The sequence below is a fragment of the Varanus komodoensis genome, unplaced genomic scaffold (genome assembly GCF_004798865.1).
Source record: "Varanus komodoensis strain SLA01 unplaced genomic scaffold, ASM479886v1 scaffold12, whole genome shotgun sequence".
In the NCBI taxonomy this organism is placed as follows: domain Eukaryota; kingdom Metazoa; phylum Chordata; class Lepidosauria; order Squamata; family Varanidae; genus Varanus; species Varanus komodoensis.
In genome coordinates this window covers 24,593,779-24,665,867 of record NW_025335349.1, presented here as the reverse complement: position 1 = coordinate 24,665,867, position 72,089 = coordinate 24,593,779, and the positions used below count along the sequence as shown (strand labels likewise).

The following is a 72,089-nucleotide window of genomic DNA, read 5'->3' as shown; positions in this document are numbered from 1 at the left end:
TGGGGAAGGAATATTTGACCCGCATCTTTTGAACTCTCCGAGGCTTTCTGAATCCCCCCACTCTGCTTGCCACAAGGGGGAAGCTCCTGGCTTCTGTCCTGACATCCCGTTGCCTTCTTCTTGCCCTGACCAATGTCCCTTCCGTGACTGGATGTCCCGCTTCCCCAGAGTATGCCGTATCACAGATTCCAGGCAGGGGTGAGCTCTGAGTCATGCTGGTAAATATAGCCGCTGCTGCTCACACGTTCTTTTTTTAAGGAGGCTGTGCCCACAAGCAGCCAAAGCCTGCCCATTGCATTATTATCCCTCTCAGGCACCCCGACGACCCCCCTGGTCCAGAGGACAGCCCAAGCCTGCACAGCCTGCCCTGCAAATTACAGGCACTCTGGACTCACTAGCCGGCTATTTCAGGACCACAAAGCAGACTTTCCTTGTCACGTCTTAAAGGAACCATGACTGATTAAACAAATACACAAATCCTGCACAAATCTTTTAAATCAAGAGGCCCGGCACTATCCTCCACCTCCCTGCCCTGTTGTAGTTTTCCATCTTGGGTATCACAGCTCCAACACCTCTTTTGGCCAGGGTTGTGACACGTGTGCTGGCTCCTGCTCCTATGCCTTTAACCAGGCACTTCAGCTTGATGCACAGGCTTGGGATCATTTCTATTTTCATGATGATTTCCATAGCTCAACACTGCTGTTAAAGACCTTTAAAAGATGTTATCGCTGGTTGCCCAGAGTTGCTTCTGAAAGGTCAATGGAGCCATGTTGGCAAAATGAAAGCACCATCACGAGAGGCAAGGCATTCAACACATTAATGCCTTTTCGTGATCGGAGTAGGTCTCGCAAAAGAGCAGAGACAATTTGCACCCATGCACCCACATGTTTTCATATCAAGGAGAGAGTGCAGCTTGGGGATCCGAGGGATATGTTTGGCTGCACTTGAAATGCACACTTAAAACAGTGTTTATCACAGCCTCCCAGGAGCGTTTGCTTCATGATGGTGATGCCTCTGCAGCTGGATTGTACCACTTCACACTGCAATGGCTGAATGGTCTCCTCTGCACAAGTTTCTTGTGCATCTTCTTCTCAGCAGGGAGGGCCCAGAAACAAGGTTTGGAATGCAAACAGATCTTCATTTCTAAACTCATATTTTTCATGTTTTCCCATCCTTCCGACTAACCTCCCCAGCCTGCCTTTCTTTTTTCTTGCTCTCACTCTCTCATTCTTTCTCCTTCCATCCCCTCTTTTTCCCACAGGACACAGTAGGGACAAACCTTTAACAAGATGAAACAAGGCTGTGCCTATAACTCTGAAGATAGAGCCTTCTTGCACATTTGAACAAGTTGCCCATCAAAGAGAAGGCCAGTCAAGAGTTTTGTCTCTGCCATGCCATATGGAGAGAGTTGCAAACATCCAGGCTTCCAACTGGAAATGCAATAGATAGATCAAACAGGAATACAAGTTGAAGAACCCCATTCTTAATTAGGCACTAGGAGTGATCTGGCAGGCCCCTGCTAATGGCCAGCCCAACCACATCTCTAACACTTGCAGGATAAGAGGTCATCCGTCAGGCACCGATGGACTCTACCAAATCTTTGCACCTCCTTTCTTCTGAGTAGGAAGCTTCGGTTTCCACCAGAGCTTGGCTGGCACCACACAGAGCATGCTTCTGCTCCCAGAGGGACATTCCCCACCAAGCTCTTGGGCTGCTTCTCGGTGAGCCTTTTCTTGCACCATTGTCCTGCTCCTGTCCATGGGATTCTATGGGGGTGGCTTTCCAGATGTTGTTGCCTTCCTCCTGAAGTTGCTCAGAACACTTCTCCTTTTGTCCTCACCGCAGGAAATCCATTATGGAGAAAGGGAGAGACTAGAGCTTCGTGCCTTCTAATGGGTAGAGGGCATCTGCGGAGCCCACCATCTGCGAGCAGGACTTAGGAGAGTGATCTGCAACCTGTAAGTGCCTCTTTTATTACATTTGCCCTTCCAGGGATGGCACTGCAAAGGATCCAAACTCCTCCTTTATTTCCAGAACCAGTATCTAAAATGACTTTGTAATTATGCAAAATGTTAATTGTTTACACTGAGATCTTCTGATGGGATCCGTGAAGAAGCTGACCAGAATGGTAGATCAAGTCAGTTTGGCAGAAGTGGGGAGTATTTCAACAGTCCTTTCGAGTTTACTCCCACTTATTTGGCTTTCTCTTCACAGAGTCTCTGTGAAGCAGGCCTTGCTTTTACAGGCATCCTTGACCGAGGCTGACTTCCTTTTTGTTGCACTGGGATCTTCCGGAAGCGAGCCATATTCCTCTGCAGAAGTCCATCCAATGTCTCAGCAAAGTGAAATGTTGAGGGTGCTTTCTCATTAGCTGCTTGATGAGTTTATTTGATCCACACAATGCCACCATCCATCATGCCATCACCTTTCTTATTTTTTCCAGCAGGTTTGGCGTGTTTTCTCAGACTGAAGAAAGTTTAACTTTTTTTAGAAGAACAGATTGATCGTGAATTGGTCATAGACAGCATTTGCATTACTCTTTCATCTTTTTAAAGGGGTTCCCACCAAAAACATACCCATGTATCAAGCAGGTGAAATTATTGTCATTCAACACATATTCAGTATTATCTTTTCAGTGGGCATTGTTTTATCACACTGCTTGTTTTTAAACACCAACCTTTAATTAGTGCTAAAATGTTTTTCCCAGAAAATTTAAAAGAAACATCACAATGTTAGTAAAATAGTGTTAAAATGAAGGAGTGTTACAGCACCATAGCACAATCATAGTAATTTTAAAACATTAAAAAATGGATCCATGGCACCATTTTAGCCCCTTGGATTTTTTTTTTTTTTTTACTTCTGATCCATAGTTCTACTCATGGTTCTACTCATGCAAATGGTTCATGTGCAGTAATGGAAAAGCATGCGTAAATGAGTAAGCGTTCAGTGTGGATTCAGTCATTATTTTTTATAAATGATTTGTCAGATTTTTTAAAAAAATGGCTGCTCAGCTGAATTTGGACCATCCTCACCCACAGCAGTGGTCTCAGACCACTGGTGTGGACACACTAGGATGGGAAGTGCAAATAGAAAAGTCCCAGCAGAGCTGAAATCAAGCCCGCTTGTAGATTGCCGTGGAAGAGCAAAGAGGAGCAGCATGTGGTCTCCCTGTCCCGAGGCAAGTGGCAACCCCTTGAGAGGGAGACTTCCTCAGCCTTCGTCCCATGAGGGCATCTACTGGAGATAGTCCTGGTATCAAAGGGGTTGACTGTTATGCCAGAAATGGGCTTCCAGCTTTCTTTGCTGCTAGGTGCTGGATATTCCCAGGAAATGCAGTGCGTACAATACCTGGAGCTGTTGTGAACTGCTCAGAGAGCTTCGGCTGTTGGGTGACATAATAAATGAATAAATAAAATCAATTGATTTCAACTGATGCGGAAAACAGAAATGATTTCTGGTGAGATTTGTTAGTATTCTTATATTCTACTTAGTACTGAAATTATTTTGGGCAGGGAAATCATCCATTATTCATACCTGCAAGTGTCAAACTTTTAAAATGTCCAGGGTGGAGCCGGGTTACTCCATTTTTTAGCAAAAGCGACAAAGGAGTCTTGTAACTTCTTAAGGATTTCTTAGGCATAAGCTTTCATGGACTAGAATCCGCCTGGCCTATGCATGGAATTCTGTCCTTCGTTAACAGTTTGTCTTTGGGCTTCCACAGTTCTGTTCCATTCAGTGTAGGAAAGCGGGGCAGCTGCAGCTCTCAGCTCAGCCCAGGCTACTTCCCTGTGCGCCAGCCCCCTGCAATTGGAGAAGCTGCCAACAGGCAGAGCATCTGGGTGACACGTTGGCCTCACAGGGGGTCCCCAGGAAGCAGAAGAGGTCAGCCCTGCAGTACCATTTGGCCCTTGGCAAGCTGGGATGGAGGTCATCTAGCTCCCACACCAATTTAGATACCCACTCTGGCTTATGCTGTAATAGATTCGTTATACCTTAAAGAGTGACAAGGGGGGGAGTGGTTGCCACACTTTAAAATGTATGTAATTTCATTTGAACATCTGGTGTGTTAGAATGTGATTAGTCATTGGTACATTAACCCTCAACTGCTCTCTATAAGGAAGGAGTAAAGCTGAACTTCAGGTTCCTTTAAACTCCTGCCATTCTATTTAAAACAAAAACACTATTTGAAAAACTCGGAACGCTTTTAGCCAACCTGCAAATTATGCTACATTCAGGTGTGTGATTTTTCCTGCCTCATTCTATACACATCACAAGCACAACAGGGCAGCGAAGAGCAAAACTGGCTATCCCTCAATTCCTGCCAATATCTTGTAAGGTCTCTTTAGGATCAAATACGTCATGCCAGGCCAGCCTTCCCCAATGTGGGATTCCCCAGATGTGTTGGGCTATACCTCCCACCTTTGCCAGTCGTGTTGGGATGATAGCAGCTGTAGTTCACACCTGGAAGGCAGCCCAGCTGGGGAAGAGCCACCCTATAGGCCCCTCCCACAAGATCAAAGTGACACTCATGTCTGTTCTGTGTATTGCAACTGCTTTGGGCCTTTAGTGGAGATCTTGATGCTTGCTCTGCACATCTGTTAAAGGTACAGGTGCAAGGTCTATGAAAATAGCAGTTGTATAGCTGTGAAAATACCACAATATTACTGTGGTATCGTTAGACTACTGGTGTACCTGCTGGTATTAATTCAGACTGATCAGAATCTAGCCTCGTTTTAGAACAATTGAATATTCTGTTTAGTATTTCATTTTCCCCCCTTCATGGATCACTGCCTTGTCGTGGTGAAGGGGCTTGCGTAGCTCAATGAAGCTATGAGTTATGCTGTGCAGGGCCAATCAAGACAGACAGGTCATAGCAGAGAGCTCTGACAAAACGTGATCCACTGGAGAAGGAAATGGCAACGCACTCTTTGCCATGAAAACCCCATGGACAGTACCAAAAGGCAAAAAGATAAGATGCCGGAAGATGAGCCCCTCAGGTCGGAAGGTGTCCAATATGCTACTGGGGAAGAGCAGAGGGCTAGTACTAGTAATGCCAGAAAGAATGAAGTGACTGGGTCAGATCCGAAAGGACACTCAGTTGCAGATGTATCTGATGGTGAAAGGAAAGTCTGATGCTGCAAAGATCTATACTCCATAGGAACCTGAAATGTAAGATCCATCAATCAAGGCAAGCTGGATGTGGTCAAACAAGAGATGACAAGACTGAATGTCGACATCTTAGGAATCAGTGAGCTAAAATGGACAGGAATGGGTGAATTTAATTCAGATGACCATCAGGTATACCACTGCGGGCAAGAATCCCTCAGAAGAAATGGAGTAGCCTTCATAGTCAATAAAAGAGTAGGAAAAGCAGTACTGGGATACAATCTCCAAAATGACAGAATGATCTCAGTTCGAATCCAAGGCAAACCATTCAACATCACAATAGTCCAAGTCTATGCCCCAACCACTGGTGCTGAAGAGGCTGAAGCTGACTGGTTCTGTGAAGGCCTACAACACCTTCTAGAATTAACACCAAAAAATGATGTCCTCATCATCATGGGGGATTGGAATGCTCAGGTGGGAAGCCAAAAGTTAACCGGAAAAACAGGCAAGTTTGGCCTTGGAGTACAAAATGAAGCAAGGCACAGGCTGGTAGAATTTTGTCAAGAGAATACAATGGTCATAGCAAACACTCTTTTCCAGCAAACCAAGAGACGACTATACACATGGACATCACCAGACAGTCAACACAGAAATCAGATTGACTATGTGCTCTGCAGCCAAAGATGGAGAAGCTCTATGCAGTCAGTAAAAACTAGACCAGGAGCTGACTGTGGCTCAGATCATGAGCTTCTTGTTGCAAAATTCAGGCTTAAATTGAGGAAAATAGGGAAAAGCACTAGGCCACTCAGGTATGACCTAAATCATATCCCTGATGAATACACAGTAGAGCTGACAAATCGATTTAAGGAATTAGATCTGATAGACAGAGTACCTGAAGAACTATGGACAGAGTTCGCAACATTGTACAAGAGGTAGCAACTAAAACCATCCCAACGAAAAAGAAATGCAAGAAAGCAAAATGGCTGTCTGAGGAAGCTTTACAAATAGCTGAGGAAAGAAGGGAAGCGAAAGGCAAGGGAGAAAGAGAAAGATACACCCAATTGAATGCAGAATTCCAGAGAATAGAAGAGATAAGAATTCCTTCTTAAATGAACAGTGCAAAGAAATAGAAGAAAACAATAGAATAGGGAGGACCAGAGATCTCATCAAGAAAATTGGAGATATGAAAGGAACGTTTCATGCAAAGATGGGCATGGTAAAGGACCAAAATGGCAGGGACCTAACAGAGGCAGAAGAGATTAAGAAGAGGTGACAAAATTACACAGAAGGACTATACAAGAAAGAGCTTAATGTCCCTGATAACCACGATGGGGTGGTAAATGACCTTGAGCCAGACATCCTGGAATGTGAAGTCCAATGGGCCTTAGGAAGTCTGAGCAACAACAAAGCTAGTGGAGGCGACTAGCTGAGCTATTCAAAATCTTAAAAGACGATGCAGTACAAGTGCTACACTCAATATGCCAGCACTTTTGGAAAACTCAACAGTGGCCACAGGATTGGAAAAGGTCAGTTTACATTCCAATTCCAAAGAAGGGCAATGCCAAAGAATGTTCAAACTGCCGCACCATTGCACTCATTTCACATGCTAGCAAAGTTATACTCAAAATCCTATAAGCTAGGCTCCAGCAGTATGTGGACTGAGAACTTCCAGAAGTACAGACAGGATTTCGAAGAGGGAGAGGAACTAGAGATCAAATTGCCAACATACACTGGATCATGGAGAAAGCTAGGGAGTTCCAGAAAAACATCTACTTCTGCTTCATTGATTATGCTAAAGCCTTTGATTGTGTGGATCACAACAAATTGTGGCAAGTTCTTAAAGAACTTTAAGAGAACTTAAAGAGTACCAGACTATCTTATTTGTCTCTTGAGAAACCTATATGTGGGTCAAGAAGCAACAGTGAGAACTGGACACGGAACCACTGATTGGTTCAAAATTGAGAAAGGAGTTTGGCAAGGCTGTATACTGTCACCCTGCCTATTTAACTTATATGCAGAGCACATCATGAGAAAGGCGGGGTTAGATGAAGCACCAGTTGGAATTAAGATTGCTGGGAGAAATATCAGCAATCTCAGATATGCAGATGATACCACTCTAATGGCAGAAAGTGAGGAGGAACTAAAGAGCCTCTTGATGCGGGTGAAGGAGGAGAGTGCAAAAGTTGGCTTGAAACTCAGCATTAAGAAAACTAAGATCATGGCATCTGGTCCTCTCACTTCCTGGCAAATAGATGGGGAAGAAATGGAGGTAGTGACAGATTTTATTTTCCTGGGCTCCAAGATCACTGGAGATGGGGACTGCAGCCAAGAAATTAAAAGACGCTTGCTCCTGGGGAGGAAAGTTATGGCAAATCTAGACAGCATACTAAAAAGCAGAGATATTACCCTGCCAACAAAAGTGCATATAGTCAAGGCTATGGTTTTCCCAGTAGCAATGTATGGCTGTGAAAGCTGGACCATAAGGAAGGCTGAGTGCCGAAGAATTGTGGTGCTGGAGGAGACTCAAGGTGATCAAACTGGTCAGTCCTAGAGGAGATCAACCCTGACTGCTCTTTAGGCCAGATACTGATGATGAAACTCAAATACTTTGGCCACCTAATGAGAAGGAAGGACTCCGTGGAGAAGACCCTAATGCTGGAACAATTGATGGCAAAAGAAGAAGGGGACGGCAGAGGATGAGGTGGCTAGAGGGGGTCACTGAAGCAGTCGGTGTGAGCTTAAGTGGACTCCGGGGGATGGTGGAGGACAGGAAGGCCTGGAGGAATGGGGTTGCAATGGGTCGGAGACGACTTCGCGACTAACAACAACAACAATTTCATTTTTCTCCCTACTTGTCCTTTCTCCTGTTTCATAATCTCCCTTACTCAACATTTTATAAATATAATGCATGCCAATTTAGAAAAAAAAGAATGCAAAGGAAACTAGGCATCTGGACCCTTTGAAGAAAAAGGCCTGTGTATGCATGTCTGCTTGGGACCTGCTTGCAGGAGTAAACCAGGCTGTCTTTGTGCACTTCTTCCAAAGTGCTGGGTAGCAGCTTGTTCTCCAAACATTTTTGCAGCACCTCTTAAATACTGGCAGGCCTGGTGTTTGTCTCATCTGCCAGACTAACTCCTATCTTTCCTTTGTGCTGTGCTCCTACATTTTCAGAGTGCTGGCCAGAGGCTGACCACTGTGGGAAACAAAGCACTGGCTAGATGGTCTTCTCCGATCTGGCAAGGCTTCTCTCATCTTTCGGGCAGTTCCCACTTTCCATGGTAAATGGCATTCTTAGCCACAGGAACCAGAAGGCACCACAGCACCAGGACCTCCTGGTAGGTAGCAGGACAGCAAGGGGGAAAGAATATGCTCTTGAATGCAACCGCAAAAACAACAACGTCTGCTTTTTCAGGGAACTGTGGCATTAGGGGAGATGCAGAGGCTGAGAAATGTTTGGCTGCTGGGAAGCTGGGCTCCATGTAGCCCACCTGGGCTTTGGCTTTGGATCTCCCCTCTGTGCCAAAAGTAGTTCCAAACAGAGACCAGTAGAGCATGTGAGGCATGGGCGATGCTTTTCCTTGTGTCTCAGCCCAAACCTCCCCCTCAAGCTCCCTGCTGAGAAAATGACCTTCTACTGTTGCCTTGCCTCTGAATTTAGTAAATTCAACTCTGGCTGGCACCAGGACTTCATCCACTCTGTTCCCACCCCCGAGCACTCGCTGGAGGATGGGAAGCACTGAAAGCAGGAGGAAGTTAAGGTCAAATCCCAGGCGCGCAGGAGCAGCTGCTACTGTAGAAGCTTCCTGCAATCCAAAAGTAACTCACAAGAGGGACTCTTCCTCACTGGGGCTTCAGGGGGACCCAGGGGCAGGATTAACATGGAGTCCAAGTAAATCAGATAAAGCCTTCTGCCCAGGCTTGTAAAGAACCAAACCAGGTTGTCTTGGGTGAGTATAAGTTGCTTTCAGGTGACCCAGCCATGGAAGAGTTACAAGAGTTAGTCATTTGGTGTTAAGGCTGCAAATGACCACTATAGTATGGTAGGCTAGTAACATGTGCCACTTCAGACACTCGCTTGGTGCTGCCTCTTTGTGTATTCCCATGGAGATGTGTCCTATAACCTCTTTCATCTGCTCAAAGCATACAAGTAGATAACTTGCTTGCCCTCATGAGATTAAGGCAAGGGCTATAATGAAGATAAGTGCCAAGTGCAGAATGATGGGATGGTGGCAAATAATGATGCAGAGGAAAGGAAAGGATAGCAGGAGAAGGAATGAGTTCATAGACAAATACAACTCATCATAGGTAGATGGATTGTTGTGCTGTGCAAACCCAGTCTGCTTTTGTCAGGGTGGCTTATTTTTCATGGTCAAGCCACTCTGACAACCCATGGCTTGTTCGAGTGGTTGTTCGGATCCTGGTGGGTTGTCATGTTTCCTGAATCCAGGAGGGCCATTTCATTGTGGGTTGCTAAGATTGGCTGCAGGGAGCAGTAAAGCTCACCAAGAGCAGTAAAACCCCTGCCCTATTTACTGTCTCATCTATGTTGTCACCAGGGACACCCACCCACTCTTTGGAGTGTCTGTCACATGGTTGCCACCTTTTTAGAATTACCTTTTCAGTCCCTGGAATTTGCAGAGCGGTTCAACACATTTTAATCATTTTGTTCTTGGGAGCACACGTAGGCTGTAGAGGCATAGTTTCGTCTGGTCCATTTCCTTGCATGTTTCCGTTGTCAAAGGGAATGCTGAGGTAGAATAGAGAGCATACCAGGAAACTGGAAAGGTGAGATAGCATATTGTGCATGGTTGATAAAGAGTGGGGAAAATAATGCTAAGGCAGAAGAGGAAGCAGTCTGCACCATGGAAAAGCATTGAAATAGTGGGAAGCAGCCAAAAAGTAGGTGTGCCAAAAGGGGTGGTGGACAATATCTTCCACTTAGCACTGTAATTATCTTGATTTTAAATGCTGGACTGACCTTTCTCAGTGTCCCCCACCTTTTCAAACCTGCCGCTAGTCCAGAAAGGAGTGATTTTAATCCTGCCCCCTTTAAGGATACTGACTGCTATGGTTATTGTGGTTCCCTGACAGTTCTTAAACAAACAGGCGGAGGGGGCGGCTGAATGGGAACAAGTGACTGGTACCCCATTTGGGGGGCACATGTAAATACCACTGGCGCTGCTGCCCCCTTTGTTCTCCACGTTTCGCCACTTCTATGTTGTTGTTATTTTAAATTCATCGGATCCTTCTCCAGCTGTGCAATGCTTCACACAGGGATATTAAAAGATACGCTAGCAAAGCTGTTAACGTGCCACCAACCGTACTCCAAACAGGATACATGGGGGAGCATTACACCCGTGTCCATTTTGAGCCATATAAAGGGTCCTGTCCATTAACCTGATGGGGTTCAATGTATCAGATTATCTGAACTGTGTTTTTGCAGGAGGGGAGTGCTGGCTGCTATGTTTTAAAAAGCAAAATCTGGAGGAGTGGAAGACACTGAAATAGCAGGGGGACTTCTACACAGGTAGTGACTTGCCCAAAACTCTAGCATGACCTGAAGCCCCCAACCCTGTTTTTTGGCCACTTGGCTCTACAACTCAGGCGTCGTTCTCTTTCATGGGCAACATTCCAGCTGCTTCTTTCACCCCACCGCACATCATTCCTTCATTTCATTTCTATACTGCTCAGTATTAAAGCTCTCTGAGCAAATTACAAAAGTTGACAAAACCACAAACCACAGAAACATGATATTAAAATTCAGCATAATATCTAAATGTACAAAACCTAAATTAAATTGGAACAGCTAAATGCAATTTCAGTAAAAATACTGGACTTGTTAAAGACAGCTGACCCACACTCTGCATCAGATGCCATTAAAAGCCTGTGAGGGGAGGGTGATTGGGAGGGCCTTCATTCAGAGAGTCTTTCTAGGTGGGAGACGACTTGATGGCACATAACAAAAATCCCAGTGCAGAGTTCATTCCACAATCATTAAGAAGGCCATCACCTTGTTGCCAGTTTCTGAGTCCCCCCCCCCCCCCGCAAAAGGCTCTGCAAATACTGATCCGTGTTTGGGTGGATTCAGCTCAGGAGAAGCCCTCCACCAGATCTTGTGGTCCTGAGGTATGTAAGCCTTATAGGTGAGAGTAAGCACCTTGAATCAGGCTTGGAAACATACAAGCAGCCAGAATTGGTGTTCTAAGCTCAGACCTTCTGGTTCTGGTTATTGATCTGGCTGCCACATTTTGCACAAGAGGCAGAATCTGAGCAGCCTTTCCGTCAGCCTCATGCAGAATGCATGGCAGTGATCTGACCTGGAGGTTACCAGAGCAGAGATTACTGAAGGCAGCTTAGCCCTGTCCAGGTAGGAGCACAGCTGGGCCAGCAACTGAGGCAGGTGGAAGGTACTGGGTGCCACCGAGGACAACTGAGCCTCCAGTGACAGAGATGGTTCCAGAAGAATCCCCAGACTATGAAGCTGCTCCTTCAAAGGGAACACAACCCCATCCAGAATAGGTTGGAGGCTGGTCAGAAGGGCCGGCCATTAGGTAGGTAGTAAGTAGCAGGTAGTAAGAAGCTGCTGACCATCAAGGGCATGGAAACATGCAATACCTGGCAAGCACCCTCAGGATTACAGAAAACTCATTCTTGGGGGAAAGATCCATACCCACCATGTGGAGGGAGGATAATTGGCACTAACCTTGGTATCATTTTGGCACCCAGTCAGAAGATTTTTGATGGCTGGGCATTTAAAATTGGTCAATCTGGTTTTATTTGTGTGTGCATTTTTGCTGCCTTTTATTGCTTCACAATTGTATTTAATTTTCATTATGTATTTATTGCTCACCATTTATCATTTGAGAAAATACTGCTGATATATATCCTAAATGAACTCATAAAATTGCATGAATTATATATACACAGTTCATGCTTTTCTGCACCCAAGTATGCTCATGCATTACCAGACCACTGCATACATTCATGCCAGCACTACAGGGATACTGCACATAAAGCATTCACAGTCTTGAAGCCAACCATATTTGGAATGCAAAGAGACCAAAATGAGGGATGATGAAACTCTTTCTGTGGACTCCTGCAGAGCAGGAAATTTCAGAAAAAAAGAAAACTTCTAAGATATTTTGTGATACGTTATGTTTTGGCATAAGGAACAGATCCTGAAGATTGGGCTAATCCAAATATCTGCCTAATCCAAAGGATAAGCATGTGAGAAATCAGACCTGTATCTAGGGGTGTGGAAGAAAAATTCAGTTCTTGCTTTAATATGAATTGATCTAATTTCATATTTGAAAATACATGAATCGAAATTTGCACTTCTCCAAATTCTGCAGTACATTACTCCAATCAGAAAACATACACAACAATGTATATATTAGGTGAAAGGTCCCACAAAAATATAGCTATTAAAGAAACTAACATTAAATGCATTAAATTAATACTATTTTCTGTAAGAATGTGTATACAAGGAAAAATTATGTTCAAAAATGGACTGTAAACTGGCAGGGGTATGCTTGTGGGGTGAGGAGGCTGGTTTGCATAACAAATGCAAAGGGTATCTTAAAGATCAGCTCCAATTCTATGTCATGCATGTGGGAGTTGGGAGAAAGAAAGATGGCTGCTTTGGGTAAGCATCCTCCAGGGCTGCTGTCTGGTCTCCAGAAGAAGCGGGGGGAGGGGGAGAGGCGCAGGAGGTGGCCTGGGACTATGGACCATCCTGAGACTCTGAGATGAGAGCAGAGGAGATGCTTCTCTCAAGGCCAGACTCCCCAGGTGGGCAGGCAGTCTCTGGGAATAACTGAGATGTACGGTTGGCAGGAGGGGGCTTGGAGCAGGGGAGTTTCTCAGACACAGGCGAGGGGGCCCAGGCTCTTCACCCCCTGACATGTAATCAGCAGAGGAGGTTCATTCTGGGCGTTTGTCTGCTTTGGTCAATAAAGAACTCTTTGCAAGAAAAGGTCTGTGGCTTTGGATATGCGAAGGAGAAACCCCAGCTCCCGACAGCAGGAAATGCTAGAAAGGTTATGTGTGATTGGCTGTGTTAACATGGCTGAGTTTAGTTTTGATTGAGATCAATGGGACTTAAGTGAGTTTTGACTGATAACTCAAATTGATTTTCCTGTTTTTTTGATTTTTGCAATGGAAGGAACAATCCTATGCAGGTTTAGATGAAAAAAAAAAGTCCTACAGCTTTGAGCATGTGAGATGGAGGATGTTGGAAGTTGTAGAAAATTTTTCTGTTAAGACGTGTATAAGATTGTGCACTTCAGGCACAGTCCTATATTATTTGGATTTTCTTCCTCTGCAAGGTACCCAAAGCAGCTTACATGGTTCTCCTCCTCTCCATTTGATACGTGCAGCAACAGCCCTGAGAGGTTAGTTAAGCTGAGAGTCAGTGACTGGCCCAAAACCACCCAGTGTTTCATGACTGAATAGAGATTAGAACCCAGATCTTCAGAATGCCATTTCAGCATTCCTAACCACTTAATTACATCTATTTATTTCGGCATAAGCCTCACTGAATTCAAAGTGACTTTGTTTCATAGTAAAGGATAAGTATAAGACCTGTTAGACGGAATCCAGCGCAATATTTACATATCCCCCTTATGTTGCAATGTGGCCCAATGACTAGAATTTCAGTAAAAACAACTCTGAGGACACTTTTCTGTATACAAAATGTTCTTGTCTCTTTTATTTTAGCATGATTTCAGATTCAAGTGACAGCTTGTTTCTAGAGATGTGTGAATCAGCTAAACTTGAGCTTGTCAAGCTTGTCTGAATTCCACCCTGAGGCTCATTCTTTCTCATATCAGTATCGATATAAGAACTTTTTTGTTATTTACATGAATACTCATGTACATTTCAGTGTACATTTCCCCAAACACACAAAGTAATTATGCACATAATTATGTTGACAATATTGCATATTTTCCGACTTCATTGAAATGCATCAGTGAGCATATTTCAACTAAATGGTCTTTTACCATGCCTATTTTGCAAATGTATGCATTTTCAAACTAATTTTGCCATGATCTACAAATCTCATCACAAGCTCAGAAATGCACAGACTTTGCATGCAGATAGTGTTTGAATCTGTGTTCAAGACTGCAAGATGCAAATGGGGTCAAGTTGTGATCTAAAAACAAGTGAAACTAATTTCTCATACATCCCGATTCATTTGTGAACTCTGTTGCCACTTCCAGTCCTTCTCACATGGTTCTCTTGTAAAATGGGAATAAAAATGGACCTACCCTCAAAGAACAAGGCTTCTTTCCCTTGACTGAGCTATAGGTTGGAGATGTGTTTGTGTGTTCCACATCTGGATGTAGCCATTTGTGAAGGGTGACCTTTTGCGTGTGCTGAGAGATGCCCCTGCTTCACACCTCTTCCTTTTCCTCCTCCCAGCCCAGTGCTCAGTGATACTTTCTGGGGGTGGGGAGTATGACCACAGGTGGGCCTGGCCCGCTGCCCAGGCCTCGGACGCTTGGTGACACCAGAGCCTCCTGCTTGCTGATCCAACCCTGCAATTAGGACAGATCCTAGCTCAACCACAGCCCAAAATTACCACGGGGGCCTCTCGTCTGGGGAGCCCACAGCAGATACGTCACCCAGGGGCCTCAGCAGCTTCCTCCAGCCGTGGGGAAGCAACACGGTGGTTGCTGAAGCCCAGGACCCCGACTCCTCACAGCCAGCCTCCCCACCTTTGCTCCTGACGGAGCTTCTCTGACAGGCATGCTTCTCCACACAGGGTCGCCTGGGAGGGCTGGAGCAGGGGCGGTGTTTTCTTTCAGCCTGTCCCTGGCTTGCACGCACTGTCATCTTGAAGCTTGGCTGTCTCTTCTTCGCTACAGAAAACAAACAGTGCAGACTTGGGCCCCACCAGGAGAGTCTTAGGATGAGGTGTCATTTCTGTGGCGAGACAGTTGGGGGCATCCAGATGTGAAACCACTGTTGGCTGCGTCTTGGGGACAAGTGTCCCTGTGAGTGGCTGAGTCAGGGCAAAGGACTCGCCAACCCCCCCCTCTTCACTCCCCTCCATGACACAAGCCTTACAATCTGCTTTCAATTTGCGATAGTGGCCAGCTGGCTTCTGAGTTCCCATAAATCATCTCCTCTTCCTGAATGGGTGAGCGTTCAAGTCATGGGGTGGAAAGCAGGAAGTCAGGGAGGAGTGAGGTGGGGTGAGAGAAAAGGCTGGAAAATGCCCCCCTAGAACCTACCTACCTCCAGAATTGCAAGGACTCAGCTAGGAAGCAGGGTGGCCCTTCGTGCGCTACCAAAAAAGGAGATTAAAGATTTCATCAACTGTGCATATGCTACACTGTCAAAGTGGGGAAGGCTAAGACCAGGCCACCTGTGAGCCTACCAGTTCAGTCTGCTGTCCAGGTGCTCAAGGTTGCAAGACAGCCTTGGGGGCCCTGCAGCTGTCCTATCTGATGGGTCTTCAACTGAAGAAGAATCGGACTAGGCAGCTCTCCAAATAAAAAACACCTTTAAACAGAGGATGATCCTCTCACATTCCTTCAGTGGAAGGCTGTCTCTGTAAAAGAGGATACCTAGCCACCCTAGGAGTCTAACCAGAACCCACATGACTCAGTATGGGTGGACTTGACAGGCCAGAAAAATGGGGAAGTAGCCCTGCTTTGCCATGTTCTTGTCATCCATTCCTGACAATGGAAACAGGCCCTGCTGGGTTCCTGCCCCCCACCCCTCACACACAGGAAGACAGGGGCATTCTGGGAGAATAACTATAGCTCAGAGGTAAAGCCCATTGGACTGCCATGTTATACCTCATATGATTTCCACCATGCCCTACTCTTATGGTGTATTGAACACAAAAGCAATCGCAAGATTGCGTTAGATTTGCAGGATGTCTAGCTTTTCTACACAAGGCTGTTAATTGGCTGTCGCTATTTTCAGTTTTTTCACAGCACTGAGATCTGAGCTCAATGCAGGGTGTTTTCTTTCCTGCTTTTCTGCTACATGACCTCTAGGTGGCATGTGGTATAGTGTGAATACATAAAAGGAAATTGCGTGCTTTTCAATTTCACAATTAAACACCATATTTTCCCTGCTCTTAAAAAACTTTCCATAAAATGCTGGTGATAGAGAAGCAAAACTGGAGAGTCACAAAGTCATCTAAAGAACTCATAAACAACCACAAGTAGGGAATGACCAGCACACAACAAATGCCCCATGTAGAAAAGCCTGTTGCCTTCTGTTCATTCTAAATCATTAGTCCATTGCAGTTAGGTGACTCTCTGTCCCATATCCGAACAAGATCAGCATTCCAGGACTGAGCAAGCCTAATTCTTACAGCCAGCCCATGACAAAAGCTTATAGCACTTTGTATCATTGAGCAAATGAACAGGCGGTCCACTCAAGTGGTTCTTTATAGCATCCCTCTTCTTGGTAAGAATAAGACTAGCCACATGTTGCCTGAGGCATCAGGTGGAGGATATGACCCCTTCACTTCCCTCCTAACTCTGTCCTACCACATTTCCAAGGTGCCAGATACCCAGGAGGAACAAAGTCCTAAGGTCTAGCACATCCATAGACTGCACACTATTCAACTCTGAGGGACTTCCAGATGATGCTTTTACTGAGCCATTGCCCTGTCTCATTCCACCCTTCAGTCTTTTTTCTCACTGTGAAAAATAAAAAAGGAATAGACGTATAATATCTTCCAATTAGGTTTGCTATGAACATTGGAAGCAGTCCATCTCTAGTGTCTCAGCACAGTTGCACTCTGGGAAATGGTTTCTGCCTCTCTTTCTTGATAGAGCTGTCAGAGCACAATAACTGTGGCAAGGAAGTGAAGAATTATAAAAGATGACTGCATTTATTTATATTTATATCCCACCTTTCTCTCATTATGCAACTCAATGCAGCTACAAGTGCTTCCCAGCTGGTCTCCCTTCCAAGCTCAGGCCAGCCCAGACTTGCTTAAGCTTCAACATGGCAGGCACCTTATGTGCCTTCAGACCAGGCCTAGAACTGCCAGAGGCAGTCTCTTTTTTATGTTGAGGTTCAGTAAAACATGTAGCAATAGGAGGATGCAAATATTGGCACATGCTTTATTCTGTATATTTATGAGTGCTGCTGTGTGCATGAATAGGAGGCAAATGGGATGACTGGGATGGTCAAAGGATTAAAGCACTGTTGCAGCCTGATCCTATAACTGTTATTCTCCCTGAGTTCAATAAGATTTATATCCAAATAAACTTACACATTTCAAGAGTGACCCTCCTACATCCATTTTCACTGGGGCATCAAACATAATGCAGTGCAGTTTCTGCCCTGAGGGTCAAAACAGTGGAATGAAAGTTGCCTTACAAAGAGGCAATTATAAATTTCATGAACACATCCAAATTGTAACCCGATTTTCAAGAGGCCCAGAAACATGAAAGGTATAAATCAGTTGAATTAACTGGATTAATTAACCCATTAAACCGAATCAAGTTTGATATCCTATTGATAGTAATACATGAGTTGGGACCCTCTGGGTATTTTAGCTCTGAACTCCCATCATCCTCATCCAGTATAGTCAATGGTGAGGGATGCTGGTCATTACATTCCAACAATAACTGGAGGGCCAGACATTCTCTATCCTGCAGTAGCAGGCAAAGCGTTTGTGTACACTCAAGCGTGTATGCACGTGTGTGGCTCAGCCGTGTGCTGGAGAGAGTGAGAGCACGCAGAGGTTGGGCTGCGCGGCCAACATACGCGCATGGGTCTGGCTGGGCATGATGCAACGGCATGCTTGCGAAAGTGCTCAAGCATGCATGTTAACGCACCAGCAGTACTTGTCAGCCCCCTCGGACTGCACACTGCGGCCTTCCCTCGCACGCCTTGCCCACATGCCACAAATGCCACCGGCCGGTCCTGGCACAGCACGGACCACCCAGTCGCCGAGAGGGAAGGAGGGAGGGAGGCGGGTGGGCAGGTTGCCCGAAGCCTCCCCCACCTCGGAAGCTTTGCCGTCATCCTCGTGGCTTTGGCACTGGGCACAGCCCCGACCTCCCTGCTCACTGCGGAGCTGCTGGGGAAGAGGCCTGGCGGAGAGGGGGGCGCCTCCGGCTGGGGCTGCGGAGGCCAGCCAAGGCCTCACCTCAGGACTTCTCGGGCTGGCAGCCCTGCCGCCTGTGGCCGGGTCACCGGGGGAACAGGAAGTCTCGCCACCGGCCCTCCGTGTCACCATAGCAACCCAGGCATGTGCTACCTGACAATGCGGGCGGCCTTCCCTGCAGCAAGGCGAGCCTGGCTGAGACGCCTCCGTGGGGATGGCTGCTCCTTTCATTGCCCATGCCGGGACCTCCCTCTGATGGCCTGGCCTGGAGCTGCTGTTGCCATCTGCTGGGGTAGGGCTTCTGAGCTTAAGCCGCTGCATGCCTGGAAGCAGTCCAACAGGTGCAGCTTTTCTGCTATGCAGATGCAGGAACACTGAAGTCTTGAGCTGCTGAGTTGCCACCTGTGGCAGAGATGTGGAGCATGGAGGGGTCCTGCCCCTCATCCCTATAAAATAGCATCCCTAACTGAGGCTGAGGCAAAACTGGGGTCTGCAAATAAAGTTATGGTTAGTACTGCATCATGGAGAGAGTAGAGGCCGTAGGAACTGTGAGCACCAGGGACAGACATGATGCAAAATTATGAAATGTAGGGCACAAATTTAGGTCATTTAATACAAACCCATATCAATCTTGGTCACTTTGTTGCCAAGGTTCTGTGGCTAGAGAATGGGTAGAAAAATAATTTTGCCATTTTTGCATTTACATTCCCATTGTAAATTATCCTGTTTGTAGTGACTGGAATGTTTGCATGTTTCCTTGACAGGGGCCCAGTTTTAGGGCTGGAAGTTATATTAAAACTAGAGATGAACTGGATCTAGGACACGGAAGATGCTAAACGGTGTCTGACTGCCAACACTTCTGCTTCTTTGCTACTGCTTCCTCTTGCAGTGGCGGCCAAGAAAAGAAAGGAAAAGAAAGAAAATAGGGAAAAAAGAAAGCAGTTGTACTGCCACTACTAAGAGAAACTCCACTCATGAAAAACTGTAATGAGAATTTCTTCTTGCTTTGGGGATTTTTGGTGAAACGTTCTCCCACCTATTAATGTAACTGCCCAAAAATAAAGTGAAGAATAAGATTAGGTGAATATGTCAGGCTTGATTCCACTTGGGTTCTTATTTTTTCACTTTTAAACTCTCTCCTCTTTTCATACTGAATTCTGATTTTTTTTTTCAGCTTCTGTTTGAACATTTTTTTTTCATACTGTTTCTTGAAAAGCACATTTGTGATACCTATTTTTGAAAATGTGTGAATTTTGTGTGCCATTTGCAAAAGAAATACTTTAAAATATATTTTCCTAAGAGCAATGTGTTTTATGCATTGAGATGTGCATATATTTGTGCACATTTCTGTGTGTGTATTTGGAAGCTACATGTTATTTTGTGTGAACTGCATCGCACACATTAGAAATGTATGGATTCCAATGTCAGACTGTGTTTTGGTTCATGTTTAGGTTCAAGAAGTTGAAATGTGTGATATTTGCTTTAAAAAGGTAAACCCAACAAATTTCTCACCCCTTCTCCCCAGTGAAGAATTTCAAGAGGCCATTCACTCACAGTTCTACAAACACTTAATAGAAAATATTTTATTTATTTATTTTTCGATTTATATCCTGCCTTTTTCCTACAAAGGGCTCAAGGCAGCTTACATCTCCTCCTCCATCTTATCCCCACAACAACAACCCTGTGAGGTAGGTTGGGCTGAGAGTCTGTGACTGGTCCAAAGTCACCCAGTTGGCTCCATGGCCGAGCGGGGACTAGAACCCAGATCATCTGAGTCCCAGTCCCATGCTCTTAACCACTATACCACACTGGCACATAATGTTGACATCTGGAGAGGAAATACTTATTGGCATTCATGATTGTAGTGCTTCTTTTTGATTAATTAACTCATTTTATTATGATGCTTGGGAGTGTGCCTACATTTAGGTTTGTGTATGCATATGTACGTGAGAGAGAATATTTCTGATTTTCAGCCAGAAAATACAGGTTTTACCTGTACGTCTGTCCACTGAATAATTAAGATGTGCACCAAACTAATCTCATGCCTTCTAGATACACTGGGCTACAATTCTCAACATTCTAAACTATTGACCAGGTTGGCTGGAGCTGATGAGGGTTTAAGTCCAAAATACCTGGGGAACACAAGAGTAAGGAAAGCTACTGCTGACGATCCCTTAAAAAATGTAATCAGGAATTAAAAACTGTTAAGTCTTTTTCTGTAGGCATATTGGCTGGATAAAACCACTTGGACCTCACTGAATGATGTCTCAATAAGGTTTCATCTTCTTAGAACATTTGAGAAATGTTCTAAGAAGGTGGCACCCTAGCAATGGAATACTTTCCCCAGAGGGTCTTCCTGAAATCCATTTTTTAGCCCTTCTGGCTCTAGGTGAAGACTATTTAATTTGTTTTTTCACAGATTTTAATCTTAAGACTTTAGTTGTGCAGTATTTATGTTTTGCTGCTGGTGTTATTGTAATTTACATTGTGATTGTTTTAAGTAGCTTGGATTTTCTGCTTATTTTAATCTTAATGGCTTTTCATTTTATTATTATTCACCCAGTAGATAAATGCTATTAATAAACAGAGCAGAGTTGCTAAACCTGCAGACTTGAGCCATAGAGAGGCTTTCACATGGGATCAAAATGGTTGAGAAAAAAGTTGGGACTAAAGCACCCCAAAAAATTAATGGTTGGGTTAGGGTTAAAGCTATGGGTAGAGGACTAGATTTAGCATAAGCCCCACTGTACATGTGCTATTCGGTAGGCTCCTTGTTGAGACTTACTCTATTTAGCATGTTCTCCTGTGGTCTCCCGACATGGACTTGGGAGCTGTGGGATTATTTGGAGGCCCAGCACCAAGGTCCTGTGATCTTGGAGCTGGGTCTCAGAGGGCCAGGCCTCTCCCTTTCCCTCTTGCAGCCAGTGCAGAAAGGACTGTGCTGAGGGGCAAAAGGGTTATGCTGAGATGGGAGGCGAGGAAGCTGGGACCAGCAACCTACACTGGTTCCTGTTAGTGCTGAGCCTCCCTCCCTAGCCCCTAATCCAAAAGGGTGAAAACAGCTGTCCAGATAAAATAAATCGCAACTCACTCCATGCACTGGATGCTCACAAGCCTCTAAGTACAGGGGCTGGCGCGCCATCTGTTGCAGGGGGCACTGAACTGCACACATAGATAATTTATGCCTCTGCTTCCAGACACACACTTTAATGTACCTTACAAAAGGTCTAAAACATTAACTTCAGTACTAAAGTGCCATAGTATGATTTTATTTAGGTATTATACACATTTACAAGTCCACTTTGAAGACAAGGCAGCTTACAAGAAACATAAAAATGAATTAAAGGACAATAAACAATACTTTTAAAAAATCAGCAGGATACTTCCCATTGGGTAGTTGGTGCAAGATGGCCTAGTGAAATGGTTCAACTAGTAGTAAGACAGCAACAGAAAACCAGCCAGAGAACAGGAACAGAAGTAAATCTTATTAAATTCAAATCCCAGGTAACTTTGTATATGATTGCAGCATAACTTCTTTTACATTCCATAAGCAGCCCATCCTCCAAAAAAAGCTAATGAAAACATCAACCACTTTTCTGAAAGAATGTAAAGATTGTTTCTTTTTGCAGAGGAGTCTATTAAAGGCAGAAGAATAGGGCAAACACAGAACATACCAACTGCCCCTAAATTGTGTGTGGGTGTGCAGAAAGTGTTCTGTCGAGTACACATGATCCAGACCATTGTAGGGCTTGATAAATCCTCACCAGCACTTTGAATCATACCTGGTAGCCACCAGTGCAGACTGGCATGAACAGGTACCACATGCACATTGCATCAGCTGAAAGGAGGCATGCCCAACCATCCTGTATCCCACAAAGCTTCCAAACAGTCTTCCAGGGCAGTGCTACCTTAGCCCTTCTATTTGGGGCAGTATTTTAATCACACATCCAGGAAGCAGCATTCTTAGCTGATGGAACATGGATAGCTTGCACACTACATGCAGGTGTGGGACTATTGTCTTCACTGTGTATATTATGACTATGCTGGTTGTCGATGTTTTGGCTGAGGAGTTTGACTTACAGATAAGATCAGAAAGATGTGGTGTCCCAGAACTGATGGGGTCCCCATCCTTTAATCAAGGACATTGACCAAGCATGGGCAACCTATGACTTTTGGACTGCATGTAACTTTTGTCTAATTTAATGAAGCCCTCAGGCTAATTTCAAAAATGTTTTGCATACATTCAGATCAGACTTCTGGCAAGAGTGTTCTCTCTCTTCCTTGGCTGCCTACTGCATGGGAAGCATGAGGGAGAGAGATAAAAGAATGTGGCAGAGAGAGAAAGAAAAAATGTATGAGTCAGACTTCTGGTTCCAGCCTTGCCTACCACTGGCTTTGGCCTCTCCCATCTGTGGCCCCTGACCCATGACCCATGAGCCAATGTGACCCTCCACAGAAGAAGATTGCCTATGCCTACTTTATGTAGATCCTCCCACAACTCAAAACTGGAAGAACTGCAGCAACTTAGAAAATAGTGCTGTTCATGATTCTATACCCCTGTTTCATATTTTCAGTAGTTCCAAACTACCTCCTCTCTTTTTTAGTTCAAATCCTTTTCCTGGATAAAATGAGAGAGACAACAAGCTGTCCTTTCTGAAGAAAAGAGATTCAAGGCAATTAGACACATTTGTTCATCTTGCTACCTGGGTGAAATTGCTAGCTCATCACATAAGAAAAAATAATGGGTGCAGAGACTAAATTTGTTCAGGAAGTATGCTTCCCTTTATTCTTAGAGTCATGGATTTGATGAAAAAGCACAATAAACATAAAATTTAAAAGAAAAAGCACAAGAACTTGTTGTTAAAACCCACTCTTATTTACCTTCAGTCTTGCCAAGAAAAGGTGGTAGCCGGCCATATGTGCCATTCTTATTTGTCATTCTTTTCTTCCTCTGAGTCTCAGACTCACTTATTTGGAAGTCTAGGCCTTAAATGAATACACGAGATACAATTTATTTTGATGACAAGGTTTCTTCTCACAAAGTATTTAGCACACTTATTAACGCAGAGGATAGAACATCTCTGATGAAAGGACAACTTATGGTGTAATGGTCTAATTATGGGTAATTGTGACAGGATGTCCTTTTGAGCAGATATAAAACAATTATTACATGCTGAAAATATTCCAGTGAGGACTTCCCTGACATGGATGTTCACATTTGGTTCATTTAATGGCCTAGTTAGACTCCAATGCTTGTGAAGTTTTAAGAGCTCAGAGAATGAGATAATCGCAAGTGTCATTACACCATGACAGTACAGTCATCTTTAATCCCTGAGATGTACCCATTCCACCATCGCTGAGGAAAACGTCTGCACTGAGGGGGGTTAAACAGAGAATTAGTATATTATCTATCTATTTATCTATCCATCCAGTGATGAATGCCATTGAACACAGGTTTCTTTTCTACATGGACACACAGGTTTGTGGGAAGCTGCCCACTCTCCCATGATGCCATGGGAGCATCTGTCTCCCCATGCGGGGCAGGGGAAGCTGAGCTCTCCCGGCATGGCAGCTTTGGCAGAGTGAATGCAGCATTGTCACGCCGGGCTGGAGTCACAGATAATTACCTCAATTAGTTACAATGGAAGAGTAATAAATACAGGCTTAGTGTCTTCTACCCCACTGGGTCTTCTCAGATTAATCCAGCCTGGCCGAGCAGCACTGAAAGACATGATGGACAATTCATTAAACTCCCCAAATGCCACACAACCTACCCATGAAGGTTTGTGTTAGACCCCTGGGGCTCAGCGCTTTGTCCCTAATTGTCTCTCCCAGGCATGGGCCACCTAACAGCCAGTAGGTGACGGGCTGAAGCGCCCGGGGATTAGGGGGGATGCTTGCCACGTTGCCTTGGAGAGCTGGCCAGTTGAGAGAGGAATGCCCCCAGGGAGGGTGGGGGGAAGCAGAGGGGCGTTCCGACAAGGTGGGGTACTTGCAAAACACAAAACCAGAGGCGCAAGGAGTTAATTAGAAGCCAGGCAAGGGGCCGCAGGCGGCGACGGCGAAATCACTTCCGAGGATTAATACGGGACAGGCTCAGCTAAAGCTGACGGTGAATAATCTAGGAAGAGAGTCCAACTCTTTCCCACACATGCCCCCTTCCCAGCTTGTACTGGTGAGTCTGATCCTAAGCACTTTTCTCTCACTGGTCCCAAAGCAACAAATGACCATGTTAGGAATGGGTCCTGCTCCTTGGACTTTTCTTCCAAACTGAGATTGATTCAGCATGCTTCTCCCCAGTGAAGAGTTCTGTGAAATATGAAAACTTGCACACTGCTAAACAAACCAGATGGCCCATGAAAGATGTTATTTTCCTCAGTTTGCATTTCCAGTGCTTGGAGACCAACACGGCAACTGCTACCTAGTGAACTCTTCCTATGGCTGGCCATACATGATGTGCAGACACTACGTCTTTCTCCCTCTAAGTAATGAGTTCCGTGACTCTCAAATCTCCACCACAGGTGAGGCCCAGCTTTCTGGCACCAACGTGTAAAGTGGGGGAAATGCACCATCTTGGTCTCCACTGGAGACTGTCTAGAATGACCAGTGACCTGGCCAAATCCTGGTAGAAGTACTTGGAAGTCCTGATTCCCATTTCTGTCATCTCCATTGCAGACATAAGTGCCTATGTAGGCTCCTTCATGTGAATTACCATAGTGTTTTTTTAAGAGGCCTTTTCAGAGGATTCGTCTTGACAATGGCTAGCCTTAAGCAGTGCTTTATTTCAAAGCAGGCTGTGATGTGCTATTTATATCTGCAGCGCAGCTCATTCTAAGCCAGGCTGCTCTGCTACATGCCCAGTGTGTGACCAAAAGTGAAATCTCTTAGAGTCAACAGTTTGCCTCAGGTACACTGGCCGTTTCAGCCGGATCAAGTGTCAAGGATACGTTTTTTCAGCAGCCACACAGCATGACCAAAAGTGAAATCTTCCAATTACAGCAGTTTAACTACAGTATACTGTACTGACTAAGTTAAGTCCTATCAAGTATTAATGATACACTAGTTGAACATAATTGGAACTGGGTATTCCAAATCATATGGCAGTTTACCAGTGCCTTTCCCCTCATCCCGAATATATCTTTCTACCCCTGTCAAAATCCTTAGTCATCTATTTCTTACTCTTGATGCATCATTACTACTACAATGCTTACAAACTAAACTGGTTTCGATATTCCAGTTCAGCTCTGACTAACAGAGTAAATTAATTGTGTGAGCTATCGGGTAACTTCCAGTTATGGGACAGAAAATAAATCAACCCATTCATTAAATAAATAATAATACTCTAGGCAGGAATTACTCAATTGTGGATCATGGTGGCAAGAGAAGGTTGACTTACCCTGCCCTTCCAAAGCAATTTCGGGGTGAGACCAGTATCCTTTCTAGAAAGGGATGTGATGCTTGAATGGATCCTGGTTCACTTTGGCCAGACAATTGTTGGGAACCATTTTCCTGAGGACAGGATGTGCTCTGAGCTCACAAAGGTAGGGGTGGCTAAATCAACTTATTTTCAGTCTGCTTCACTTGCACTTCTGTTCTGTTTTTGTGGTACTAGTGATAACCAGCAGTTATTGTCTCTGTTGCTTTTCTTCGTAGAGAGATCGGACAGTTGGCCTCTTGAGCTATTCTTGGTTGAGCTGCCCCATGCCTGAATGTTGCTTCAGTCACCCTAATGATCTCTCCCTTCCATTGGCTCAGCTGTCTGTTGATGCTGGGAGAACAGTGGGCAGAAAAGTCCCCTAAACATTGACCAGGCGAGATGGACAAGAGCCACGGTCAAGCAAAAGGGAGGATCATGGTGACTGGAGGAGGCCAAAAGAGGAGGACTGGGATATGGCCTGGTACAAAATGAGACAGGAGAATGGCAGTCAACCGGAAGCAAAAGGAACCTATAAATGGTGCCAAATAATCCTGGGAGAACAGGAGAACAAATAATGAGGGTTTGGAAACTAAGTTTCATGCTGAGACTTACAAGTATGATTAGGATTAGAAAGCATAGATGGAGGGAAAATATTTTATTGGAAAAATTGTCTAATGTATGTATTAGAATAATAAAGGGCAGGGCAAGGTGTAACCGTAGGATTTTAAAAATGAGAACATGGTAAGGAAAAGGCTACGTAAAGTTATAATTCAATACAAACAGTTATTAACTGGTTGGAATAATCATATGAATGACTTAACAATGGAAATATGTAAAAGATCTGACATGAGAGTATATTAATTATTATTAATAATAATAATAGTGATTAAAAAAGAAACAAAACAGGCAGAGAGGAAAGGTGCACAAGGCAAAGAGCTGCAGAGATGATGAAGGTTATGTTCATCAAGAGATTTGAAATAGTCAACTAAATCTCCAGCTTTCTATCAGAGTATACACTGAAACATTGTTTTACATTACTCACCTCCACAAGCAGAGGGAGATTCCAGGGTGGGGGCCGTCTTGATGAGGTCAGTTTCCTTGCAAGAAAGCACCAGAGACTTATGGCATTTATGTAATACTTATTGATTTACAAATTGAGCATGGAAGAGCAGAGAAGCACCCACATGGTACGAGCCTTTAAAACAGCACACATCCTTCCCTAGACCTTTGCAGCCCTCAAGAACGATTCTTGCAGAACGCAGATTTTTGTCTCTGTCACTAGCTACATTCAGACTGATGAAATGGTTTTCTCCTAGTCCCCTCATGTGCAGGGAATGTTTATTTAGCAGCACATCTGTATCCTCACTTTTCCCCACCTCTTGCAAAAACACAAGGCATTTCATTTGTCCTCCACCTCTCCTGTGAGGTAGGTTAGGCTGAGAATCAGGAACGGGCTCAAAGGCATTCGGTGGGCTCCATGGCCAAGTGGGCGCTAGAACCCAGACCTCCTGAGTCGCCGGCCAGCACCTTTAACCACCACCCCACACTGGCTTCCCTGTTGTCAGTAGTTTCTAAATGGAGGGCACCATCTTATGTGGCTGCCTGAAACCCTCCAAACTGGGAAGGTTATGGGCATCCAACCAAGTGCAGAAGGAGGGCAGGACAAGGATTGCCTCAGAGCTCCTCTTACCCTCCAGACCGTTAGATGGCTGATTTTGCCTCTGCTCTCCAGGAGGACGGCCTGAGGCACCACCTGGATTTTTGGTAGAACCATGGTGCCTCCTTCCCCCCTTGTTCCTTGGCCAGCCCCAGAGGCCTGATCTTCCTGAAGGCCTTCCATCTTGGTAGCCACGGCCAGCATGAAAAGAGCTGTGTCTGCAGCAGGGGTGGAGGAAGCACCCTCCAAAGATGGAGTCCCTGCAGTGATGCTGGAGGGCTTTTCTGAGGGCACAGAGGGGACTCCAGCTTTTCCTGCAACCAGCTAAACAGCCGCTGCCAGTCAGACGAAGGCACCCTTCCTGGTTGTAATGGTCCCAGCTTTGTTGCTGCAGGCTTTTATAGATTCAAGCTGTTGGACAGTACCCTGATGCCTTTTAGCTGTTTTCAGAGGGCTTTGCCTATTGGAGAGTGCAACCATGTAAATAAATAGAAAAATAAATACTACCAGCCATCAGCTCTCAGAGATATTTGCTACTACTTTAGACAACTGTCTTCTGGAGACCAGGATTTATTAATATTGGGAGTTTTTTAACCCAATAACCTAGACATCCCTAAAGAACAGATAGTCTCCTCACTTGGCATAAGATGGAAGCATTCCTGCAATACAATGCCGTGTGACAAAGATTCCCGCTCGTAAGGCAATGTTTACCATAAGGTCAGTGTCCAAAACGATGCCATTTCTTCTTGTGGCACCTTAATGTCTAACCAAATATGTTATGGAATAAGCTTTCAAGAGCTTTATGACAAAGTTGTTAGTATTAGTGGTGATACAAGATAGTCTGTAGTTGCTGCTGTGAGGGACCAGCACAACTACTTTAACCTGGAAAAAGTTAAATTTCATATACAATCCCTCACTTGAGGAACAAATGATATATATCTGATGACAAATTTAATCATATTGGACCATAAAGGATAGAAGCCCTATGAGTGAGGTAATGTGATGAGGCAATAGAGATTTTTAAATCTCATGATACAAGATTCATTCACTCACAATTTCTCAACTGTCCTCAGGCTGGAATGCTGTCACCATCTAACAGGGCTATTCCAGGCATTCTCGCCAATCAACGTGCCAGAATTAGCAATTCCCATAGAGTGGTGCAGCTGGGGTTAGACCTCACGGTCAAATCCCAGGACCCTGCAGCCTTGAGGGTCTCAAATGACCTCCCAGAAGTTGCTGGCATCAACACCTGGAGTAGCATGGGCGTGTTGGAAGCCACCGGGCAGATGCTGGGCTTCACACCATTGTTCTTTAAAGCAGGGGAGGTGACCAGCTGAGGCAACACTGAGGTTGCAGTAGAGACTTGCTCACATAGTTCTTAAATGGATCAGGGTCTCCCTACCTGGGTTGGCAGAGGGGGTATCAGATGTGATGTTGGGGTCCCCCACACTGTGGGGCTGGGAGGGGGGCATTGATATTAATCCTGAGGACATCTTGTGTGGGGCAGCTCCAGGTTTCATGGCTTCCAGGACAGCCATAAATCCCAGTTGGCCAATATAGAAATCAAATCCACTATACAATTGGACATATGGGATGGAGAATCTGTATTCTCAATGCCAAAACAGGACCAGCAGCAGATTGTGGAAGTGACTGTGAACTATTGATATCAAAAAATAAACTAAAGCTGAAAATGGTCACTAACTGAGACATAGTGCTAAAATACAACTTAAAGAACGTTCCCGAGGAATTTAAAATCTACTAAGGACAGATTGCGTTACTGACCTGTAGTGACTACGAGCCAGAAGAACTGCGGACTGAGAGGAGAGACACTATTAGGGAAAAGTGTCAAAGGGCAATTCCTGTCACAAGAAAGAAAAAGGCTAAATGGATGACAGAAGAAGCCCTTCCAAGTGAAAAGCAATGGTGATGGAAATGGGCTAATCTGAATAAAACTTTTCAGTGATGATGTAGAGGTCTGGGGTATGCTGCCGGCATGAAGCAGCATTCATCCTTTTCAGTTTCATCAGGTGAAGATGTGGCTACATGACATCAGCACCTGGCCATGAGTCCAGACAAGACGAGGATCGCTGCCAGTGGGTGCTTCTGACTGGGTGGGTGTCCAGCCTGCTCTGCATGTGGGTTGCACACCCCCTGAAGGAAGGTGTTTGCAGCCTGGAGGTCCTCCAGGAGCCCTTTCCATCACCTGCAGCTCAGGTGGCCTCAGTGGCATGGAAAGCTTTCCACAAACACTGGCTTGTGGCACAGTTATGCTCCTCTCTGGAGACTGACAGCCTGGTTTCAGTAATCTTTGCTCTGGTAATCTTTAGGTTAGATTACTGCATTGTATTCTACATGGGGGTGCCCTTGAAGGCTGTTTTATTTATTTATTTATTTATTTAAATTTGTATACAAGCTGCCTGGTAACATAATGCTTTCTGGACAGCCATTACCATAAAATATCAATCGTAACATTAAAAAAATAATACAATTAAAGTATTGTAATACTTAGGCAAAATAAAACACTTTATACATAGATCAACAAAATGTTTAAAAAACTAATTTAATTTAATTCTGCATCTTGTGATTCAGAAGATTCTGTATCTTGTGCAAAATGCAGCAGCCACAGTAGTAACAGGGACCAGAAGGTTGGACTACATAAGACGAATTCTGGCTTGCCTGCATTTGGCTGCTTGTCTGTTTCCAAGCCCAGTTCCAGCTGCTGGGCTTAAGCTCTGAAGCCTGCACAGTTTGAGGCCACAGAAGCTGATGGAACGCCACTCCTGACCGGAAGGTGCCCAGACGCTATGACCAGCCTCTGAGGCCTTCCTCCAGACACCACCTCTGGGTGTGGCTCGGAGAGGAGCAACAAAAGAGAGGGCCTTCTAAGTGGTAGTTCCCGATTATGGACTCATCCTCCCATTGAGGCCTGCATGATGCCAACGCTGTCATCTTTCCAGGTGCCTGGTTATGACTCCCCTCTTCTCCAGGCACTCACTGACTTCTAATGGTATTGAACGGCATGATGGGGCAGTCAACTGTCAACAGACCTGGCCTATATTGAAATCATTTTAGCATCTAAGTTGTTTTTAAATTTTGTATATCGAAAAATCCTATGAGGCATTGTATGATATTTGTGGCCTGCACTTTTATGTTGTGTTATGAACCTCCCAGAGAGTTTTGGCCATGAAATTAGTAATAACATGGAGAAAGTTTTCACTCTGGTCCATCCCTCCTGCCCCAACACACACAAATTCCAGCATCCTGATCAGCAGGGAACTCTGCTCAGTATCAGGACAGCAAAAGCAAAATCCATTTTATTCCTGTAGTCATGATACTGCTATAATGTAAATGAATTTCAAATGCAAAACTGCATGTGTTCAGAGAATTTGTTTTTTATCACGGTTGGCATAGCAGATGGAGTTTTGTTTTGAGTTCCAGTAGGTCAGAAATGTAGCAACAGTTGTAAAGGATGGAATACTGCTCTCTTCTCTCTCTCTCTCTCTCTCTCTCTCTCTCTCTCTCTCTCTCTCTCTCTCTCTGTGTAAGTGTGTCTGTGTGCACATGTGCAAGTATGTGTGCACACATGCATACGCATGTGGCAGGGAGAAAATAAAAATATTAGGTGTGTACCTCACAACCAAAATAATACATGTGACCATCTAAAAGCAATGAATTCAGTCCAGGGGAGCAGAAAAACTAACTGCACTCCATGTTCTGCAACCCCATATTCTGCAAACTTTCAAGAGTTTAACCCAAACTGTCATCTTCTCTTATGCACTATTCAGGCAAATCCTTTTAAACTTGTAAAAGTCACACCGCAGGTTTTTGCAAGATCTTTCTAAGAATTAAGCTCAAGTTAAGTTTAACAAGGAACGCTCCTTGTTTTACTTTTAAAGGAAATGATGAGATTTTAGTCCCAACGCTTATAGAGAAATGTGGAAAAGTTAAGAAATCTGCTGCAGAATATACAAACTTGTGCAGGGTTACTAGTAATTCAGGATTCTTCTGCCTGGATAGAGAGATCCATCCCTACACACAGATGCTGGAAAAACAGCTCTTGGTATTATACCCAGAATGAATAATGAAACTGAGTTAAAGTGTTTTTGCTTTTTGTACAATGTACTCTGACCACAAAATTTGGATTCAGAAATGTTGTTTGGTGTGAAATTCACCAAGTTCAGCTTCTAGTTCCTGCTCTGTAGAAACGACACTGAAGGGTTAAGTTTGTGGACACAATTTTAACAGACTGAAAATTGGGAGCTTTTTTCCTGCTCTCCTTCTGGAATCGTCTTTCCCCACTCCCCTTAACCAATCTCCTTCTCAACCAGAAAAGTGCCGTTTGTGGCTAGAGAATCCAGATGTTGCTCAGCTTCCCAGATGTGATGGGTCTTTCCATTCCAGGCGGGGCCAAGCGTGCCTCTTATAATGAAGCAAAGGGGTGGGGGATGAGTAGAACTATTTTTAAAAGCCCTCTTGGCTTATTTATAATTTGCACCCACCGTGTCTGAGTCTCGCAGCAGGGCGACTGTGCAGAAGAAGGAAGGACCCATTTGCCAAAGATCTGAGATATTTCAGCTACCCCGCTGGAAAAGTTGTGTAGCAGAATGACTTAGGAGAAAGTCATTATCTATATTCTTAACTCCCTACCACAGAAAAAAAGTTATTTATTTTCCTGTCCGGGATTTCGTGATAGCTCCTGGCAGACAAAGGTGATACACTGGCTATTTTTGAACTTTGTGATGCTTCTCTATTTCCAGGTTCTATTTTTCTTTTGCTTCTTCAGTCCCATTTTACCGCATGGGTGACTCGTTTGCACCTTGGCATAGAGGGGCCAGAGAGACTCAGCTTTTCCACAGTGATATTTCTGGAAGCCTATGCAAACACCCCAAATACCCTAGATAAGGCTTATTGGCATTCCGGGTTTTTCAACCTCTGAGTCACCAGAAACTTGGGCAGTAAACTTTTGCATTTTCCATTTTTCTTATTCAAGCATTGCTATTATTATCTGGATTACAGTGACCTGCTTCTCCCTCAACTTGCAATCTTCACCATATTTAACTTCCATAAAACCTCTTGCAGGTGTGGGCAGGCTTATTGTCCCCCCCCACCCCCCAAAACAGACACGCACTTCAAAGATGAGGCATGAAGGCCTAGAGTGTTGAGAGCTGGATGGGAGGTAGGTTCCCAACAGACCAGGAAAAAAACCAGTCTGCTGCCGTGCCTTTAAGAGCAACCCAATATGTAGAAATCAGCAGGTGAAGACTTTTCAAGGCACAGAAATAAGCAAGATTGCCTGGCAAGCAAGCTGCCTTGGATCCTGGCAGGAAAGGCAGGCTATAAATGCAATAAAGTAATTTTACACATTATTTTTGCAAGTATGGCAAGGAAAGGGCATAATTGGTGACCATGCTTGTTCTGCCTGTTGTTATTCAGCGACTGTATTCTCTGACAAGTTTCCCAAATTAAAATAGATTCGTTCTTAGTACTGTACACTCCAGTCCTCACATTCATAGATTCAGAGCATAGCAGGGTTGGAAGGAGCCAAGGAGGCAACTGGGCCCACGCACCTGCTGGTGCAGGACACCAGGTCACACCACCCCACTCAAGTGGCTGTCTGGTCCAGTCCAGTCCCACTCAAGACGACTGTGTAACTCCCCTCCTTCCATTATTCTGTATTTTGGTGGGTCCTCTTTGCTTCTCATGTTCTGTGTTCTGGAATTGCCAGCCTTCAATTTTTCACTTTTTACTGAGTATCAAAGTGCTGCTACTGCCAACCTGTGGTTTTCAAATGTTTTTGTGTTGATATTTTTACATACCCAATGGTTGCTTCCACAAGAGGACTCCCTTGGTCCTCTGGAAGCTTTGTTTTTTAAATCATTTTACAACTGGAATTAGTACAGCGGTTCCACATGGCACTGTATAGAAAACTGCATTATTCAGCAATGCTTGTCCTTATGGCAAAGGATATTCTGTGTTTACTGCTAACGAAGTCCAGTTTAGGCAAGATCCCCTGGAGCTTTAATTAGAAGATATCTTCTTGTGTCTTCTGCCTCCTGTTGCTTCTCCTCTTTTGATTCCTGTTCAGCATGGATGGTGGATTGGCTCTTAATTAGTTCGTATCTGCTCCCCATGATGGAATGGGTAGTTTGTTGCTGGATTCTTCTCATTTCTTTTCTATTTTTATACTGCAAAACAGAGGAAAGTGAGAGGAAACCAGTAATTAAGCCACCGGCCTTTCTGGAAATCAGCTAAGTAAGTGGCAATACAGCATTCATGCCATGCTATCTGGAATGGAAGCAATCAGAAGCAAAAACCATAAGGAGGAAGTTTCTATTGAAAGAAACAGTAGCCCGGAAAAAGTATAAATAGTGCTCTGCTTATTAACTCTGAATAAGTTAGAGGTATAGTTGCATTTTAAACATGTGTGCATACTAAAATCAGTGAAACTGTGAATTCAGTACCAAACCAGACTGATTTGAAAAGATTTGAGGGATGTCCAAATCAAAGCAGGCCTCCTTCAAAGCAGACCAAGTTTAAATTTGAACCCTCCTGAAGCACCATTAGCAATCTGGAGATGTGTATGGTCACAGTGTGTCTGCCAAAATGGATACCTTCCACTTGTTTTGTAAAGAAAACAGCAGGGAGGGAAGAAGGAAATGAAGGGGGTTTCCTTTGGGGTCTGGCAACACTAGTTTCTAATCACAGGACAAAATTTATGAGGGCTCTCCAATCAGAGCACTTTGGTTAGGGATGTGTGAGGAATCTGTCGTGGGAGTGGAGATCCACTGTATCCCCTGAGCTCCCCTGCTCCAACTCCAGCCTGCTCTCTCATGACAGTAAATCCAAATTCCCGGCAAGTGCACTGAGTGTGTGGCACTGAGCCACAACCACTGCACAAGTAGCACTGCTCTTCTGCACATGTGATTTGCAGCCTTTGTTTGCACTGCACAAAACACAACATGGAATAAGGTTGCTGGTTGCACAACTGGGGTTCTGTGAGTGTTTGTGGACTTCCGCTCTGCTCACTTTCTAAGACAGGGGCGGATTCTGTGGAACTTTGCTGCAACCCTACTTTGGCTGAGGGATGTTGGAGTAATATATTACAGGATGTTTGCAGTGTTTAGTACTTTTTGCTAGTCCTCTCTCCTAGGAGCAGGAATGTTAAGAGAGAGAGGTCTGTGGGACATGGGAGGGCAGAACACCAGGTGTTTGACTGGGAAATGCCGGGTGACCCTGTCCCTTTGCTTTTGCCTTCGAGTGTCCCTTGCCCATCAGCAGCCCCTGTCCTGCAGTGCTTGCCAAGGCTTTGGTGCCAATTGAACAGTGAATGAAAAACTTTAAACAGATTTTCATTTACCATGACTTTCTAGGCCCTATACCTATCCTCCAGAAATTTCACAAGAATATTTTTGGTGCTTGCCATTTTCATAGAAATTGCACATGCACGGACAGTTAAGAATTTTAAAAACCCATATAGGAGGAAGGGAATTATCTCCTCAAAAACTGATTACTCCTTTCAAAACCTGCTGCACCTACCCATTTGACATTTTGAAATGTTCTCATCTAGGGGTCCCTCTATGCTCTTGTGTCATTTTCAGAAGAAAAAACAAACTAAAAACCCATAGGGGTGTTAAACACATCCCTTTCTGGAAACCCCCAAATTGTAAAGGCCTCTTAGGATCCAGGGATGGGATGTGGGCACCGGACCCAGGGCAACACAACTTGAGACAAGACAGCATCCAAAGTCCAAACATATGGCTTAAGGGCAAGCCCAAGTCATAGTCATGGCACAGGCCAAGGTCAGGAACCAGGAAGACAAACTGAAGTGTAGGTATCTTGAGGCAGGGTAAAAAGGCAGGATACACGGCAAGGCAGGGTACATGGCACAGCAAGATACCAGTGTTGGGGACTCAAATCGAGGGACTCACTCTCAAGTCTGACTCAAGACTCTTCGGGAGCCCTCTCCGAAGGTGGCTACCTGGAGGAGGGTGGTGCCCTGGCTATGGAATGGGTTCCGCAGAGAGGGGTGCCTGGCGCCGATGTTTTTTTCATTTCAGCACCAGGCCAAACCCTTTTCATTTTACCAACACTTTAAAAGTTAGTATTTTTAAAACATTGATTTTATACATTATTGTGATGTGGTGTCTTATTTGTTTATGTTATTGTGGTCACCCTGAGACACTGTGAAGGGCGGGATACACAAATTTTAAAATACATAAATGAATGAATGAATAAGTCACATCAGTGACTTGACTCAGACTCGACTCGGGAGCAATGAGCAAGTGACTGGACTCGACATTTCTACTGTTTTTACCTCTGGGTCACCGCAGGACTTACTGCCGCATCTGACACACATCAGAATATCCTGGGCAGTCTTGGCGGAACACAGGCATGAACACAACAGAGACAGAGGGAGGGAGGGAGCTTCAAGGGGTTGGGGGGTAGGATCAGGAGGATGGGGTTCGGATAGGGGGAAGGCAAGGCAAGGCTTCAGCTCGTCTTTCTGGCATGAGAAAGGTGGTGGGAGGGAGGGACAAGAGGTGGGTGCTTGGGGAGCGGGGGACTCAAGAAGAAACTTGAGACTTGACTCAGGACTCGGAGTAAAGGACTTGAACACTTCACTGCAAGATACATGGCAAGTTGCAGGCGGCCTGGCAAGGGTCAGGCACTGCAGGCAAGCAAGGCAGGGCACAGTTCAAGCAAAAGGCAAACCCAACAGCAGACGGAAGGACCTGCATTGCTGAGACTACATGGCAAGGCAGAATTTACAGTAAGATGCAAGAGGCACAGCGGGAACAGTCAGGCAAGGTGCAGGCACTATGGCCAACAGGAGGACCTGTGATGCTGAGACAACTTGGCAAGGCACGGCATACAGCAAGAGGCAGGCCCCACAGCAGACAGAGGGACCTGTGATGCTGAGGTGACATGGCGTGGTAGAATATACAGCAAAACCCAGGCGCTACAGCAAACAGGAGAACCAGTGCTGCTGAGGCCATTTCTGGAAGGAAGAGCTTGCTCTTATGTAGCTCTTCCCCCAGGACTGCCAGGTGGCCCTCATCAGAAGGCCGAGGCTGATCCAGTGAATGCGGTGATGGCTGCTCTGGTTCTGGCCACCAAAGCAGCCCAAATCCTGACAAGGCAGTTCCTGCAAACTCCCCGCCCCGCTGCATATCTATTCATCAGAAAGTTGCCTCAGAAGAGGCAATAAAACTATAAACGCCATCCAATTCTGCCAGAAATAAACCTGATATCAACACTTGCCCTTTTAAAAACTTCCACATTTCTACGCCTTTCACACAATCCTGCCCACCCTCCCAGGACCTATTTATTTAAAATTTGCCAGCCTCTTCAGAAGGAGCTACTATGCCTGCTCATTTCATTCAGTTTGGATAAACAGAAAAAAAAGCTGCAGCTGTGTGTTGATTTCCAGGTCTCAGAGGCATGGGCACACGGAGGGAAATATTTTAGCTGCAGTTTGGCAGCGGTTCGGCTGGGAGCTAGGAACCGAAGCTGCCATGGGGGCCCCCTCCAGAAAGCATGCTTTCCTTGAAACCATCTGATATTGTTGCACTCTGTTTGACACATGCATGCCTTTCATTTGCTTTGGCTACATGGCTGGCTGTGTGAACTGATCCTATTGAAAGCTCCCTTGTCTTTAAGGGAAGGTGAGAGGTCCAGCCACTGTTTGGGATCCATGATAGCCTATTTACACATGCAAGTTGCCATTGGATGTAGCAGCCACTAGATCATAATTATGCAAATAAGAGGCCATCCATAGTCTGGTGGGAATGCCCTATGCAATTTGTAAGCCACTCCAAGGCTTCGGCGAATGGGGCGGCATAAAAATGTTTTAATAAATAAATGAAATAAATTTGCAAATTTCCATGGTCCTCCTCTAAATAAACTTTGTACTGTCATTTGCAAAATTCCACTTTGAAACTATGTGAAGAAAAGAGAGGTGAGGAGGCTTATATTTGATGTGTTTATGACAAAATGTACAAACTGCTGGATGTCATGATATCAGAGCAGTGTACAATAAATTAAAATGCAAAATACCAAAAACTAAAGTAAGACCAAAGAGATCAATAAAACAGTGGATGGGATTAATTCATTGGTCAGGAAATGCTTATCTGAAAGGGAAAGTCTTCAAACACACACAGAAAGTAAAGCAGTGAAGTTGCCTGCTTGGTCTCAGTTGGAAGGGCATCCCATAAAGTGGGAGCTCCTCATTTCAGGCCCTGGTCCTTGTTGTCCCCAAGCAATGATCACCCATGGGGGGCCACCAGGAATGCTTCTTTTACAGAGAAGGATGATAAGGGAGAAGATATCCTGGTTAGTACCATGGCTAATGCTGCGCACAAATGGCTTTTTAAAATTCTCCATCTTATTTGGGGGCAAAACAAACAAACAATCTTGAAGGAGTAGGTCACTGAAGTTGTCCGTGACAAGGAAAAATTCTCAGAAGTTTATCACAAACGGGACTCATCACTGGCAGGAGTTGTGGCCCAGCTTCTTTCTCTGTTTGTAAAGGTTTTTGGACAGGTTGGAAGGGCTAACCCGCAAGGGGCAACAGCACCAATTGTGTGGGTGGGTCGCACGATTGCATTAAATTTGAGGGAAGAAGTGGAGCTTGTGCTGTGTGCTTAGATCTGTCCTCCAAATTCTTGAAAGTGCTCTTCCCCTGTGAAAGAGTGTTCCATTTTTCTGCCTCATTCTCAAGATGTTTTGTAACCCATATTTGTGACATTTCTGAGGTGGCTGAGGGTGCAGAATGAGTATTTTCCACCTAAGACGACCCTCTGCTGCTCTGCACCCTCCTGGGCTGCCCATGCATCCAGATATGACGAATCCCCATGGTGGCATCACCTCACTCTCCCGGGCAACCAGCACCGGATGCCATGGAGGCTGCAGACTGCAGGAGAGAGGAACGTACAGTGGAAGACAGGACACTCACGCACACTCCTCAGTCATCTCCCAAGTAAGGTACACATACCCTGCCCATGGTGTGCTCTTCTCCTTTGAATTTCTTGTTGACAGCAGTTTCTTTTCTATAACAATGAATGAGAACGTTTGTAGAAAGGTGTATGAAGCATTTCTGGGCCAGCGGAGCCAAAACCTGCACCGGCAGCTCATGGGCAGCTTGTGCCGCGCCTTCAGCAGGGGTGTTCCTCGCCGGTGTGGAGCAGCACCTGAAATGAGCCGGGTGGCCACAGTCTGTACTCGCTGCAGCTCTGGGGCAGCCCTCCAGGGCAGCCAGGGGTGGAAGGAAGGAAGGAAGGAAGGAAGGAAGGAAGGAAGGAAGGAAGGAAGCCATCCAGAGGAATTGACTCGCCTGTGTCCAAGAGTGCCTTTCCCCTTCCAGCACATGTGGCCCTCCACATGTTCTGGGAATACAATGCCTTTGTCCAAGGCAATCAGCCACTCTGACAGAGATTGATGGGTATTGGAGTATAGCAGCATCTGGAAGTCCACAAGTTTCCTGTTCCTGTGATAACTGAACACTTGTGGGGAGAGAAACGGGTGGGAGAGAGAAGCTCAAATATATAGGCATAGATATAGATAGATATTAATGCCCTGCTATTTTGGGTTCAAGCTCTCGATGCACCTCAAAAACCACAGCTCATGTGGCTGAAGGAGGATCCAGCCCTGCAGGCATCCCTCGGGCTTTGCTGGGGCGGTGGAGGGATTAGCAAGGTAAACAGGCTGATTGGAAGCAGGCAGGAAACTGCTGAACCGGAGAGCTTTGATATCTGGGCGCAGCACCTTGGCTTGGAGCGTTTGCTGCTGAGGTTTCGAGCCCGGGTCTGCGCCGCGGCACGCAGGGCTCTTGAGTGTCTGCCCTCCTCAAAGGCAGCTGCAGTTCACAGTAGTCCCAGCCCATCCGCGGCAGACACCAGCGAGGCAGGGCCGCCCAGTGGTTGCAGCACCATGGAAAGCTCCAAGTGAGCGGAGGGAGAAGGTGGCCTGAGGTCTACTAGTGAATCCCTCTGTCTAAGCCCCTCCCTCTGGCCTCAAGACAGGCACTGCTCCCCCTCCCTACACCCCCGCCTGGCTCTGGGGCAGGTGCAGTGGCGCCAGAGGCACCTGGCTTGGTGAACTGGGCTCCTGGGAAGACACGCAGGGGAATCCTGTTTTGGGTTCTGCAGGCTCCTGACCACCAGCCTGGCCTAACCTCCCAGCAGCCTGGGCGCCTCTGGTTCCTCGTTTGAGACCAGAGCCTTGAGCACAGCTTCTTGCCATGGTGGGGGTGGCTTCAGATTGGAGAATAACCCACCACCCCATTTCCGAGCCACCAAGGCCGGCTTTTTTACAGACCATGGCAATCCTCCTGACAGAAGTGTTTGACACTGGGGAAGGCCAAAACATCGAGCTATTCTTACAACTTTCCATTCGCCCCAGAGGCAGGGACAAAGATTGATTTTAACTGTGATCCCCGCCTTTCCTTTGCTCCCTGTATCACGCTGGGCCACAAGGTGTTGTTGTTCCTTCCCTCACAATACTGAAAAGTACTTGTAGCCAGGGGCTGGCACCCTCCGGATATCTGAACTATAATCCCCATCAGCCCCCGCCAGAATGCCCAATGGCGAGGGATTGTGGGAGCTGAATTCAAATCTTCGGGAAGGTGCCATGTGGCTTTTCATAGACAAGCCCTTTCTCTACATCCGCTGGGCTAAAATTCAAGTTTGTGCTGTGGTCATTTCGGGCCAGGATGACAGCAGCCTTCTCCCTGGCCTGCCCTGTGGCCGAGTTGCATCATTGTTCCAAGTTGCAGCTGGAAATGGGAAACGGGATTTGGCTGCTGCTGAACCTGTGGGAGCAGCTGAAAGAGTGCCAGCAGCCCTCCTTAGACTCTAGGCGGACATGCATCCTCCTGCCCAAACAAGTTTCCTTTCAGCACCATGGGGGAGTGGACAGGGCCATGCCTGGAGCTGCCACCTGGCAAGGTGCAGAAAATGTACCACCCTCCCCTTAAAGGTGCTCCTGCATCTGCGGGAAATATCCCTGCATATGGCCAAAACAGCAGTGCTGTGTACACCACACATACAAAGATCCCCATGGAAACCAACATAGGGGAAAGTCTGAGAATCCTTGCTCCAAAATGGATGCCAATCATATCCTTCCCATAGGTGGGAAATTCTCGGTAAGCAGCCTCTCAGGAGGAAGAGGAAGAGGGCACACAGCCAGTTCCTGGGCTGCAGAAAGGCATGCTGGAGCTTTGGGAAACTTTTCATCAGTATGGCCACTGAAACACTGTCGCTTTGCAGCAGATTCTGCAGTTAGATGGGGTAGGAAATCATTTTCCGATGAAGGACCATTTACCTGCAAGAACAGTCTTAGGGGCAGCAGCTGATGCTGGGTACAGCCAGAAATGATGGCAAGCAAAATCACAGAGAAAAGTGGGTAGAGCTTGCATGACTGCATGGCTCTTCCTCTGTGCCAGCATTCCCCAACTTGGTGCCCTCCAGAAGCATTAGACTATAATCCATCTTTAACTATAATTTGTCATCTTTTCAGCACCAGGTTAAGACAGCTGTCTTTGTGGAGGCCTTTAAAGACCCCTATGGTCATGCAGGAACCTGATACGATTATCCAGGTAACTTTTATTCTTGGCTGGGTCTTTTTGTCACCTTTTTATTGTCTTTTAATGTTCTTGTATGCTATTTTAAACTAATTTCAATTCTCATTAATGTTTTCTATTTATTGTAATCTATTGTTTCTATTTTGTGTTGTAAACTGCCCAGAGAACATCAGATACAGGTGGTATCGAAATGAAATTAATAATAATAATGAGAATCCCCAGCCAACATTACCAGATGAGGAGGCTGGGAGTTGGAGTCCTGCACATGTAGCAGGTACCAGGTTGGGCAGACTGCCTGGTGCATCCTTTTTCTCCTGATGCTACACCTTCACCACACAGAGAGGCATCAAGGAGAAGCAAAATGTTCCCCAGAAGGGAAGTGAGAAGCTTGGTCTCCAGAGAGCAAGAGTGGGGTGTGGAGACCGGAAAAGCACTCAGTGTGTAGGGCCCAGCTGAGCTCCAGGATGAAAAGGTGTCTTCAAAGTGGACTGTCGATTTGCCTGATCTAATTCTGGATCAGAAATTACCACCGTGCAGTACACGTTTGCCCCAATGCCAGTTTGGTGTCTCATCTTCTTCCATGGCATTTCTATCCCGCCTTCCTTCCTGTTGCAAGGAACCCAAGGCAGCTTATACACAGCGCTACACATCATTGAGGACTGAGACTTCTCTGTCTTTGCTGGGGACTTGAAGGGCTTCTCTGCAAGAAGAATTTAACCCAACGCTGTACCGAAGTTCCCTCTGTGGGAGCATTAGAGCTTCCTTCACATGAGGCTTTTTCCCTGGGGGTTTTCCTAACCCCCATCCTATGGATTCCCTTACACCCCATTGCACAACACAAGGCAGTGCTTTGGTATAGAACGGGACTGTGACATTTCATTTCACTTCTCTACTGTAGCATGGTGCCATCCAAGAAAATACTGCCTCATCCACCCTCTAAAAAGAGATGCAACAAACACTGGGAAACATGGGGGAGACCCAGCCCTAAGAGGATGACAATTTTGGGTAAAGGACCCACAATTTTTTCTGAGTGGAAGACGAATTCCTCCTGCAGAAAAACCTGCAGGCTTAGATGCAAAAGGTGGAAGTGCTACCTTTCCCCTTAACTGAACGTTTAAGCCTGAGGGCCACAGCTCAAAGGCCAAGCTCAGGCGTTGCATGCCAGAGTTGCCATTTCTGACATCCTCAGCAAAAAGCAACTCAGGAAGCAGAGATGGCAAAGCTTTGTGCCTTCGTCCTTAGGGAGTCACTCTCAACAGGCACAGACAAAGACATGCCTTAGCCTTCCTAGACAGGCACCCTCCGGAATGCAGCCCCTATCATTCCCAGCCAACAGCCCTTGGCCACACTGGCTGGGAATGATGGGAGTTGTAGTCCAACATGCTCCGAGGATCCCAGACTGGGAAAGACTGAGACTGATGGCCTGATGCATAGACTAGGCTGCTTATCTTCAGTGACCTTTAAGTGAAAAGGTAAATGCTCTGGTTTGTGGATAACTGATGGACACATCAAAAGGTCTTTGATTTATCCTTGTGTCCAGCATAGCAAAGTCAGAATTTGTCTATCCATACATGGTAGATTTTCCTGTCCCAAGTTCAATACCAGTTGTGAATCATTAATCCTGGACCATATTCCCTCCTAGTAACAGGTCTTTGTTTTCTGCGTCCATATGACCCTGTCATCATTTCTTAAAATGAGATGACTTTTTAACCTAGCAGACCAAAGCATTAAAAGATCCAGCATCTGGAAGCTTATATTCAGATGAATTCAAGCTGGAAGTGAGATGCGGCTTTTTAATAGGGCGGGTAACATTGGAACCGATTAGCAAGGGATGTGGTAAATTATCCAACACTTGGAGACGTGAAGAGGAGATTGGCCAGTTCCCAAAAGATATGCTGTCATTCAGCTGTGAATATCTGGGCTTAGTTTAAGGACTGCCAGGCAAAGCTCCATGACCTATGCAGAGAGGTCAAATTAGACATTTAGGATACAATCCTATGCAAGTTTAGTCAGGAAAAAAAAGGCCTATAGTTCCCAACCAGCTGGGGCATGCTGGGAAATGTAGGCCTGTTTTCTCACTAAACTCACATAGGATTGTGCCTTAAGGTGTTTGCATCTTCCTCTGTCTCAACAAGTGTACATGCATCTTGGCAGACAAATGCACATTGCATAACTGAGTATCAAGGCAGGGTAACTTGGAATCAGGCACTTGAATTCTTGGTTGTTTTGCAGAATGTAGCAAACCCATGAAACGCAGTTGGATTGATAAAAATATATATTTTATTCTTCTCTAGAATGCCAGAAACAAGGTTCAGGACACATAAATCTAGAAGCAAGAACCTTGGTCCAGGCCTACAAGAATATGTAACAGGCAGCAATAAATATTTTATTTACACAAGTATGCAAAATTATTAGCGATCCCAACCACGTCTTCAGTGCATATTACCTACAGGATTCTCTGAGTGGGTAAGAGCAGAGTGGAAGAAAGGGAAAATACAATGGTAAAAGAAGAATGAAAACAGTAAAACACATTTCCATGGCAAAATGATCAAAGGCCAAAAGCCCTGCACACATCGTATGTAATTCAGGGAAGCTGCCCGTCTTCCTTGACAAGTTCTTGGAAAATCAAGACCAGTGACCTTGGCAGCTCATGTCCCCATATTGCCACTTAGTTGTACGCAGCTGGGACACCAGCGGTAAACACGAGGACTTTGAGCATGAAGCACCATGAGGCACGATGGCTCAAAACATCCTCCAAGGCAAATCCCTTATAAATAAATGGGTGCTCAATGAGAGCACAGTAGTGCTCTTTCTTGGCCCCCATTTCTTTTGATGGGATTTATATAGGACAGCCTCAAATTCAATCGCACACTGATGTGTTATGAGACAACGCAACAGAAGGTGGCTTACAACAGATGCTCTAATGATGCTTGACAACTGAAGTGGGTAGAAGGTCATGCGCCTGATGTTCTGGACTTCAGTTCCCAGAACCCCCTGCCACCATGGCCAATAGTCAGGAATAATGGGAGCTGACGTCCAAAATATCTGGAAATCTGTTTTCTGTCAACCCTTGCTGTATGAAATTGACATAAAAAGTTGTATCCCCCAGAGGGCTAGGGATACAAAAAGGCAAGCAGTGAAAAGAAAGAAGGAAGGAAGAAAAGAAGGAAGATCCTTCTAACATGCAGTTCTGATACAGTGTCTCATTCATAAGAAAGGAAGTCCACAGTGGCTGTGCTTAATTTCTGAAGTGACAGGTGCCCAGTTCTGGGTCAGTGAAACATGCATGGACAGTACCTCCTGTGACCTGAAAGCTCAACTTAATCATGTAGGGGCTAGCTAGGAGGAGGGAAAGCCATTCTGCATGAACTCAGAGGCAATTGCATTATCATCACCACCACCACCACCCCCCTGCAAGTACAGGAACCATAGCAAGAAAAAGGTTACCAGCTAACGGTAATACAGCTCAGGCATCTGGTAGCCAAGAGCCCTTGCGTGAAGGCGTCCATGACGGAGATCCCGTTCAGATCAAGCCCGGCTTGGCATCGCAGCACCGTCCGAGCCCTTCGGGGCGTGGACCCGGCAGGAGTATGTACACAAGCAGTCCTTGCCGCCTGGGCCTCTTGCCCGTCGCCGCCGCAGGCAGTGTCCCCGCGGGCAGGGCGCGGAGGGGCCGCGGAGCCTCGCGGGGCAGGCCGCACTCCCGAGGCTGCTCCCCGCGGGCCTACGGAGGGAGCCGCCTCCTCACAAGCACTCGTGCAGCACCTGCATGTTCGTGCAGTTCAAGCAGCTGACGTGGCAGCACCAGTGGAACGTGCAGTTGCAGCGCTCCGTCACCCGCTGGGTCCGGGTCCGGTAGCCTCTCCCGCAGCACAGCAGCTCGCAGCCGTCCAGGGCCGGCGAGGAGCTGTTGCAGGAGCGGCCGGCTGTCCCCGCCGTGCCCGTCTTGCCGCTGTAGGTGCAGAAGTTGGGCGACTTCTCGAAGTAGACGAGGTCGTGGGGCGAGGGGGGCTTGTGGGCGGGGTTCTCGGGCTCCAGGTGGTGCAGCTCCACGCGGGAGGCCCGGTTGCTGCCCTTGTTGCCGTAGATGACCCGCGAGGCCCCGTCGAAGCGGTCCTTGAGGAAGTCCCCCACGGTCCGGAAGGTGGGCAGCCGCATCCAGCAGGTCTTGACCGTGCAGGAGCCCGACATCCCATGGCACTTGCACTCCTGGTGCATCTCGGTGAAGACTGTCTGGACGGCAGCAGCGGGAGAAAAGGCCTGTTAGGGACCCAAGCACTGGGCTGCTCAGCGCTCCTGCAGCGGCCCCACCCTGCCTAAAGGCTTGGTGCCTCTCGCCAGTGGGACGGTGTGGTGGGTGAAATGTACCGAGATGGAAACCAGGGAGAGCGGGCTTCCAGTCTGACCCAGCCACGAGTGAGCCCGGCAAGCTAACCTCTTTCCCCCTTGGTCTTCCCTCTGCCTCATCTGCAAGACGGGGATAATGGACCTGCTCTGCCTTCTAGGGTTGTTGCGAGGATGAGGGCACCGCTTCGGCAACACCCACAGCCACCCTCACCGTTGCCACAGAGGAGTGTGTCCCGGCTTTCCAAAAGTCAGTCTGGGTGACGAGGTCTTGACTACGGACTGCGACTTCCCCACCATTCAGTGAGGGTCTTCCCTCCCTTCTGCACTTGGCCAGGAAGCCCTCCTCCCACCAGGGCCGCCTCCCCCGCCCCGCTTGAAGTGGGAACGGCTCCCCTGGCAGGCAGTGGGCCCCCTCCCGCCCACGGAATGTGGACGCCTCTCTCCAAGCCCACAGCTTTCCCTTCCAAGGGGGGTTTACTGCAATTAGAAGAATTGGAACCATTTCCTTCCAGATGTGCCGGAGCCCACATGGCAGCCGGGTTTGTGGTTCTGGGCTTGGTTACTTAGGGTTTGCCTGCTCACGGGATGCCTCCCCACCTTTTAACTTTCCCTTGGCCTTCCACCCCCACTGCCGCCCCTCCCATGCTGCTACTGCCACCCTCATTGTGCGTCCCATAACCTCCTCCTCACAGGCGCAAGCAGTGCAGACTTTCACATATGAACATGTGCAAGCAGGAAGCAGATGGTGCAAGTCTCTCTTTCTCAGACACACACACACACACACACACACACACCTTCACGTGCCGGCTTTCTAGTTCCCCAACGGTTCCCACGTGCAGAGGCCTGGCCGTGAGGTCCGGCAGCAGGTTTTCGGCATCATTAAGGGCAACAGAGTGGAAGACAAGCAGCTCTGGCCCGAGGGACACCCTCTGCCAGGAGGTTTTCATGTACAGGAGCTGTGCAAGAGCACAACCGTGTGCAGTGTGCGGTCCCTGTTGATTTCAGTGAGCTCCATGCCAAAGAACCCATGGAGCTGTGTCCATGGGCAATAGCAGGGCTGGCCGTGTCACTAGGCAGAGTGAGGTGGCAGCTGTAAGAGGTGGGGAGCAGTGGGGAGGGCTTGGAGCTGGATGTGTGTCCCATGGCCTGCCCGTTGCTCCCTAAGCTAGCCTGCTGCCCTCCTGGAAAATAGAGGAAGGGGAGGGAAAGTCCACCTGGATTTTCCACCAAGCAGACTTAGCATCATGATGGGGCAGAGCGGCTTTGACCAGCGGGGGCTGAGAGAAGGCCGGAAGCAGCTGGGAAAGCCCCCAGTCTGGGATTCTGCATGTCTTCTGGTAGCCAAGAGCCCTTGCATGCAATATTGGACAGATTGCCGGTCTGAGATTCTGCACGTCTGGGATTCTGCATGTCTTCATCTGCATGAGGAAGACATAAGTATTGTAGGTCCTCAGTGATGGGAGGGGCAGAGTTGGCCATGGGCCAAGAGGCAGCTGCTTCCAGAGTCCCCAGTGGCCCCAAGTAGTCCCTCAGGGTGTTTGGGAGAGGGCCGAGGGCCAAGCTCTGTCTTCCCCAGTCTCCTAAATGCCTTGCGTTGCAGCCTCACCAGCCCCAGCCAGCTGGGAAAAAACCGACCAGACAGTGCCCTGGGCACAGAACAAGGTGCAGCAGGGGGATCTCTCTTGGTAATGTACCTTGTGCTGGGTATTTTGTCGAGACGGTCATTTTGGGCCTGGGAGGGATACCGACGGGGGTCGGCACACGTCTGTGGCTCGCTCCCTGTCCCCCAGTCTGCCACCTTTCCCCCACATGAGGCCCACCTGCAGCCTCAGAGCAGGGAAGCCAGCCAGATCCTTTGGGTGCCAGGGGGAAAGGGGTGCTCTGCCCCCAGAATCCTGCCTCTCTGAGGCAGGAGGTTGGGGTTGGAGCTCTGAAAAATCCTGTGCCCCTCAGACAGTACCTGGAGGCCGTCAGGCTGTGCCCTCCGTGTGTGGTAGCGCCGAAACAGGAACTGCCCACACATGACAAGGTAAGCTCCCAGCTTCAGCAAACCTTTGTGTAACTCTGTGGAGGGGGCGCCTGGGGATGTGGCGTTCAGGGTTTTGTTTCCCCCACGTCCAAGAACTGCAAGCACAGAGATGGAGAAGGGGTGCCCTAGGACAACCAGAGTGATCAAGGAGCTGCAGCTCCTTCCCTGATGATTTGAACTACAGTGCCCATCACCCCACAGTGGCTGGGGCTGATGGGAGTGGTAGTCCAATTCCATCTGGAGGACAACGGGCTAGGGAAGGCTGGGTATTTGGGGCAGGGGCAGGGGAATTAGCCCAAAAAGAACTGTGCTAGATTATAATAGATTATAAAACTATGAATGGAGAGGAGAAAGCAGGCAGAGAAGAAGGCCTCCTTCTGATAATTTTAAGCACTCAGAGAAACAGATTGGAAGTAGATGCAGTAGATACTGATCAAAGGAAGTTCTTCATCATAAGGCATGACTAGCTTATGGCATTTGTTCCCTGAGAGGTGGTCATAATTATTCACTTATATGGCTTTTCAAGGCGATGAGGCAAAAGCAAGGAGGGGACAGGTTGGTCAAGGACAGGAGATGGAGCCCCGGGCTCAGAGGCAGTATATCTCAGAATGCATGTTGCTCGGAGAAAGCTGCAAAGGAGGACGGCACCGTTCTTTCCTGCCTGGAAGCATGTTAGATGCATCTGGCAGCTCACCGTGGGAAACAGGCTGCTAGGAGAGAAGGCCCTTGGGTCTGACCCAGCGAGGCTCTTCTCATGTGCTTATGTAAGCATCAAAATGTCTTGAGTGGGCTCTGGATAAGCCAGTGTACTCTGAAGCACATGGGAACAGATGCTTCTGCTGGCCAGGCTCGTCCCCAAATCCTCTGCACGCAGGGGCCAGGCCTGACTACATGGGCAATCCCAGCAGTCAGTTGGGCCCACATTAGCTTTTAGGAGATCTTGCATTGCAGGAGGCGGCCTTAGGAGTTTCCACAATGCTACAGGGGACACCGCATGAACTTGGGCATGTCCTGAAAGTTACATCCTGGCAATCTGTCCAATATTGCAGGGAATGCTGTGAGAGGGCTCTTAGCTTGCACAAGAGGACTGCTTGGCACAGTCTGGGCTGCCACTCTGTCATCCCCCAACGCATCCCAGGCTGGTCATGCACCTTCCTGTGGATGGGAGCACACCCTGCCACACAAACACATGAAGGAATGAATGGCACCATCTTTCTGGCGCATAAATCAGCTGTGGACACCCATCCAAATCGGAGCTCATTGGCTTCTGTTGTGACTTTTGTTCTTGGTCAGGACAGGGAGCATCTGGCCCCAGGGGAATGCCCAAACCTTCACAACCTGCCTGACAGATCAAAGGGGCAGCCCAAGCCAACTCGTGTTCACTTCACCACATCAGAAACAGCTGTGTGGATGGGACCTCACAGTCGTGATGCACAGGCATACACACGCATGGGGCCATGCACGCAGACCCCTCTGGCCACACGTCCTCTCCCGCTTCCTACCAGACGTCCTGCCTCGTTGTTGTGCAAATTCATCAGGAAGCGCAGGTCCCGCCCCTTCTCGTTGGAGTCGACAAACTCGCGTCCAAAGGCCCTGCCAAAGTCAACGTTGTCGCTACAGCCGCCCCAGTGCCAGTCAGGGCCGCCTGGCCCTCGCCGCCGGTAGTCACACGTGCATGACTCGATGGAGCCCTCTGAGCACGAGCGGGCCACGGAATGCGTCACGCCAGCGCTCGTGATCGCAAAGATGAAAGCAGTCTCTCGGCAACCTGGGAGTGAGAGGGAAGGCGGGGGTGAGGGGGTGGGTCAGTGTGCAACATCCAAGGACGCAGCCCATTTGGCACCTGCCTCTGCAAGGTAATCTGAAGAAGGGCCACACGCCACAGGTATGGCAGCCAGCCATGTTACTGGCTCAATCACAGCAGCATCGTTGTTTATCAGGTATTATTCTTATTACATTACATTTCTATACTGCCCCTAGCCAAAGCCCTCTGGGTGGTTCATGACATTTAAGTCACCCATCCACATTTCAACCAGGCCTGACTCTGCTTATCAGGCACCTCAGGCTAGTTTGTAGCTTGTCTTTTCCCCCCATGAAACTTTGGAGATTGGAGACCACTAGAAATCCAATTTTTCTTGGAACAACCCGAATATACCCATTAAAAATCAGAAGCGCTCCCACCTATGGACACTCGACGGCGTGTAGAGTCAAAGGACAACATCATTCTGCCTTTCACGCTGTGCCAGAAACAGAATCATCCTAGGTCTGTCTTTACCCTGCTCCGGGTACAAGTCATGCGACACTGGAAGGGTTCAAAGGACCAGAAGTCTCCTCTACCACCCGTCCTGTGGGACCAGCACACTTGCCTGCCAGCCTCCACCCTGCCTGGGTTTACATAACCCAGCTGAAGTCTGCCATAAGCTGACAGCAAGCACCTTCCAGAAAGGTACATACACAGCAGATACTTCCAGATAAATCATTCATGCAAGCATGGTGAATTCTACATTGCAAGATGAGGGAAAGCACAGGGCCACCCCCAGTGTGTCTACAGGGCAGGAATGCTTTCCATGCATCATCTTCTTACACTGAACCCAGAGCATCCACGGCACAGAGGGTCTTTCAGGGGCAATGGGTGCCACCAAGGTGCTTTACCAAACCTTACCCTAGCATTCCAGACTAGGGAGAGCAGGGGGCCTACAGAAAACAAGTTACTGAGTGACTCGGGGCCGAGCACCTGCTTCGGCAGACAGAGGGAGTTGCTATGGCAGGTAGCAGCAGCCTTGCTGAAGCTAAGCCTGTGTGGGTCCAGCCAGCTTTCAAAGGGGGATTCCTGGGAAGCCCCAGTTGCCTCCTCGTGGTCTGCAGAAGGCAGATAAGAATGGCAAGTGACCACTGTACTAGAATTGGTCCCTGAAATTGCTTGTTTTCCTCTCCAGCTCACTATTCCTTTTCCCTTTTGCATCTGCCAGATGGTGAATTTGCCAATTTATAAGTCTATTCATTTCCGCCCACCCCCCCGCCCCGCACCAAATTTTGGTAAAGTGCTTCAGGGTTCCTGGGGGTGCAATCCGAGGCATACTTGCTAGGGAGTAAGCACCTTTGAACACGCTAGGACTTACTTTTGAGGAGACACATATAGGGTTGCACAGTAATTAATTAGTGATAGTGACCTCATGCAAGTTTACTGTTCGCAGGGGTGGTTCTAGGTCCCCTGCTCAGGCCCTGGATAAAGATAAAAATGTACTTGCGTATTCTAATGTACATATGCTCTAAACTCTCTCTCTCTCTCTGTCTCTGTGTGCATGTGCATGCGTGCATGGGTGCAAGTCTTTCAAGACCTGTCTCTGAAAGACACTCTTCCTTTTACAAAATGATGAATGAACAAGGGAAAGGAGGACATTTGCTTTTAGAAAAATACCCCAGGAACAAAGGTTGTGAGGGGCAGCAGGAGGTGAAGCACCTGATCGCCAAGAGCCAGCTCGTGGGGGTCCAGAGCAGCAGAGGCCCTCTGACCTGATTTTAGCCCATGCCCATGGACAGCACAGTGACGGGGCAGACCACTGCCTCCGGGAGACTGGGATTTGCACCCCAAGGATTCAGGGCTCCAACCTCATTGTCCCGCCCACTAACACCACCCCAGCTGGACCTTGCTTTGCACAAGCCCCAGAGCCCACCTAAGTATGGAAGGCTCTTTGTGTCTCCCTCAGCCTGTGAGAGATCCGAGGAAAGCTCAGGCTTAAATACGCCCGCAAAGCTCTCTGGCTCCTCTGCAGGTGTGATGACGGCGGGGCCAGCAGTTTTGCATGACTGGGGCGGCACGTGACCAGCCAGGAAGGAAGAGGCGAGAGAAAGGGAAACTGGACTTTCCCACCCCTGGGTTCCTGTCCGTATGACTTATTGTCCACTGATATGCACTTGGAATGTCACCTCGGCTCCCCTCACCATTCGTCGAACCGCAGAGCTGGGAGGGGCCATGAAGGCCATTGGGTCCAACCCCCTGCTCAGTGCAGGACACCACTGTACAGCACTGCACACTATACACCACCCCACCCAGATGGCCACCCAAATTCTTCTCGAATGACCCTTGTGTGCGAGAGCCCACACTATCGGGGGGATTGGGGGTGGGCTCCTTGCTGGCTGCTCTCCGTGGGGCTGGCTGCTGCTACGCTACATGGGATGTTCTGAGAACCTTATGGGATGTCTGGTAAGTTTGCTGCTGAAAGCAAGAATGCTGTTGAAGCTTGCAGGGGTCAGGGCATCATCAACTGCCTTGCCTAGATCACAAAGATTAGTTGCTCGGTTTCTTCCACTCCTCTCTCTTGTTTGGCACAGGGCTCATCCTTCTTGTGAGTGATCTGGGCTGAAATGTACTCACACGACTGATTGGCCAACGGGGAAAGAAGCTCGACAAGATAATTATTTTGTTATCTTTAGAGAACAGTGTCGGTAGAGGTTTATTAGGAATGGACATTTAAGCCCGGTCCCCTTTGCTTGGTAGGAGGACCCTCCTCTCAATACCACATTATAAATGGCTTCTTTTCCACCTAAAAACTCCACCAAGTAAAGCAGCCCGGTTGAATTGATGTATTTAGACCTAAACCATAGATGGGCATCTCGTGGCGCTCCAGACAATTTGACCTACAACTTCCAGCAGCCCTAGCCAGCATAAGCAATGGTGGAGGATCATGGGAGTTGCAGGCAAAGCATCTGGACAGCTCCCCAATGCCCACCTCTACTGCAGATGATATAAACTTCAACAGGGCAGAAGTCTGCTCTGTCCAGGATGCGACTCTTTCACACAGATACGGCTTCTGTACAGAACAGCTGCACATACAATTATTTGTGTGGAATGCATGTGTGTATATTTTGCCACATGTGTACAAGCTTCTGAAGACATGATTCGCATTGGATACAGCACAGTGCAAGGGCTTTTGTCATATATAACAGTGTACCTGGGGATACATACTTTTTTGCACAGAATGTACACCTGTGTTGGAAATGACAACAACCAACACATACACTCTGTTTCCTTGTAATAATTATTTTAGGCGCTGTACAAAAACCACAGCACAGCCGCTGTGTGCAGTGCAGGCTTACAACACAATCTACAGCACACCACAGGAGAAGGGAATGGGAGAGAATCGGGAAGTGGTCCCCAATTTATTAAAATCATTTATTGAACACTTTCACTGATTTAGGAGCTCAGCTGTCAATCAGCCAGCCCCCATGCAGCCTGCGAGGCTATGAGAAAGACAGCTCTGCTTCGCAGGGTTGGCACAACATTAAATATGGGGAAGGCGAGGCTCTTGCCTGGACAAAGGAATCACTGAGCAAATGATGTGAGCATGAGGATGCCAAGTGCTTGGTTGCTGGGGGGTGGGGGGAGGGGCAGCCAGGAGCAGCCCGGAAAAGAGATGGAGACCTGCCCCAGAAAGTGCTTACTGGCGCGGCAAGAGCAGTTCAGCTGGGGCAGATCACAGAAGGCAGGACCCAAAGCCTCCTTGTCCCCCAGAAATGCCCTGGGAGTGGTGGGGAAAATTAGCCCTGGAGCTGAGCTATTGAGTGCTGTTCCCTTTGGAGACAAGGGGAAGGAGATGGTTAACACACTGCAAAAAGGGGGAAGAGCAATGCAGTGCTGCCCTCTTTCTGCCCTGGCCTCCTTGAGCCCCATATGACTGAGGAACTCTCTGTCCTTCCAGTTATCCCAGGAAGCATCATTTCAGAAGAGGCTTTCCCCCCCGGGTAAGAAAAAAGAGAGAAGCCTCTTCTAAGGTGGCTTTGGATTAAAAATGCCTGTTCTAGAACTATTTTAAACCATGTTTTAATCTGTTGCCTGATTCAGCAGGAGCATCTTTTTAATCAAATGCTGTATCCCATTCAGAAAGTGCTTCATCCATCCATCCCGTGCCCCCCGTCCTGTGCTGCCGGGGGGGGGGGGCACAGAAGGGGAGCAGAGGCATGGAAGAGGGACAGAGTCCGAGAGTTTGTGGGAAAGGAATGTCTTTCCGCTTTGGGGAAAATAATAACAACTTGCTATAAAATCTAAAATAATACATGATGCCTAATGTACAAAACCCAGCTGTGCATGTTTGGGGTGTATCCTATGCTGTGTTTATATGCTGATCTCAGAAGCACTTTCTTTCTTTATTTTCTGCTCACAGGGCTGCACAGTCAAGCTGCCTCCTCCGGCAATGCAAGTTAAGTTCCACCATGCCTAAGAGTCTGGCCTCCTCACACACCAACACATCACAACCAGTGTGGCACCACACTGTTCCCGAACTGGGAAGAGGCAGCAATGACCGATGTGATGGTTGGTGTGTCAGAGTAAGACTGGAGCCGCTGACCCGGGTTCAGCCATCCAGGAAGCACACCGGGAGCCTGTGGGCCAGTAGCCTGATCGTGGCTGTGAAGCCAAAATGTTTCTGTGTGTGTGTGTCATTAGGCAGAGTGAAGCCGCTGTTTCGAGTGGCAGATGCCCAAAGATGGCAGCAAGGTCTTGGGGGAGATGGCTTGAAGCCCTGCACGTCCTAAGTCAGCCTTCCTCATCTGCAGCGCTGATCAAATTGCCGGTTTGGTTTGCTTTGTAATAAACTGGGCATGGGGCATCCTTGGGCAGCCAAACTTCGTCAACCTATTTGTGTGTGTGACAATGGCCCGTGCTACCAGGAACTCCTCAAAAGAATGGTAGGATTAAAAAATATGATTCATAATGACAGATGATAAAGGCAATGATTCACTCCCAGTTCTTCAGGACAGTCCTTAAATGGAAGCACTAGGAAAATTCAAGAGGACCACTCTAGCTTCTGAGATGTCTTCTAACATTTCATGCCTCCACTCTCCCAGCTTCCTAGGGTGTTCCAGGGCAGGTGCTGCAAGCTTCTCCTTGTGAAGGAGAGTGCTGCGGGGCCTGGGAGCAATCTGCTTATTTACATGGACCAGATAAGCCCAGAGACCTTTGATCTTCAATGCAGAATCCATTCCCCAAAGCAAACAGCATTTCCCTGAACTCCTTTCTGCTACATGGCTGCTTTTTTCAGCTAGCAGCAAGCTCAAGCTTGGTGAAATGGCAACTTCTCCAGCCCCAGCCGGGCAAATGCCGTGTCCGCTAAGATAACAGCAAGCAGTGCCCATTGAAGAAAATCATCCAGCTATCAGGATTCATCGAACAAGCCTCTCCAGCCATCTACTGATCATCAATACCCATTAGCAAGCTGTCAAGATAAACAAAAGCCAGCCATCTCTCCACTGGATGCACATAATAGTATTTCCATGGTGACATGCATGTAATGCATGAGGGCTATAATTAGACATAATTTAGCATTATTTTAATAACAATGAGTTGTATCCCGTTGGAGTCACTCTGCAGGCTGAATGCTCTTTGAACCAGCAGAAGATTCTGACTGCGGAGCAGGGAAGGGGGCAATTTTCCGTTCTTGCCTCCACGCCACCTGCCATGGCGTTCCAACCCTGCGGAGCTTATTTTGGGGAAGGCGTGATGCAGGAAGAGAGGGAATGAGCTGGACATGTCCCTGCTTCCTGTTCCACTGATGGAATCGCCGGGCTCCCAATCATCCTGCCAGCCTGAAGGACCTGTCCTCAGGCCCACCCTGATAGGCTTGGGTGGGTGACCCCGTCTCCCCGCTTCCAGCTGCACGGTTCAGTGAGAGCAGGCACGACGGCTTGGCTTTGGTAGCTCAGTGGGTTGGTCCTACCTCTGGAATGATTCTGCAGGCCTAACAAAATACAAATGGCCCAATTCTGTGCTGAAAATCTCTATGTATGTATGCATGTATGTATATGGAGGGAGGGAGGGAGGGATGGGTGAACTCAAGGCTGCTGGGAAGCCACACAGGCACTGCCCTGCTGTTGATCCCCACACATTTCTTATGCAATGCTGCATCAGCAGCAGCATAACCAGGCTGGATCCGGAATCTGCCTTCCAGAAGGGGAAGGAAGAGAAAGGGATATTTTACAAAAAGAAGGACTCTACTCATGGACGCCTGGGTGAGTCTTCCTCCCTGCCCCACACCTCCCTCTCCTGGCTGTCTGTGTAGCATTTTCAGGGGGCTGAAGGGGCTGCCCTGGGAAAAGAGGTGGGGCGGGAAAGTCCATTTCTGCCAGTTCAGTGGATCCAGTTTAAATCTGGATCCAACGAATTACCATCATCATCAAACCCATGTGTGCTTAAGCCACTTCTATCCCACAGAAATCTGTCAGATGTAAGCAGCAGGGCTGCAGTGAAATACATTTTCTCTTCCAGAACTGCCAGCCTGTTTTTCTCCAGAAATGTTCTGAATGAAGGCAGAAGCAAATGGCCTTGAACCACACCCCCACAAGTGTCAAATAGTTTCCCCGGAACAAAAATGGGAGGAGCACCTTGAAATCTTTTGTTTCTGTTAAAAACCTACATTCCACTCCCATCAAAAACAGTCGCTCTCATGCTTGCTTCTCCACTATGCTTGTTTCTCATGCCTGGTTCAAGAGGCTGGGGGTGCCTTTGACGCTTGGCTTGGCTCCCATAATACGGCAGCGTCATGTCCCCCTGAAGCAGCGCCTGCAGCTCTGGCCATCACTGGACCTGGAGGACAGTCATGCGCAGTGATGCAAATCTGGGACTTTTTTTTAAGGAAAAGCAAAAGTTCCTCATTATAAAGAAAAGGGGATGGCGTAGGGCAGAAAGGAAGAGGCGTGAAGCCCTTTGATACTTGTGCAAAAACTGATTTTTCTTTACTGAGGGGCACATTCTTGCATCTCACGCGTGCACAGATTGGACGTGGGACACAAGCAATGGTATATCACAGAACAGATGCACTTGAGTCTGTTCCAAACTATCTCCTTGCTTCATCTCCAGTATAGCAGACTGCAGAGGAAATCTGCTCGTCTGGATAAAACTGGCTGTCATTTAGAGAGTATGGGAGAAGGGTGCAAAGGTGAGCAGAGTCAGAGTATCAGCTGCTCAGATGAAGAGCAATGGGCCCTTTCGGATTTTAGCTAACCAATTAGGGACAGGTGGCTTGGGTTTTGGATTTGCTTGCTCCCATTACATTGGCCAGGGCATTATCTCAGTTGTGCTAGTCTCATCAAGGAGAAGAGAAACTGAAATTAACTGATGAGCAATTAATCGGGAGGGGGAAAAAATGAGGCCTTTTGAATTGGAGCCAACCTATCAGGGACTGGTGGTTGGGATTTTGGATTCTCCTGCTCCCAGTGCATGGGCAAAGCCATCAACTTAGCCATGCTAAGACTCATTAAAGAGGAGTGAAGGTGTTCATATCTCAGAGTATCCTCACCCCACCATTTGGTCCTGCAAGGCTCCTTACCTCTGTTGACAATCTTGCCAAAAATGTTGGGCCCTGGCGTGGTGGGGCAGTTCCACCGTCGGTTGCGGAACTGCCACTTGCACTCCTTGATGGCCGTCTGCAGGCCGCTGCTGATGCTGTGCAGGATGCCTGGGTTCTGGCGGATCAGCTTGCGCTGCTTGCGACTCAGCAGCTGCAGGGAAGGGTCGAGCACCAACTGCACGTTCTTGGAATCAGTCAGCAGGTTGGTAGACGAAGCCACGTTGATGATTCCCCTGTGGGCAGAAAATGGCAAGAGCTTAAACTCTGACAGGGAGAAAGAGAGATGACTAGAACTGACAAGTCTTGAATATCCAGGATGCACCTAAATTTCCAGTTTCACCAGGCACATTTTTGAATACAAAATTTCAAACTGTAATTTCTGTTCTCGCTGTTTCAGAATGAAATGTGGACTTGCATTTGGGCACAATTCTATGCTCATTTAAACAGAAAAAAGGCCTACAATTCCCAGCATGCCCAGCAGTGTTCTGTTTTAGTCTAAACCAAGTGTTGTTTTGGTCGCCATCAAATATGAAATCCCATTAGTATATAAGCTATCGAATGCTAATCAGTGTTCCATTTCAGCTATTGAATGTTGTGAGATGTTGCATGTCAGCTACTTCTTTTTTAAATCATGTATGTCCTGCCACTTTGTAAAGAGTGACTTGGTGTGGCTACTAATGGCTAAATTCAAGGTGCAAAGCCAGCAACAATTACAATCCGGGAGAGGCAGGAGGCTGCTGTGGTGCTCACAAGCAGCTTGCGGGCTTCTCTGATGCATCATGTTGGATGCCGTCAGAACAGAGACCTGGATTAAATGGGCCTTTGGACTGGTCTGCCAAAGATCTTGGCATTTTCCTATGGCTCCACCCAACATCCCACAAGCAGACTTCTGTTTGCACAATGGGATTTCCCCTTCTTCTTCCCCCTCCTGCGCTCCCCCCAGGTCTGCTCTGGAGAGAAATTGTGGCGTGTGCAGAGGGTTGCAGAAAGGATAGGGAATTCCTTCTGTAAATGGTTTCTGATGCACTGGATACTACTAAAGCATGCCAGATAACAATGTGAAACACAATAAACAACTACACAGCCAGAAAAACTCACTAAGAAATGGCACAAAAATGATTAAGAATTATTCCAAACATTAAGAATTAAAGCTTCCTACAGAGTGGCCAGAATGCCTAATGGGGCAGGAGAATCAGCCAGAAACACCACAGAGAGGTTAAAACTTGCTTCCCAGTGAGTGGACAGGCATATATCAAATATTCAGAACACAAGAATAATTACGTCCTCTTGGATACCATATATGATCAGTGGAGAAAGCATATCCATTGACAGGCACCTTGCTACACCAATGGCACCAGGCCATGTACTTGGGGACTCAGTCTAGTTGTTAAATCAAAGGGCAGCATAAGGTTCCTCTTATGAGCAGAGCCAGCCCAAACGTGAAGCAGGGCCAAAAGAAAGTGTCCTATACGTTGGAAATCTGGTGCATTTAGCATCCTTGTGTTGGACGTGAGAAGGATGACGTCCTGGGCCATCATTCTCATGGACTGCTGGCTGCTTCCCAGATGATTCTTCGGAATCAGATTGTGAAGCAAATTATACAGGGATTGTGGAGGACGGGCTAGGGCAAGATTCTAAGATGAAGGAGGTGATTATCTCAACATCAGGCACTTTGCAGAGCCAGGCAGTTTCTGGGAATGACCAAGATGTACAGTGGGAGGGGTCTCTGAAGATGAGGAATTCTCGGACACCAACCAGGCCCCTCCTGCTCTCAACCCCATGTCGAGGTATCAGCAGAGGCAGGAGGTCCAACTGAATGAGAGTGTGTGGAGAGGAGGCGTGTTCTCTTGCAGAACCCCACCACTCACCCGAAGGGATGGGGCCCAGGCTTGCTCATAAGGAGAGTTCCTGGAGGTAAGCACTAGACTGGGTTCAGCAAACTGCTCTGGGCATGCTCAAAGATCTGTTCTGGGTGATTCGTACTTGGCAGCAATAAAGAAAGCTTTGCAAGGAAAACAGCTGTGGCTTGGGATTGCTCGAAAGAGGAACCTTGGAATAGGAACACTCTGTGTGACAGTGCCATTGCCTGGCACAGACTTCACCAGAAGAGCGGTAGGAATGCAGAAGGCGGCATCCAACAGGACACTTATGCCTCCACCAATTCTCAATTCCCCATCCACTTTGTTGTGCAAGAAGCCCTGACCGTTTGCACCATGGCATGTTCAGAGTGGGATGTGCAGAAACGCTCCATTTCTGGAAGGAGGCGGGTTGGTGGAGCTCATATAAAAGTGCTCTGCTGATCTGCCAGCTTCCTAAAAGGAGTTAGCCCCTTGCCCCAGGCCCCCTACCCCCAGGAAGCACTAAATCTCCCTTGCAGAAGTGGTGAGTCTTGCTTGTGCAAAAGAATTGTCAGGACCCATCACTGGTGAAAGGGTGGGGATTGTTAAGACTTGCTTGAATTCTGCCCAGAATTACCTTGCAAACACAAAGGAAGAATTTACAACAAAATTCCTCGCACTTTCCTGCAACAGCCCCTCACCTGACCCCATCTATTAATATCACCACCAACACGCATTGGCTAAAGTATCCTGGCAAATGCTTGGATAGCACTGACCTCCATTCATTCATCCTCCAAATGTACCCCCCTTCCCATCTCCTTTCAAGCCAAAAATCGAGCGGCCATCACTGGGGTAGGGAGTTCCACAAGTTAGAGACACATGGCATGAAACCAGATCTCCTGAACTTATCAGCAGTCATTAACTTTCTTGGGTGACTTGATGAATTATGAAGGAGAGAAAAGTAAATCTCTTTTTCTCCACTTCCTGCATTCATATCATACTTCCTCCGCTTCCTGCATTCATACCATACTTAATTTACTAATTCTTCGTAATGCAAAACAGAAAAAACACTAGTATCGGATACTGAGGAAAATACACTTAAAACCTTTCCTATTTCTTATTAGGCTTGACCTAGACTCTGGTTCCATGCCGGTGATGATGCTAATAGCCGGTCTGATTGATATACATTCTTTAGAGTCAGTCTATAAATCATGCCCCACCCAGTGGAGAAGACTGCAAACAGCACCGGTGTGGCAATTTCTCCCCACAGTGGCTGTCAGCTGAAGTGCTGCTTCCTGCCTGAGCCCGGCACATCGTGTGGAAAGACTCCCCAGCAGCCACACGCATTCCTGTGGCAGCTTCTGCAGGTGGCGCTTGACGCTGCCTGCTGGATGGACAGTATCCAGATGGTAGATGGCATTGCATGCCCTACAGAGGCTGCCTACAGCAGTCGTCATCCATTTGAGCTCTATCTGAGGAGAGGGGAAGTTGTAACATATCATAGCACCTTTCCTGTGGGTTTTGCTTCCAGAGACGACCCACCGCCTCATCCTCTGCAGGCCTTCCTCTTCTGAAAGCACATGGAAAGGCTGACCTGGCATAACTGTGACTGTGAATTTTCTTGTTTAAAATAGTGAAGCTCTGACGCTGTTTTACACTTGTGTTTTAACACTGTGTGCTATTAGGGCACGAAAAGAAACTCTTTGACAGCAATCCTAGTATTCCTTCTTTGCTCAGCACACTAAAAGCTGTGTTATTTTTCAGTGGCTGCCCCTTGTGCCTAGGAATGAAAGCAATCAATCAATGTAGGTTGCCATAGATTGCAATGTAGACTATCCACTCCCCCCGCACACAAACACCATACGGCTTCACTATAGTGTGCACGCGTGTGACTTCATTCTGTAAATTAGTCTTGTGATTCATTTGTCCATTAAGTTCTATTGATGCTACTGTGTGTGTGAATGAACTGACAAATTCATTAATAGAGAGACAGATAGATAATACTTCTCTGAATAGTTCAGATATAATGAAATTGTTAAGATACTTCCCGATGACTCACAGCACTAAACTTTGCAACACCCATGTTCCAAGGCATCCGGATAAGTAGAAGACTCTGTTAAATTGAATATTTGTACACCTTGCCCTTAATGCAGGGATCCAAAGTGCTAGGAAACAGAGAAAGCCTAAGTTTGGTGCTCATACTTATTAGAAAAGTATGATGTGTCAGGAAGGGACAAAAAGCATGCTTCTAGGTAGCTACGGGATTTCCAGGCAACTCAGAAAGTTAAAATGTGGCAGACGCACAGGCCCAGGCCACAAATCCTGATGAATAGAACAGCCTGAAAATAGGGCATGTACACACCTCCTAGTCTGAGCCTAGCCACCTTGCAGTGAAGGCCAGAATTCCAGTGCAGAATAAGGCCAAGCTGCAGGCACTGTGCAACCAAGCACTGTAGCAGTTCCATTGGATCCCCTCCGATCTGGGATCTTGGGACAGAGAGGCATAACAAGGAACATATAGCTGTGCCTGCAAAATGAAAGTTCATTGACTAATAATATTAAAGACATTTGGGCCTCACTGACTCACTCACTGACTCACCAGAGTTGGAGGATCGAACTTCTTAAGGTACTTTCCAATGAGCTAGAGCCCTGAAATTTGGTGCACGTGTCATCCAAGATATATTGATTGCTAAAATCACATGAAAGGGAATGAGACTAGTACCTTTCTCCCTGGAAAGAGGATACTTGAAACAGTTCTGCTTTGAACTGGATTCCTGCAACAAGCAGGGGGTTGGGTTTGATGCCACAGATGTCCCCTTCCAACACTAGGATTCTACGACAGTGTATCCCTAAATAGGTGAAGTGCTTCCCCCACCCCATCCTCTCAGAAAATTCAATTTTGCCTATGCCCCCCAGCACAAGATATGTTGATAACAAGAACAGTTTGACAGAAAACTTTTGCAAGTCATTCCTTAGAGATGGAAGCCAATAAATGACCTACTCCCCACTGGTTAAGATACCATCAAGTCCCCTAGGAAACCAACATTTTGCAGTCATACAACCCAAGCCATGCTGTTTACTAGGACAGCCTGAAAAGTGTGTAATTCTCTCACCCAATAGTAGAAATCTGGGATTTGATGCTTACAACAGAGGCCAGCATTCCAGTAGAAAGCAAACCAGTGTTGTGGGCATAGATGTTCCCTTAATTTCTCAGGCTTGCATGGGGGTGGGAGCCACTCCACTAGCAGCCAGAGACCTACCCTTGCAGAATGCATGTTTCTTTTTAATATCTAGAGATACAGGCGTGCAACAAAGCAGCTGCATCTTATGCGTTAAATCCATGCTGCCAGGAATCATAGATTTCTTCACCAGTGTTTCTGAAAATGCTGGCACTCCAGGTATGCAGCTGGGTGTGCATTCTGTCTCTTTTTCCGACAACAGACAGAATAAATGACACAGATTAGTGTTGGGCAGGTCTGCCTTTGCACATGAAACTTAGTGCAATTGGGTCTGTCTGCAAATGCGAAGCCTGCAATGTTCCAAATGCTCACTCACATGACAAATGCCTCTTCTCCGCTGTGCCTTGCATGTCGCCAATGGTTGGAGATGCACAGAAATAGCTCCAGAGAAGATTTCACTAGAGATCTAATACTAGGACCTGAGGTCATTCCATGAAGCTGACTGGGGGAGACCCAGGACAGATCAAAGGAAGACTGTTTTCACCCAGTACTTATTTAAACTATGGAACTCACACCCACAAAATGTAGTGATGGCCACCCATTTGGACGGCTTTGAAGGCAGATTGGACAAATTCAAGGGGGAGGTTATCCATGGCTAACACTCCTGATAGCTTTTTGCTACTGCCAGAATCAGGAGGAAGATGGTACATCAGTTGCTCTCACGTCCTGCTTGTGGTTCCTGTGGGCAGCTGGCTGGCCACTGTGAGAACAGAATGCTAGGCTAGGTGGAGCCTTTGCTGAAACAGGTTGGCTCCTTTTGTGCTCTTATGACCTAAGTTAGAGCCCGTCATAAGGATTTACAGATAAGACTTGAGCAGCTCCACCCCCAAATGTTCTTCACAGGGTACTGTTAGGTTTAGGAATCGCAGGCACGTTGCTCTTATGAAGGGACAAACTCAAATCCGAACAAAACAAAACAAAAGGCAGTAAAGTAACATGGGAAAGGAGGAGCGTTAACACTAGGAAGAAATAGTAATACTAATAATGTACTATTAGTACATAGTTGCTACTATTAGTTCTACTAGTAGTAACTGTGTAACAACAAATGAAGTGATAAATAGCAACTGCAAGAGCGCATTTCCTCCTAAAACCAACAAAGCCTTCCATGCCCTCTGTCTCTGCCTCTTCATTAAGAAGCAGTAAGCAGAAATGTCAAAAGTGGCTTTTGGAAAGGAAACGCGTACAAGGCCAACACACCTGCAGCTCCGACGGGGACCCCCGTGCCTTCAGAGCAGAGGCAGAGCCGAAGCCCCTCCAGAGAGCTTAAGGCTCTGCCCTGCCCCGTATCTCCGGCGGCAGGTCGATGCCCTGGCTCTGAGCGAGAGCCGACCCCGCAGCCAGACGGCGCAGCGCGCCTGCGGTCGGGGATCCCACCAGCCAGACCGCGCCCGAGCGCCGGGCGTGCGCCCCCTCGCCACCGCCGCTTGCCTCCGCTCCGCTCCGCTCGGCGCCGCCCATCCACCTGGGCGCTTGGCGCGGCCGCCCGAAGCTCTGCCGGCAGGACGCGGGGACGGGCGCGGCGCAGGTGGCCTTGCGGGAGCCCGCGCTGGCGGCCGGGCTGAGCTGCCCCCCGCCCACCACCAGCCCCTTCCTCTGGCAGGGCGACCCGGCTCCGCCGAGGACGCAGCAGCGCGTGAAGCGCACTTACCACCATCGGCCGCTGTTATTCACCGCCAACGTGTTGGAAAGAGAGGAAAAAGCCAAAACCCACAAGGTCTTCAAGCCTAGCATTAATGCCACGGGGCTCATCGCTTCGCCTGCTCGCCTGCCTGCTCGGCGAAACCGCAAGGAGGAAGGAGAAGGGGGGAAACGAAAAGGGGGAAACGGGCTGCGAAGAGGTGGGGTGGCGAATCCGTCTCCAAAGCCCTCGCGGGAGAGGCGCGCACCATGCGCCTGGGAAGAGGTCCTCGCTTGTGAAGAAAGGCTGAAGCCGAGGTCCAAGTTTAAGAAAAACGGGAGAAAGAGAGATGCTGCAGGCGAAAAGTTCCCCGACGATCCGCCCCACGGGCCTCGGTGCCTGGCAGTCCCGGCCGGCGGGTGAAGGTTCCCCTGAGAGGCACTAAGACGCCGGGGGGGAGGCAGCGTTGCGCCCTGCTAGCCCACGGCCCCTTGAAGCATGTCTGCGATCCCCTCGCCTGGGCCGGCTTCTTATAGAGGCAGCGAGGACGGTCGCCATGGAGTGAGCCATCCAGCCAGGAGGACCCAGCGCGGTGCGCTCCCGCGAACAATGCGCCCTTGCGCAAAAGAGACGCATCACAGCCCGACGGGGGGGGAGGGTGGGGAGCAAAGCGCCTTTTGACGGGCCGCTCCCCTTCCCGTCAGATTAAATTCCAGGAGACCCGAGATACCGAAATCCTCTTTCTGGAGGAGGGGAGGCTAAAGGCTTGTCACTCAACTCCCCCAGCCCCTCACCCCACCCCACCCCAAGACGGGTCCGCGGCCAGTCATTCGCTCCAACCAATCTGTCGCCAGGCGCTTTTCTCCGACGTTCATGTCCCAAGCGAGGAAGGAACGGGCTCCAGAGGGGATGGAGGAACTTAAAGGAGGCCTGCTCGGTCACCAGGATGGTAAGACTTGAGAGCAGAAGCCGGCTGGGGATCGCCCCTGGCCGCGATCCTCAGCGACTGCCGCGGCTGCTCCATCCCGCAGGGATCGCCTCTCTCCGTGGGACTCCAGTAGCTAGCCACACTTGGCCGCCGAGGCTTTGCGGTGGCTTCGTTCCTCCTCTCCGGAGTCTTTTGGCTGCCGCTGGCCAGACGTCATCCCCCCGCTTGGGCTTGGCCTGAAGAGTCCTCAGCGCCTCCTTTCATCCCGCGGTGGCGGGGAGCGAGCGAGCGAGCGAGCGAGAGAGAGAGAGCGCGAGAGAGGGAGGCAGGAGTAGCAGCAGATGGAGCAAATTAAGCCTTCTGCCACTCCGCGCTCAGCTCGGACGGCGCGGCTCCAGGCTGGGACGCAGCCGCCGAGGCGCTGCGGAGACGTGGAGCGCTGGGGAGCGAGGGCGGCCCAGCCCGGACGTGGTCCTCGGAAGGTGTGCCTCCCAGTGCGCGCCCGGCCTGCACGGGACGGATGCTGTCACCCATCTCACTTGGCTGCGATTGTCCTTATGGCATTACAAGCAAAGCCAAGCCGCTTCGTTCTGTGGGGTTCCTGCCCACAGAAAAGGTTGTGGAGAAGCCCTGCCGACAGTGACTCTCCCATCGTATGCAAGTGAGCGGTGGAAGCACTTTTCAGATTACCCAGAGATCTCCATCACCCTTGGCACCTTCCATGTACATTCCCACTTGCCATCTTTCCACACACCTGGGCTGGTCAGCTCGGGCATGCAAGTCCATGGCTTCAGGGTTAACTTGCACACTTGAATGACGGTGCTTTCCTGAGGGTGCACACATTCCCCTGATGTCTCCAAGTACAGAACGGAAGCACGGAGGAAGACATTATGACCAAGTGTGAACTGGATGTTGATGAGGGGCAGCTGAATGGATGGCTGCCACTGAAAAATGCTGGTGGCTGAGGCCAGGCGAAACAACTGTGGTGACACACCTCTCGACACTTCTCATTTTGGCGCATTCATCATCTCTTGATTTTGCTGTCCTGGTGTAATGAGCGTGGATGTGTGAACAGGGCCTACATCATTCCGACACACACTTCCTGTCCGTCTATCCCACTGTTTCCTACCCTAGAGCGTGGCTCTAAGCAGCTGGTCATTTCCAGACCCACATTTTTAGCCAGGGTAAATCCACTTTGCTTCACCACAAACTGACGAGTCCCTGGATGGATATGGCTTAATGTGGGGAGGTGTTGCTCTTCTGGAGCCAAGAAAGAGCAAGTTTTCTAGTCTGGTGCAAATCAGCATTATTAGCTGGTCCCAACTAGTGTAACTCAAGCTGGCAAACTCTAATGGACTCCAGTATTCAGGTGCTTTGCAAACATGCATTCTTCTTAAGTCATTTTGCCATGCTATGTAATTGCCAATCCATGTTTAATTCATCCACACAACAGGCCTGCAGTGTTGGTCTTTGATATGTCAACTTACCAAGGGAGAACTGAGACCAAGAGCCAAGCAGCTTGCCTGTGGCCATGCTTGGTGCAGAATCTAACAGAACTTTCCTTCGCCAAGAAAAAAAGTCTAGGTGTATACTGGGAAGAACTCAAACCTTACTACATTGCAAGAAAGGTGGGAAAAGCAGTAGGTCTCACTCAGAACATGATCCACTGTGAAGTACTTTAGTCATGCTTTTGCACAGGTAACTTCAATGGGTTAGCTATAAAAAATGTCTTAGTAGGCTGTGTGCAACAAGAAGACTTGCTGAGAAGCTAGCTTCACATTACATATCACTATTATGAAAGCTTGCCAGCCGCTTTCAAAAGAAATAGCACCTTTGTGTGTGAATTTGCATGAAGAAGTGACCTGGCGAAGGACCCACCTGCTTTCCATGGCAACTCCCTCCACCCGCTCTCCTCCCTCACACATATCCACCTATGTTCCAGTTGCATGGCTACACTAGCCAGGTACTTCTCAGGAGTAAAAGGTCAGGCCATCCAGTGGGTTTTACGGCCTCAATAATGCCTATAAATCTGGCCTCCACAAATATCAGTGGGAAAAAGTTCCTTGGAGTATGTGTGTGCGGAGGTAGGGCTTTTTGTGGGGAGAGAGGAGCTACACCACAAAGCTACATCGGATGTTAGCTCTGCATCCGATGAGGAAAAACAAATAGATTGAAATTTGCTGTATTTCCCGGGTCAATGAGCTTTTCTGAGTTGTTCTGTTTGCCTCTAAACAGGGGGGGGGGGGGGGGGGGGGGGGAGATTTTGCCTGACTAAAGGTGAAAGGGAAGAATCCACCCAGTTAGGCCTGAATATAAATTTGGTAAATGGTGGAGTGAAAAGTGTACATGCAAGAACACTCTACCCAAAACCGATGTATTAACAACACAGTTATATCCTTCTCAAATATGGAGGAAAAATAACTATCTGGCCATTCTAAAAACAGTACGATTCAGACACAAACAATTCCTATTAAAATAAACTCCCACTCTCACACAAATCTGAACAAATTCATACGTGATTCATACGTGATGCAAGGCATGAAAGTGCTTACCTATGCAAGCATTTCTCGTGGCCCATCATCTTTAAATGCACCTGCCACACTGTTAGCATGTCAGCAGCACGTGCATGCTGCTTGCCTATGGGCCCGTGTATGTGATAAGCGTATTTAAATGTGGCTAGAAACACACAGGGTGCCTCCATGAATACGCATTTTCCCTGTTGTCTGCGCATGTTTGTGCCATGCCTAATCACCCCACCCATCCTGAGCGTACATATTGGCAATTTATTTATGGCCAGAAGCATGTCAGGTGCTGTACAGTCTGCTACTTTGAAGTCTATGCGTGTCAGGCAGCCTAACACTACCTAAGATCAAAGCTTCACTGTCTTTATTAAATGGAAAAGATGGAAAGACAGAAGGACTGGCACTCAGCACGAAAGAGACATGTAGGACTCCCTAAATAATCAGAGGAATAGATGGGTGCATTTGGGGAAGGAAAGCAGAATAAGTATGCTTTCCCCCTTTTAGTTTGGGAATAAACGTACAAGAAGGCTGCAATCTTGCCTCCCCGAACTGGAGGAGATTCACTCCTCTTTCGCATGCAACTGCCTGACCTACAGGGCTGCTCCAATTGTGACAGGGCAAAGGGGATCTACCTGCCTGAGCTGAATGTACTTACTTAACTGCTGTTTCATTTACGTATTTGGATTCCATGCCCTAACCTAAGGGTTTGGAATAGGTTTCGTAAACATGACTATTAGGACTATTTTACATGACTTGAATTTGTCCTAGAATATCACCTGACCTCCTCTACATCACGTCACGTGATGTAGGTGAGAATTGGGGGCCCAGAGAATGGTCCAAAGGACCTTACTGCTAAGGCTTGGTTACAGGCTGTGTGTGATTGCAGATGGCAAAGCAGCCAATATTCTATACCATATTCTATATTCTATACTTCAAGACCCTAACTTCAAGACTTCTATACTATATTCTATACAATATTCTATACTTCAAGACTCTAACAAAGAGTTGCAGATCAGGCTTGAATAGTCTCCCTTACGCATGCATCTCAGAGCAGACATGTGATGTCATTTCTCCTCATCATCCTTAAAATCATTCTTTAAAGCATTCTTTCCCCTCAAATCCCTCTTCCCAGCTGTAGATAATTCTCACTGTCTGTACATCCTACACTTTACAACTCCCCCACCCATCTATTCCTGTAGCTCGACATAACATGTCGTGCATCTGGTGAAGACAGTATTCCATAAAACATATGCCATAATAAAATTTACTAATGTTTAAGGTGCCACATGACACTGCAAGCTTAAGCATTTGTCAATCCGGTCATATTCCTTTCCCTCCCTCCTTTGCGTTCCCTAGTGTTGATCTTAGATTGTAAGCTCCTTTAAGCACAAGGTAGGCACCCAGAGCTTGCTTCTGTGCTAATTACAGAGAAAAAGCTAAGCAATATTATCATAAATGTGGAGGGAGGGCTATTTGAAAATGCCCCCCCACACACACACACACACTTCCAGGCAAAAGCTAACCTCTTGTTAGAATTCCCAGAAGCTTTTTGGAGAGGCACGTGGGATGGGGAGGAGAGGAACTGCAGAAATAATGCTGTTCTAACTGTTGCTACCTCCCTGGGTCAGTGAATCTCACTTTTAATTCAGTGCCAGGTCTGGCCAGCAGGGGCTGTTGCAGGATTGGCTATTTATTATGTATGATATTATAGCAGGATGTCATGCCTTGGACGGGCGCAAAAGAGTGTCCAGGGGCTGGGGTGGGGGGGAACCCAACCTACAAATGCTTGTAAGGATCTTCCCTTGCAATGAAGAAATGTCACTTTTCCTAGGGGGCATTAGCGGACAAAGAGGCCTTGGGGCTGGGGAGAAAGGAAGCACTTAACCCCTTCTTCGCCTGCAGTTCCCACATCCAAATTCCTTAACTCCCAAACACTTTCCCCATCACATTTAAAAATAAAAGGTGCATAAGAAAACTCCACTGCCTGCCTCCTCTCCCCACCACTAGGTTGCCTCGACTGGTTAAGAGAAGCGGTGGGCTTAAGCTACAGGAAGGCAGATCCCCGCTGAACAGCAGGAAAAACTTACTGTTAGAGCAGTACAGCAACGGAGCCAATGACCTAGGGAGGCCATGGGCTCTCCCACCCTCAGCCCATTCAAGGGGCAGCTGGACAGTCAATGGTCAGGGATTGTTTAACTTGGAAGTCCTGCACTGAGCAGGGGGCTGGACTAGATGGCCTTGCAGACCCCTTCCAACTCTGCTATTTCTGGTTCTCAGGACCAGGCATGAACAATAGCTGTAACCAAGGGACATTCCTTGGGACCCCCCCCCCCCCCGGAGACCCACAGTCTGATGGCCCAGGAGCCATTGCCACTTTTGAGTCTGGGAGGCCCAAAACATTCCACATGATGCAACTTTCCCTCACCTTGGATTAATTCACTGACATTTTTTATAGGTCATGCTACCACAGGGGCACAGAACAGACCACCTTAACATCATTTATTTATTTATTAAAACATTTCTATGCCGCCCCATTCGCCAAAGCCTCGGGGCGGCTCACAACATTAAGTTAAAATACAAGAAATAACAATATAAAATCATCATCATCATATTGTTCACACCCCTTCACAAAATCTGTATTTCCTGAACAAGTGAGGTCCATCCAAGTATTATTCAGTGTGTTTTATCCCTCCATGCCATAAGCCTGATTGGCTGCTTCTGAAAAGGGTATTCTAGGTGGTGTCTCCCACCTTTTGACATGAAATCATGCAGCCGAGGAGCACAAACATGTGCACAGTCAGAAAAAAGGCTTGAAGCTAAAGGGTTAACATTATCTCCATCCTCCAGAAGCAACTCCCATGCCGTGCTTGATTTTGCTGCATTGCAGGAGCGGGGAAACCTTAGGGTCTGCTCTGGCCTGAAAATGCTCCCTGATCACTTCCCCCAAGGGTCTGGAACACAGCTCCTGCAGGCATTCCAATGGCATCCCCAGGTACCTGCGGACTCCCCATTTTATGAAAAATATTCATTTCATGTTTTCTGGGTATTTCACAATTCCAAACACAATTACATTAATACAATAAAAGTCCAACACACAAAATTTCAAACAGCTTACACTATTAAAACAATTTTAACAAGAGCAAAACATCTGACATGTCTCATCATATGCCATCAAATTCCTGGTGGTAGGGGGGTGCTGAAACAATGAAATGTTGGCTCTAGGTGGGTGTTAGTGGGGAAATTATTCCATAATCAGGGGACCACCACTAAGAAGACCCCCCTCCTTGTTGCCAGCTTCTGAGCCTCCCTTGAAGGTGCCAATTAGAGAAAGGTCTCGGGTACTAATCAGTGTCTGGGCATACTAAGATCAGGAAAAGCACTAGTCCCTGGTTTTTTTTTTCTTAACATACATACATACATACATACATGGATTTTGTGTGAAAGCATACCATCAGTTACAGCCAGTGTGGTGTACTGGCTGGACTGGGACTCAGGAATCTGGGTTCCAATCTATACTTGGCCATGAAACTCCCTGGATGACTTTGGGCCAGTCATGGGCCCTTGGCCCAACCCATGTCACAGGGTTGTTGTTATGAGGAGGAAGTTCAAGGAGAACTTTGAAAGCCACATTGAGTTCCTTGCAAGAGGAAGAAGAAAGACAGGATATAATCATAATATCAATGCCAAGTTTCTAGCAATGAAACCCTTCAACAAAACTGGACCAAACCAAATATCCAAATAAATATCCATTTGAAGTTGGTATCTTTTTGCCACTTTTTGTCTAAATTCTCAGCCTACTGCTTTATAGGAGGTAAGAGTTTATTCCTCCAATCCTCCAATCCTCCAATCAGACTTCTAGCTGTCAGAAGGGCATAGAATTCAACCAATCGTTCATCTCCATGAAACAGGTAAATAATTCAAAAGAACATGCACATTAATGAATTAATGGCCATACCAGTACAAAATTTATCTCTATAATAACCTCCTCCCAAAAGAAGCAACTACTGGACATTGCCAAAAATAGGTTTGAAAAATCATTAGCTGTACTGCACTGCCAGCAGTTAGATGAATTATTCCTTATTCAAGGAATAATCCTTGAATATCCTACAATCCTTATTCAAGAGATGTTGTGGTGTCCGGCAGTTTGAAACAGGTTTTGTTGAATAATACAAGGCCTAAGATCCATGGACATGGGAGGCCAAAGTGATCCACTGATTAGTCATTTTGTGATGGTCATCACAGCAGATTCTCAAACGAAAGGGAAACCTCAAACATGATCTGGGCAGCTGCTTCCGAACAGAAACCACTGAAGTGGCCCTGTAAGGTAAAAGCCAATATCCATGTAAGTGTCTTTGATAACACATTATACCTGAGTATACACAATAAGACACAACACTTTAAGCTGCAACAGACCAGGTTTCTGGAAATTCAGAAAAGTCCATGTGAGAGATTGTGTTATTTCACTGATTGCTTATAGATACCAGCTCAGAGGAAAGCAGACTAACAATCAAGTGGTCAAGGGTGTAGATGTGTGTGGAACTTTACAAAGAGGAAGTGGAACAGGTCCCTCTGAATGCGTGCATTTGCGGCGGGGAATCTGATCTAAATATACCTTCCTCACACAGAATGGTATAAAGTCACTGATGCTGCAAACAAGTCATTTTCTACTCTTACCCTGCAATCCCATAAACACTCACCTGGCAATAAGTCACACTGAACAACACGGAACTCTCAGAAGGCATGTACAGACTGCACTGTTAAAACTCTCAGGGCTGTCCTGTAATAAGCGATTATTGGCCTTTTATATCAAGGAGAAAAATGAAACTTCAGCAAATCCAGCAGCACAGCAGCAGCATCAAATGGGATAACAGCCAAAAGCCTAACCTATACATGCAGAACGGGATGATCAGAAATCCCTAGCAGAATCCTGAGGCAGTTGAGCGGATTGTACCCCTTAGCACGAGGTCTGCTTTAGGTCCCATTCATTTCAATGGGTCTACTCAAACAAAGGCTAATGCGGAATACAGCCCAGAAACTGCAAGCAAAGCATTAGTTGGAGTCTCCCCTCACACACAGCTCAGATGTTTCTGCTTGTGCAGTATCATTTCCAGCAGCAAAACAACCCCACGGGATACAACCCATTGTTGCATGTTACACACATCAGTTATGTTGCATCCTTTGAATATGCTTTTTCTTTTTCTGTAAAAACTACTGGCAACAGACTTAGACATCCAGACAAGGTAAAGCTGTGGCTTTAGAATATTTGATGTGAAAAGAAAAAGCCCTAGTTGGGGGTGAGCTTTTAGTTGCCCCCTCTTCACCCCCCCCCCCAATCTTATTTCTTGTCTGTATTTTCAAACATTTCTTTGCAAACATGAAAG

At 47.3% G+C, this 72,089-nt stretch overlaps 1 protein-coding gene across 1 annotated transcript; it reads right to left on the bottom strand.

Moving 5' to 3' along the window:
* Positions 1-44,590: 44,590 nt before the first annotated feature.
* Positions 44,591-63,389, bottom strand: WNT1 (Wnt family member 1). The gene is made up of 4 exons (XM_044421488.1): positions 63,289-63,389; positions 56,543-56,796; positions 48,725-48,990; positions 44,591-45,079 (listed from the first exon to the last, which is right to left on the bottom strand). The coding sequence occupies exons 1-4, from the start codon at positions 63,387-63,389 to the stop codon at positions 44,591-44,593; spliced, it is 1,110 nt and encodes a 369-aa protein (XP_044277423.1).
* Between the last annotated feature and the right edge of the window lie 8,700 nt (positions 63,390-72,089).

Bases quoted from the DNA above. Each gene is read 5' to 3' on its own strand.
- WNT1 (XM_044421488.1), bottom strand. From the start codon at position 63,389: ATGAGCCCCGTGGCATTAATGCTAGGCTTGAAGACCTTGTGGGTTTTG. The intron at 56,797-63,288 runs GTAAGTGCGCTT...TTCTGCCCACAG, and splicing joins AATAACAGCGGCCGATGGTG to GGGAATCATCAACGTGGCTT. The intron at 48,991-56,542 runs GTAAGGAGCCTT...TCTCACTCCCAG, and splicing joins TGGCAAGATTGTCAACAGAG to GTTGCCGAGAGACTGCTTTC.